We start from the raw sequence: 72,089 nt of genomic DNA, 5'->3' as shown, positions 1-72,089 counted from the left end.
TCAATCCAATCTTTGCCTTCTAAACCTGAAATCACTTAAAAAATATATCAAGGCATCGAATGGAATTAAAGTGAATTAAATTTAGCTATTTTTAGACCTAAAAAGCATGTTTTCACACTTAAGCACAAATTCAGGGAGAATTACAAAACCATGCTATTTCATTGAATAAATGTGAGAAAAGTTGATAAAATCCCCTAAATTAAGCACAAGATAAACCACAAAATTGGATTTTATCACCATGCCAAAAGGTGCAGCCTACCATAAGCTTTGTTGACAAGTTTAAAATTCCTACGAAGCGAAGCAAAATAACAGGCGACCTTAAGAAAAAATGATTTCTCTGGGCCACAACTGTCAAGACCTATGACAATACAACCACTATTGAGTGGGACACAATATTCATCCTGAACCATGAATATCCGCTGGAAATAACCAGCAGGCACTTTGCATCTTTAAAAGCCAATACATATGTCAAAAATCTGGTAATCTTAGAATAACATTAATGTTTTTTTAAGAGTTGTTGTGTCATATATGTAATAACTTTGGATTTTTTGTTTTCCTAGATTGTCTCTGCAATGTGTTATGTTCTGAACAAAAAAAGAATTAAAAGATTTAAAGAATATTGTCTTCCCCTGATATTGTGATAAGGTATAGTACATTTAAATTTCGGTGTATTTTAAAATGTATTATTTGTTATAACTATTTCTTTCAGTGTTATACAAATTCTATAAATTTGGCTTGGGGAATCATCAGAAAAAGTTTAAGCAACCACAAACTAACAAGCCTTCGATATTCAAGACTATAAGGACTTCATCCAATATTTAGATAAGAAAAAATTTGCATCCCATCCATTTGTAAGTTTTTGTCTATAAAACTTCTTAAACAATCCTTTCATTAGGTGCCAATTAAACTAAAAAATTATTCTCTCTAGCAAAACTTCAGATATTTACCACAGTTTGCTATGCAGAACATTGGTGGATATGAATGGCGGATGTTAAAAAGAAGAAATTTCATGTCCTTGACCCATTTCACAAAGAATCTCCTTCGAAAGAAAGAACAACACTTAATTAAATTTGTTGTAAGTTGCTTCTGTTTTCTCTATAAATTTTTTGGTTTCTGTCTATTATTAGCAATATAAAAATTCAGTGTATTTCTGTTTGAAATAAGGTAGACTATTGGTTCATTTCGGTGTAATTTGGTATTAAGTATAGTCTTTCTTATATTTTGCTTTTTTTAGTTTTTAGGGCTACATGATTTTAAGAATGAGGGTATTTGCCGGAGGACAACCTCTGACGGACAAGGATGATGAAATTGAAGCGCACCATACGTTAACATCGTCAGGCAACATACTCGGTATAAATATTTCTATTTGAGAAATTTTGTATTTTCTCTTACTATTTTATTTTGCTAATTTATTTTTGTTTTTAGCTTCGATTGTGCAATTTATGTGAAAATATCAAAAAGGGCAAATATGTATGGGAAAATTGGACACAGGTAACTATTTTTAAAAATAGATAACTCTATATTACTAAATTAACGAAGCTTATAAAAAAAATTTCTTTAAACTGTAGGAAGAAGTAGATTATTTCAGAGTTGAATATGCTTTACTGATTCTATTTGATGAAATCAATCGACTCAGAGATAAAGTCATTCAAGAATGTGAAACCATCAGATTGTCTAAGCCATCTACGGCATTATTGAGTCCTTGTTGTGAATTATATTCAGAAGATATCGACAGTAAATAGTTTGAATGTTGTAGACGGTTAAAAATTGTGTACTAAATTGTCTATTTGAACACATACTTTCTATCTTTGTGAATATTTAAACTAAACTTTTTATAAATTTTCTTTCCAAAAATAAACTTCTATGAAGCTATGTGTGCGGTATTGAAATTCTGTTAATCTGAATGAATCCAGGTTCAAAAATATCCAGAAAACAAGATTAAATTGTCTAATATGCCGAATTCCTTTACGAATACACCAAAAATTATTCGAAATACACCGAAAAAATGTGCATACATATTTTTCTGTTAATTATAACTAGGAGATATGAGAATTCAGTAATTTGAATTATTATCCTCCTTAAGTATTGAATTGTCTATGTATTGTATATTTAAAATAAACAAATCCCTTCAGATAGTTAAAGACACTAATTTTAAACAAATAGCAACATGTTAAAATAGAACAAAATAAGAAAATATAAAAAAGAAGAGCATGCATGCAGAATACACAAATTGTTTAGCAGTACACCGAAATAGTGTCACACTACATCGAAAAAACGATCCTATACTACTGAATCTCTGAATTGACAATTCATAACATGTCCATGATATTGGCCAGAATTCGACTGCACTAGTGAAACACCATAAAAAAAAGGTTCAACTGCAAAAAATAAATCATATATTAGCAAAATTATTAACAAAAATAAACTCAATTTCCCATGTTTAAAGAATATCACTTTTACCTCACTTAAAGCTTTTGTTTTCTTTTTCTTTGAAGCATTTGCAATCTGTTTTTCCGTCTTTGATCCCAGTCTATTTTTGGGACGTCCTCTTTTTCTCCCGCGTGGAAGGCTTTAAAGCTCGTTAATATCTTCCAATGAAGCATCTTCGTGAGATAACGAATATTTTTCTTTACTTTTGGCTTTGTATCCTTGCATTTCAACCATGGCATTATCGTAAGCGTAGTGCAAAATGGCAGTCAACTCCTCAGATTCTGATGCAAATTCACGATATTTTGTGACCGAAACACCAAATCATCAAATCTCTTGCTTCTTGGCTCCAACGGAAGCTCGTTGTGACTGTTCTTGATATGTGTGTGCCTCCTCTTTACGTTCTTACTCCATCGTTCCAATATATATCTTGGTGACACTTTATTTACTCGCTCAAAGCTTAATGCGCTCAGAGAATGACGGCACAATATCCCTCTTGACTCGAATAATAAGCACTGACATTTAACTTCAGCTGATATCCTGTCGTATGTAACTGCAAATTTGTTGAATTTTGAGTTAGAAACATGTTCTACAACTTCATATACCGTATAGCTTAGAGCAAAGTGCATTGACCTTGTGATGCAATTCACCTTTTCTCTGAATTGTGCTTGGACTTCCTTGAACTTCTCGTGAGTATACACATGTTGAAAGTGAGTTTCTATTGAGAATTTTGTTGCACATGGTATGATGGTATGAAAATCTGCAGTATCCGATCTCTCTTTTTCTGCTCTCTACTTTCTAGGCAATTATCGTACTATTTGACAAATTAGATAAGTGAGTTGTTGCGCGTAATAAACTTGTTAAAAAAAGTATGCATGCTCTCGCTCTTTTGCGTGCTTTTCATCCAGGCCTAGAAATGGTGATTGAAATAAATTGAAATCCATAAATGATAATCTTCGAAAAGTTCTAAAAAAACACCTAAATCAAAACTAAAATACCCCGAACAATATATAATTAAATACCTCTACTGCACAAACAAAACACATACTAAAATTAACAACATCAGTTAATCTTAATAAAAACAACATTACCTGAAGTCACTTGTTGTCCCAAGTACTTCATCAAAAAATTATTAGATTAAAGAGATTTATTTAAATTTGTTTATGTAAATAACTTGTATGTGAATATAAAATTTATCTGCTAATTAGTTGCTGCATATGAAAAAGTATTTATAAAAAAAATTAATTATACTGTTATAAAAAATATTTTTCTAATATAATAGATTTAATTATTCTAAACGTATCATATCAGATTGGAATATTTTTATAATGGATTATTTTATGATTTAATAATTATTTTTTATATTTGTAAAGATTCTTGTCATACAACAGGTATTCCCTATCAATTACCAATAAAAGTCATAATAATTTAGAGATAGTTAAGTCTGTGTCTGGTATACAACTGGTTTTGAATGTTGTTAGGGCACAATCGGTGATGTGATCTAATATAGAATATAGAAGATATATAAATTTGAATTATTCATGAAGCTACAACTTTAGGCTATGACTTAAGCAACATATGTTGTTGTCTCTGGCTTGGATATTGTGACACATGTAAACCTAGGTGCTTGTAGTTCACTCATTCCGTTGAATGGTATCGCTGTTTAGATGAAGAATGAAATTAAACAGGTTGTCCTCTACGCTCCAATAATCTCTTTGAATATAATTTCTAGTGAATTTAATTGGTCTTTGATATCTAGGATGTTAATCATGATTATTTTTAGGGTCATAAAAGTTAATACTTTCTATCTTATATATTATCAACCAATCATGTTACATGTAAAAATAAATTAACTACTAAATCAATTATTGTATAAAATAAATATTAAAATATAAAACATAAATAAAAAATAAATTAAACAATATATATTTATATATAAATATATAATTAATTTTTTATGTACATATAATATTTTAATATCAATTATTGCACAATTTTTTTGGGAGATAATTGATCTCGATTGAAAATCGAAGCAATGAGATATGTGAATAAATTTTAGTAGTAATAATAACAATTTATTTTTGATGTACTGATCGTTTAAAATATTTTATAATTTTTAAATTAGATCTATTTTTTGAAAAAGTAAACTGTTAATATAAAAATATGTGAAATCTATATGTATAAATTTTTTTATAATATAATAATAATATATGAAAATTAAATCCTAAAAACGACAGTACTAGTACTTATGCGCACAAAAAGTCACTAATATGCAAATAAATTATATAATTGTACTACTTTCACAATAGAGAAATGATTATATGTATTTATTTATTTATTTATATAAAGTTCCAAATAAAATGTAAATTTTACCAATGAATTGAAGCCACCTACACCAAACACACGGATAAAAAGCCACCAACGTGAGTAACAAGTTTGTACCGAAGTAGTAAACTTGTGACCAAAGTGGAATTCCATATTAATTGCATGTTCTGCATATTAAGTGGGCCCATTTATTTATAAATTTTTTCTCACTCCATGTGCAATCCATCATGATACTTCAAGAATATTGCTCTAACACCTTTTTATTTATTTTATCTGCTTTGATTTTCATTGATTAGTTAGATTATGTGATCATGTGAAAACAAGATTATCCGGTTTTAGTTTTGTACATTCAATTTTTTTTCCCTTCCCCCAATTTTTCTTGATATGATGAAACTTTTATGATTTGGGTAGTTTGTTAATATAGTTATATTGAGGTGGATGTGGCCACTCTACAACATGCATTTTTTGCCATGATGAGAAGCCTAATTAGATGTTGTTTTAATGGCAGACACTGAAACATTGCATGGCAATGGGCAAGTGTGCTTCATGTTAAAGAAATTTTCTTGGAAAGATATATCATTACTTGATGGCTGGTCCTCTTCATACTCAAGTATCATCATCATTCAATTAAAAAACTTGGCCCTAAAAAAAGTGCTCAAGTCTTAAGCCATATAATGCTTTCTATAGTTTAATAGTTACATTTTAATTGTTCAACTTTGCAGGTAAAATAAAAAAGAAGTAAATGACAATAATAATAATATTAGCAAACAATAACTTTCATTCAATAAAACATACACAAACCATTTTTTGAAGCTAGGTCAAATCATTAATCACCCCTATACTAATTACCAAAGTACAAAATTGTGTCATAATTTAGATGAGGTTAGTTAATTCATTCCCAAGAATTCCTGTGAGAATAATCCAACCCCAATTTGACCTTTACATACATAAAAACAAGAAGATTAATTAGTGAAACACTAAATGCTAATAAAGTTGCTAAACAATTGAACCTCTTTCCCCAGCTTACAAAAGTAGTAGTAGGTCAGGGTTTGTTGATGATAAAAAGAGAAAAGGGACAAAAGTAGGGGTGATTCACAATGGCCACCTGTTCCATCCTGATTTGCTTTGCAGAATGAAATATTTGGCAAAAGGGAAATATCATTTTCACTCTCTATTTCTAGTATACTATGTTAATTTACTACCCTTTTACTGCTGAATGAAATATAAGACCTAATTAATTAGCGTCTCATTTTCAATTTAGTAGTAAAGAAGCAAATATATCTAACACAACTCTTAGCTGGAATTTGATAAATATTTCGAAACAAAAAAAATACAGAAATAAAAATAAAAACAAGACAGATATTTTATCGAATTTTATATTCGTCTTGTTTTTTAGAACAAATGTCTTTTTTTAATTTTTGATCATTTGTCCAAAAAAGAAAATGTCTTTCCACAATTTGAACCTAATTGATTTCCAAATATTTAAATAATTCATCTAAGTAGTTGTTGTAAATGGTGATCTATTGTGGTGTCAGGGTTTTTTACACCAATAACAACAAATGTTTACAGCAATTACTTAGATGAGTTAGAGACAGTAAAAAATTTCAAATTGTAGAAGTTCGTTTTGTTTTTTATACAAATGATCAAGAATCTAAAAGGACATTTACTTTTTTTCTGTATTAGTATTAGAGTATTTTTGTCACGAGATAATTATCAAACCGACCTTAAGAAAATGACGGATGTGGTGGTGGTGGTAGGAAATGATGGGAAGCAGTAGTGGTAGGTAATGGTGTTGTCTTTCTAGATTTTGAAAGAGGAAGGTCAACGGCAGCAGCAGCTTCTTTTGAAAGCGAGAAAAGGTCCCTCTCTCTCTCCCTTTTCGAAAGAACGGTGAGTGGTGGGATCTCAATGGAAGTGAGTTGTGGAGGAGGATGCTGCCATTGCGGCAATGGACCTGCAAGAAGAATGCTCTGCAGCAATGGCCCTGCTTCCACCACCGCCTTCAAAAGCTTTCCTTTCTCCGGCAACGGCCTCTTCTCCGCCAACTCCATCATCATCACTTCTTCCGTTCTTGACTGGTTTTGATTGATGATGCTGCTGCTGCTGTTTTCTTCTGATTCCGAAGAACAACACCCTTGAATCTCATTCTCTTCGTTCTGTGATGTTGTTGTTTGAACTTCAAGCTTTTGTAGCATCAACTTCTTGCATTTTTCCTCAGCTTCATCTCTTCCTTTGATGGCAAGGGCTAAAAGGTCATTTAGATGGTGTAATTCGCATTCTCTGGCTGCGATTTCTTCTTTCGCTGATTCAATTGTTGCTTCTAACTCTAAGTTTGTGAATAGAAGAGAATGCGTTAACTCCTCTAACCCCTGTTTCTTCAAAAACAGAACAACGCGTTAAATACAAAGGGGTAAAATGGTAAAAGAAAGAAAAATGCATGAACCCAAATTCGGTTATTACTTATTTATTACCTGCTCTTCTTGGTAGAAGAATTCCCAGTTAAGAGGGCTGCATTCATATTCCATTCTTTTCTTTTCTTTCTTTGTTTCTTTCTCAGAATATGTGTGTTGAATGAATCTTGTACAACTTTAACATGCTATGCTGTTTTGCTTTGCTTTTATATTTGATTCATTCTTTTCAATGGGACATGGGGTTGGAAAAAAAGGACACAAAAGGCCAAAACAAATAAAGTACCATTTCAAATAAATAAAATAAAATAAAGTACCAAGGCCAAATGGTAAGTGCATTTAGCTTTGTACAAATAGTGTACAACACTACTAAATATTCAACTCTGATCTTTGTTTACTTTTACGAAAGTGTATGTAATTTTTAACAAAAAATAAATAATAAAATTACTTTTAACCATTTGATTTGAGTTTAGTCAGAGAGTTAACCTTAATTTCTTTATCAGGTAATTTTTAAAATTTTTAAATTCTAAATTTTTAATTATAAATTCTAAACTCAAAATTCTATTTCTAATTCTAAATCTTTCTAAAAAATATTAAAAATTTAATAATAAAAATTAATTAATATTGACTAATTAAAAAAATTTATACTTATTCTTTAGCTTTTAGATATACTGATTTGTATAAAAAATAAAGTTCTTTTGTGGATTTTAGTTAGAAACTATGTAATGTTTTATAAAAATAAATATAAATCAGGAGTTAAATTTTAAAATGGCCTCTTAAATTAGTGTTGTGCATTAAAATCGTTCTTCAAATTTTAATTGCATGAATTATGTTTTTGAGATTGATAAAAATATACTATGTTAGTCTCTGATTCAATTTTTATTAACAACGTGATCATATAGTTTAATTATGTGGATTATTAGTGACATATGTCACTCTATAATTTTATCAATTGTAATAATATGTTGATAAGTAATACATAACATAGTGACATAAACGATGTGTCACAATGTGATACAATTGTTCAAACTAAATAATTTTTTTTTAAAATTTAAATAGAACATTTTAAATTTTAAAAACTAAAATAAACTAATTTAATATTTTACTCGTATTAAAATTAAACCGTTTGTTAGAGAGACACTTTTATTAGTATGCAAGTGTGTGCAGAAAGGTATGGAATTCGGAGATGTGATCGGTGATTCGGTGTTGAGTATGAATATGAATTATGGAGTATGAAGTATGAGTGGTCCAAGTTGGACACCAATCCTCTTCAATCTTCATAGCGCCAGATGGCACGTGTGTGTACACGTAAAAGGTCGCTCCATTCAATTGGTTTATCCAGTTTCATTTAAAACGATTGAGAGTTTTAACTTTTAACTGCCTTGGTAAATAATTAAATAAAAGATAAAATATTGTCACTTTAAAATAACTATAAAATATAGATATTAAGAATTGCATGATATCCGTACCAACATGTGCTAAACTCCCCTCATTAGATGAATGTATTTTTCAAAAAGAAATTGATTAATGGTGTTTATTGATGATTCTAGTTGAACTTGAGAAGGGGGGTTGAATCAAGTTAGCTTAAAACTTTAAGTTTTAAACTCTGTTTTGCTGTTGTTCGAGTTGCAGGAGATTATTTGAAATAGTCTCATACGCAGAACATTAAAAGTGCAGAGAAGAGGAGAAAGAGGCCAGCATGTATCCTGGTTCGGATTTCTTGTGCCATGAATCCTACATCCAGTCTCCACCACAAACCATGGTGGAATTTTCACTATAATTCTCAGGTTACATACACCAATACTATTGAATTACTCCCTAATTCAACTAGTATCTACCCCTAAGCTTTCTTCACCAAAGCTTAGCAACCCCAAAGTGCTATCCCAACTTGGAAGGGGAATCTACACAGATTCAGTTCTCACCAAGTGCTAACCCAACTTGGCAAGGGGAACTAATCCTAATTCATAAACCCAGATTACATCAGAAAAACAAACAGTGGCTATTTCTGCATCACTCTTGCCTTTTCTCTCTTGGCTTTTGATCCTCACATAATTGCCTTTTTCAAAACAGAGAATAATGCAAGACAGTCATAACAATAAATCAGAATTAAGCTTGAGTAGAAGAAAGAGATTTCAGCTCTATGTTAGAGAAGGTGCTCTGAATGTGTGTGCTCTCTTCCTTGTCTTGAAATGTTGGAGTGAGTCATGTTATATATCTTCGGCTAGGCTTCATTGTAGCTTCATCCTCTTTGCTTTTTCTTGCTGCCCGTTGGAGTGGTCCTTGATGGCATGCAGTTCTTTCTTCATCTTGCTTCACCACCTCTGCTGCTGGAGTAGCTCGACCACTACCTCTGCTGTCCTTGGTGTTTCTTTCTTCCTTGGCATGCTCTTCTTTTGCATCCTGCTCCATGATCTCTGCCATACGAGGAGCTTCACCCACTACCTCTGTTGCTTGGCAAGTTTGTGTTTTGCTTTTCCTTTGCTGAGATTTGCTTTACTGTATGTCCTTGGAGAGGTGAGAGTCCTTATGTCTTGTTGTTTTGCTAGAGCCCCATCTGTCCTTGATGTTGACAGATGTTCTTTTCTTTCTTTTCTTCTTTTGCCAACACATAGCCTTTTATTCTTTGCTGAACGGTGCAATGAGCTTTGGCTCTTTTACAATTGCTGAATGGTGCAATAGGGATATGGACTTGTGCATTTACTTGGAGCATTAAGGAAACAAATAGCATTGTTTGGCTTGTGAAATAGTTAATGGGCCTGCCACAATAAAACACACATTAAACAAAATTGGGCTTTTCACCCAAAACAATGTTTGTCATCATAACATAACCCAAAATCAAAACTAGACTCAACAATCTCCCCCTTGATGACAAACATGATAAAATAGGGAAATTAAAGAAAAATTTAAATGAGTTAAGAACACTTCCCTTTGATGACCTCCGGATTGTGAGTTGCTCCCCCTGAATGCTAGCATTACTCCCCCTTGACCATGGCTTACATCTTTTCCTGAACAAAACTTAAAAACAGCCAAGAACAATATTTCCAAACACTATATCACAGTAATGTAAGCACAGAGCAATTAACACTAAGCACAACACAGGATAAATCATAGCAAAACATGATAAATCATAGCACCACAAAACATTGTTCTTAACTATTAAGCCAAAACTAACATTCCTTTTCTTTTCTCCCCCTTTTGTCATCAAGGGAGGAAAGGAAAAACCTGCACAAAATTTGTTAGTGGCTGGTGCAATTAGTCCAAGTAGCAGAGTGATTTAGTTACAGTCATCCAAAATATTTAACAAGTTCAAAAGGAAACTAAGTCATAATCACAGATGAGATAAAATGAGCTAGGCATCAGAGTTGGATTCATCAGAGGTTCCATCGTCCTCCCCCTCATTGTCAGATGTGGTGAGGCCAACCTCAACATCTTCCACAAAGTCCCTCAGAATGCGAATCCTTCCTTTGGTCTTCTTAAGAGCATTCTCCTCCAAAACTTGATTCCTTTTGCGCTCAGCACCATGATGGAGAAGAAGGTCAGTCAGATTGATAAATTCTTCAAGCACATTCTTCAGAATGCGGGTCATGACCTTGATTGTAGTGGATGTGGAAGGGGGAATCAGAGGATCCTCATCAACAGAGGGAACATCAGTGCTGTCATCAGTTTGGCGACGCTTGGGAGCTGTTTTCTTTACTGCACCACCCCCTTTAATATATGAGTTACAATCTATGGCAATTTCGGCCCCAAAATCAACATTGTAATATTGAAAAATTTTTGTAAGAAGCATGCCATATGGTAACGCATTTTTGGTACTGACACAAGCATACATATGCCTTACAAGTAAGTAAGCAAAAGAGATGGGAATTTTTGAAAGCAGTGCATACAAAACCAGTGTGTCACAGAATGAGACGCGTTGAAAAGAGCCATATTTATATAGCACTGGTTTAGAGAAGATGAAGGAGTGGAGAGTGGGCAGTGTGGTGTGAATGGATGCATGCAGTGGGAAGTTATTATAAACTTAGAGAAGTGTAAAGGTTGCACCTTGAAAAAATAAAAATCCAAACTTTGAAAGCGTTTTGAAAGTTACAGCTGTAACCTTCGTACGTTTGAAATAAGGATAAAAGAAAAACAAAATTGAAATTGATGTATGGATGCAAATGAAGTTAAGCTTTATTAAACAAGGTGTAAGGGCCAAACAAAAATTGAGACTGAAAAAAATTTAAGTGATTCCAGCTGTCTCAAAAAATGAAATTGAATTTAAGCCCAAAAAAATTTTGAAAGCCCACTTTTAGTCAAAAAATTGAGTATGACTCAAAGTTTTTTTTTTTTTTAGTAAAGGAAAAGGCCCATAGATGCAGAGACTGCGTCAGCACTAGATGTCCATCATGTATTGTGTTCAGATTTGAATCCATTGGCTTCATAGTGATTTAATGAAGTTTACTCATCATCTGCCAAAAAATCTCATCGCGATTTATGAGACAAAACACAAAAGATCTCATTATCAGAAACATTTAAGAAAACAAAGATGAAGTTAGAATGCTCAGTTCAGTTCTTAACTTGCAGAACCTTTCCTCTATCAATGGTTTGGTGAATATATCAGCTAGCTGACCCTCAGAATTAACAAACTGAATATCTAAATTTCCATTTTGCACATGTTCTCTTATAGAATGAAAACGAACTTCAATGTGCTTTGTTCTAGAGTGCAAAACAGGGTTTTTGGAAATATTAATAGCACTCATGTTGTCACAAAATAATGGAATATTTGAGACATTCAATTTATAGTCAGCTAGTTGAGTTTTCAGCCATAATAATTGAGAACAACAAGATGAGGCTGCAATATACTCAGCTTCGGCTGTTGAAAGTGCCACAGTAGCTTGCTTCTTGCTAGACCAAACAATGAGGGATTTCCCAAGAAAGCAGCACATGCCACTTGTGCTTCTTCTATCAATCCTATCCCCAGCGAAATCTGCATCACAGAAACCCACTAATTGAAAAGAATCAGTCTTAGGAAACCATAAACCATAATTTGTGGTACCAAGTACATATCGAATGATCCTTTTGACAGCTGAGAGGTGGGACTCCTTAGGCTTTGATTGAAACCTTGAGCAAACTCCAACACTTTGGATGATATCAGGCCTTGAGGAGGTTAGATACATCAAAGATCCAATTATCTCCCTATAGTGTGTCTCATCAACATCTCTACCATGTTCATCTTTATCAAGTTGATGTTAGGATGCATGGGGGTTCCCATAGGCTTAGCACAGTCCAGCCCAAACTTCTTGACAAGTTCCTTTGCATATTTTTCTTGATGGATGAATATGCCCTCAGCAGTTTGCTTGATTTGCAAGCCTAGGAAGAAATTGAGTTCTCCCATCATGCTCATATCAAACTCATTGGTCATAAGTTTAGTAAAATCTGCACACAAATCCTCATTAGCCGAACCAAATATGATATCATCAACATAAACTTGCACAAGAATAAAATGATCATGATAATTTCTAATAAATAAAGTGGTGTCAGTGGCTCCTCTTTGAAAGTTATTATTCAATAAAAATGAGCTAAGCCTCTCATACCAAGCTCTAGGAGCTTGTCTTAAACCATATAAGGCTTTAGCTAGTTTGAAAACATGGTTAGGAAAAGTTTTGTTTTCAAACCCAGGTGGTTGAGCCACATAAACCTCTCTATCTATTATGCCATTGAGAAAAGCACACTTTACGTCCATTTGGAACAACTTGAAGCCACAATGAGCAGCATATGCAAGGAGCAATCTGATGGCTTCTATTCGAGCTACGGGTGCAAAGGATTCATCGAAATCAATCCCTTCCTATTGATCATATCCTTGAGCGACCAATCTAGCTTTGTTTCGGACTATGGATCCATCTTCACCCAGTTTGTTTCTGAAAATCCACTTAGTGCCAGTGACTTTCTTCCCATTTGGATAAGGCACTAATGACCAGACCTGGTTCTTCTCAAATTACAGCAATTCTTCCTTCATATCTAGCACCCATGAAGGATCAGTAAGAGCTTCTTGGATGTTTTGTGGTTCAATCTTTGATAAAAGAGCAATGTTGTTGGATTCGGCTCTTTTCAAAGATGAACGGGTAGTCCTGCCAGTGGATGGATTTCCTATTATGAACTCTTCAGGATAGTTTTTCAGAAACCTCCATTCTCTTGGTCTTTTTGACTGGTTTGAGGATTCAGGTTCCTCTTGATCAACAATAGCCTCTGCATCAGTATTTTCTGCAGCAACAGGAGATAATTCCAAATTGTCTCCTACAGAATTGGAATTTTCGTTGCTAGTAGGTGCAACTTCATGAGAACTTGAATTTTGTTGAACTGGCTCATCATTTTTGGGTAGTTCAGCTTCGAAACATGGACTATCATCTATGCAAACACTAGGAACAATGTTAGTCTCACAGAATGTGACATGCATGGTTTCCTCAACAGTTTTGGAGTTCTTGTTATAAACTCTATAGGCCTTGCTATTTGTGGAATAACCAAGAAAAATCCCTTCATGTGTTTTAGGATCAAATTTTCCTAAATTTTCTTTGATATTCAAAATGAAACACTTGCAGCCAAACACATGAAAATAACTAAGATTGGGAGGATGCCCTTTCCAAAGTTCATATGGGGTTTTCTTCAAAAACTTCCTAATGATGGTTCTATTTAAAACATAGCAAGCTGTATTCACAGCTTCTGCCCATAAAAACTTGGGGATTTCATATTCACATAACATAGCTCTAGCCATTTCTTGTAAACTTCTATTTCTCCTTTCCACAACACCATTTTGTTGAGCTGTTCTTGGACAAGAGAAGTTATGTGATATGCCTTGATCATCACAAAAAGATTCAAAAAATTGATTTTCAAATTCTTTATCATGATCACTTCTAATTGAAATAATTTTTAAACATTTTTCATTTTGAACCTTTTTGCTGAATTTCTCAAAAACTGAAAAAGCCTCATGTTTATGAGCAAGAAAGAACACCCAGCCAAATCTAGTATAGTCATCCACAATTACCATGCCATATCTCTTTCCTCCAAGACTTTGAGTCCTAGTTGGTCCAAACAGATCAAGATGTAACAACTCCAATGGTTTCTTAGTAGAGACATCTTCCTTGGGTTTGAAAGAGGTTTTAATTTGTTTACCCATTTGACAAGCATCACAAGTGATATCCTTGTCAAATTTTATATTAGGAAGACCTCTAACTAAGCTTCTCTTTACAAGCTTAGAGATTTGGAACATGCTAGCATGTCCTAACCTCTTATGCCACATCCATTTTTCAGATTCCATTGAAGAGAAACAAGTTACATTTTGAACTTTTAGATCATCTAGAGTGGTACCATAAACATTGTCACTTCTTTTGGCAACAAATAAAACAGCCCCTGTTTTCTCATTTATGACTCTACAATCAGATTTCCTAAAGGTTACAGCATACCCAAGGTCACACAATTGACTTATGCTCAATAGATTATGCTTTAACCCATCAACTAAGAAGACACTATCAATGCAAGTTGAAAAATCTTTGCCAACCTTACCAATAGCAATTATTTTACCTTTACCATTATCTCCAAAAGTGACAAATCCTCCATTATACTTGTTGAGTTTAATGAAGAAAGTATCCCTTCCGGTCATATGCCTTGAACATCCACTATCAAGATACCACATGTCCATTTTCTTCTTGGATGCAAGGCAAACCTGCATGTTCTTCAACTAACCTTAGGTATCTAAATCCATTTGGATCCTTTGATGTGAAATCTTCTTGGTTGCCCAAGAGCATTATAATCATGAACAACTTTATATAATTTACTATCATTACCAAAAGACTTAAGAAAGATGAAACATTGAGGAGGATCATGACCGTTTCTGTTGCACTTGTAGCAATGATTCTTGCTTACTGATTTTTTAGGTTTGCTGAATCCTTTTGGTTTGAAAAGCTTGGAAGAGGAGGCTTCAGATTTTTTAAAGTTTTGATTGAAAACAGCCTTGTTTTCCTCTATGAATCCAAGTCCAGATTTTTCAGATCCAAACCTTTGACAAGCAAGTAGTTTGTTCAGATTTTGAGAACCTTGAACAAACTTTGCTAAGTCTTCATTCAAATTTTTTATTTGTTCATTCAGCTTTTTATTTTCAGAAATCAAATCAGTGGAAGCAGTAACTTCATGCTTGAGCTTGTATTTTTCTAATTCAGCTCGCAAGGCAATGTTTTCTTCTTTTAAAATCTTTTCATTGCTAGTTTCATTTGCCTTAACCTTTTTCAAAAGAAGATCATTTTCTGTCCTCAAAGCCTCATTTTCTTTCTTACATTTAGCATACTTATCCAAGAGTTTCTTAGAGTTCACAGAAATGTCTTTGATAATGTAGTGCAGTTCATCAATAGATAAGTCAGAGAGATCTACCTCATCTTCATCATTATGATCTGCCATCAAACATAGTTGAGCTTCTTGATCTGAGCTCTCTGAGCTGGTGTCGTTCTCCAAGTCCTCCCATGTTGCCATCATCACCTTCTTTTTGTCTTTCTTTGGTTTTTCGCCTTTCTTAAGTTGAGGGCAATCTGACTTGAAGTGACCAGGCTCCTTGTAGTAATGACATGTGAACTTGACTTGATTTTTCTTGACATCTTTGGATGAGGAACTTCCTTTGCCTTTGTTTTTGTATCTTAGTAGTCTTCTCATTTTTCTTGCAAAGAGCACCATTTCTTCATCTGAGAAACTGTCATCAGATTCTTCTCCTTGGGCTGTCATTCTTGATTTTAGTGCTATACTTTTCTTTTTGTCATCTTTGTCTTGAGACATGTGAGTGGTTTCATAAGCCAGCAGCTTGCCTCTCAGCTCATCATAGGTGATTTTGATCAAATCATTCCTTTCAGAGATGGCTGTGCTTTTCACTTCTCATTTCTTAGTAAGACTCCTCAGAATCTTTCTTACTAAGGTTTCTTCAGAGTAGCTTCTTCCCATGGCGTCCAGATTGTTGATGATTATCGAGAACCTTTCGAACATTTGATCAATGCTCTCATCTTCCTTCATACTGAACATTTCATACTCCTTCATTAACATGTCGATTCTGGTTTCCCTCACTTGCTTGGTGCCTTCATGAGTGAGTCTGAGCTTATCCCAGATTTCTTTAGCCGTTTTGCACCTTGACACTTTTCTGAACTCTTCAAAACTGATTGCACAGTGCATCAGGTTGATTGCCTTAGCATTGAGTTCAACCTTCTTCTTTTCTTCATCTGTCCATTCGCTGTCCTCCTTTGCCACAACTTCTCCATCAGCATTCTGTTTGGTGGGAACGTCTGGACCATTGAGAATGATCTTCCAGATGTTGTAGTCGATCGACTGCACGAAGATTCTCATTCTCTCTTTCCAGTAAGAGTAGTTGCTGCCATTGAAGTAGGGAGGTCTGTTGTTGGACTGCCCTTCAGTGAGAGTGAAAGCCACAATGTTGGGATTCATGTTGTTGGCCATGGATCTTTACTCCAAGCTGTGAAGCTTGCTTCTTGAGACCTTGCTCTGGATACCAATTGATGCTGATCATAGCCACTCCACTATGTCACCCATCAATGGCACCTATCAGGCCAGCGGGCAACCGTCTCTACCGGTTCACCCACACCAATGAGCGGAGAGTCCTGCTTCGATGACACAGTCACAAGCGAGAGTTCTCATTGGTGCTATGCCCAAATTAACAGTATGGGTCAACTGCGCTCTGATACCAATTGATGATTCTAGTTGAACTTGAGAAGGGGGGGTTGAATCAAGTTAGCTTAAAACTTTAAGTTTCAAACTCTGTTTTGCTGTTGCTCGAGTTGCAGGAGATTATTTGAAATAGTCTCATACGCAGAACATTAAAAGTGCAGAGAAGAGGAGAAAGAGGCCAGCATGTATCCTGGTTCGGATTCCTTGTGCCATGAATCCTACATCCAGTCTCCACCACAAACCATGGTAGAATTTTCACTATAATTCTCAGGTTACATACACCAATACTATTGAATTACTCCCTAATTCAACTAGTATCTACCCCTAAGCTTTCTTCACCAAAGCTTAGCAACCCCAAAGTGCTATCCCAACTTGGAAGGGGAATCTACACAGATTCAGTTCTCACCAAGTGCTAACCCAACTTGGCAAGGGGAACTAATCCTAATTCATAAACCCAGATTACATCAGAAAAACAAACAGTGGCTATTTCTGCATCACTCTTGCCTTTTCTCTCTTGGCTTTTGATCTTCACATAATTGCCTTTTTCAAAACAGAGAATAACGCAAGACAGCCATAACAATAAATCAGAATTAAGCTTGAGTAGAAGAAAGAGATTTCAGCTCTATGTTAGAGAAGGTGCTCTGAATGTGTGTGCTCTCTTCCTTGTCTTGAAATGTTGGAGTGAGTCATGTTATATATCTTCGGCTAGGCTTCATTGTAGCTTCATCCTCTTTGCTTTTTCTTGTTGCCCGTTGGAGTGGTCCTTGATGGCATGCAGTTCTTTCTTCATCTTGCTTCACCACCTCTGCTGTTGGAGTAGCTCGACCACTACCTCTGCTGTCCTTGGTGTTTCTTTCTTCCTTGGCATGCTCTTCTTTTGCATCCTGCTCCATGATCTCTGCCATACGAGGAGCTTCACCCACTACCTCTGTTGCTTGGCAAGTTTGTGTTTTGCTTTTCCTTTGCTGAGATTTGCTTTACTGTATGTCCTTGGAGAGGTGAGAGTCCTTATGTCTTGTTGTTTTGCTAGAGCCCCAGCTGTCCTTGATGTTGACAGATGTCCTTTTCTTTCTTTTCTTCTTTTGCCAACACATAGCCTTTTATTCTTTGCTGAATGGTGCAATGAGCTTTGGCTCTTTTACAATTGCTGAATGGTGCAATAGGGATATGGACTTGTGCATTTACTTGGAGCATTAAGGAAACAAATAGCATTGTTTGGCTTGTGAAATAGTTAATGGGCCTGCCACAATAAAACACACATTAAACAAAATTGGGCTTTTCACCCAAAACAATGTTTGTCATCATAACATAACCCAAAATCAAAACTAGACTCAACATTTATAAATATTAAAATGTAACTCAAAATGAAAATCAGGATTCAGGAGTCAATATATTAGAATAAGAGTATGTCAAAATCCAAACTATAATGAAATAGACATTAATATGATGTAAAAAGAATAGATATAAAAATAAGTACTCTCTCAATTTTATTTTTAATACGATCTAATAATGAACCTTATGTTTGTATGTCTGTCTCCTCTATGTTTTGGTGCTCTTTACTCTACATTTTCATCTTAACGTTACAATCTTTTCATTTAATATTAAAATATGGCAGTCTTGATCAGATATTGCAACTAGCTTATTAGGCTATGTGCAAGTGATCAAAGATATAAGAAATACTGTACTAGATGCTTTCATACGGGTTGTGAGATGGATTCAAAATTTGTAAGTCGAGGTAGTAGTTGGAATGAATGATTTGAGCGGTGGAAATGGGTACATACAAAGATACTCTAATATTCAAGTCAGAATAAATTTAAGAGATGTGTGTATGAGGAATGAGTGACATATTTGAGGGGGCTTCTGACTCCCCTTTATATAGCCAGTAGTAGTTATCTTATCTTATCTGGCTAAAATAAGAGAGGTATTTGAATTCGAATGTTGGGTTAAGATATTGGAAGTTATTGATCCGTTTTGGACCGTGAGAATGGCCCAACCCCGAATATCCGGGTTTGTTGACCGTTTCGAGGAGGGACCTAGAGGCCGGGTTCCGAACAGTTGCCCCCAGAGCGATAGGATGAGCATGCTCGGTCATATCGTTGGAGTTTGTCTTGGTCGTATAACCGTGTGATCGTGTGACTGTGAATTTTAGCGTGGAAAGCGTCGCCCGGGGGTTGCGTGCAAGATCGAAAAACCATGGAGTGGTTTGGACGTCTCATCACATGCCCATTGCTTTTTCCAAAGAGAGTTTTGTCAGTTGCCTTCTCCTAAGCGTCATAATGACACTAAATGCAAACAGACATTTTGGTTTCTCTTTCTATTTTTGTCCTTTGCCTCTTCGTGTTTCTTTTTTGAAATGCTTGGTTTTATTTTGTAACCGTTACTATCTCTTTTTTTATCCCTCGCTCGTGATTCTCTCCTTCTTCTTTCAGTCTGTTTTGCATTATTCTATCTGCTGCTTCGATTTTCTAGTTCGTTCGTGCATTGCGTGCTTTCTTGTCATGTGCCACGCGCCAATTCTTTTCTTTGTTCACTTCAGGTTACTTCAGGGAATCAGGTTGGTATTTCCTCTGCTTCTCCTTTTTTAGCTTTTTTCTTGTCTTCTTTGCGTTTTTCCTTAATTTCATTTATTTGGGTCTGTTTTTCTGGGTAAGAGTGGTAGGTTGTTAGAGAGAGTGAGCACCACTATTTTTGGGGTGTAGTTTGTGTTTGTGATAGGTAGATGGGGGTGGTGTTTGCATGATTTTCTCTCCGTCTGGTTGATGGGTTGATGGTGGTGTCCCTCTCTTTTTCAGGTATGGCTCGGCGGAGGAGCGAGGGTGCTAAGGTTTCCGTTGTCCTGGCCGGTGGCGTTCTCAGTACGTATTACTGGGTGACCTCTGATGTATGGGGGACGCCGTCTTGGGTAACGGGGGCGGACCTCCAACGGCTCCGTGATGAGGGAGCGATCTGTGGAGGCGGTGATACAGAGCGTCAATACGAGCTCGTGCTCCCAGGGGCTAACGAAAGGGTTTGCTATATAAACCCTGATTCCCCCCAAGTTGCCGACTGGATGTGGGTTACGAGTCCATGTTCACGTGGCTGGGGGTGTGACCCCATTTTTGGAATTCGTCCAGGAGTTGCTTAACCGGTGTTCCGTGGGGCCGTCCCAGCTACATCCTAACAGTTGGGCGATCATTCGGACCTTCGAGTTGGTTTGTGAGTACTTGGAGCTTCCAGTACGGGTGGAGGTCCTTCTGTTTTTCTTTTTGTGTACCCTTCTGACCAAGGCGGGAAAACATAAGAAGGGGTATGTGTCGTTTAGGGCTCAACCTAACTGACAAATTTTTGGTTTGTTTGAGGACTCTTTTCACGGGTTCAAGAGGGAATACTTTAAGGTGCGTCCTGCTCAGGGCCACCATCCTTTCTGGTTGACCATGGAGGAAGAGTGTCGGTTCGCGATGTATTGAAACTTCGGAGCTGGGGCGTCGTATTTGACGCATGTTACCTTTGAGGGGTCGTCTTCAGACAACAAGGACATTGCTGATGCTCTTTGGTCGATTTTTGGAGATCGGCTGCTGAATCCTCGAGACATCATGGGTGATCCTGTGGCATGCTGGACTAATATTGGTAGGTTTTTGGTTGCTTTTATTGGTATATCTCTACTTCCCGAGTCTAAGACTTGTGTTTTTCTTTTTCTCTTTTCCAATCCAGATGGCCGGCGGATTGACCAATTTAGTGAGATTGAAGGCTACCTTTTGCCAGGAAGAGGCGGGGAGGCTTCGCCATTAACACCATAGTCACAGCCTCAGGCAGATTCCCAGACTGTCTCCTAGGAATTGGTTTCGATTGAGGAATTCGGAGACAAATTTTATTTAATGTTTTGGGCCTCATTAAAACCTCCCGATGTGGGTAGGAAAGAGTACTCGATAAAGGAAATATGTGATAAAAAAAACTCAAAGAAGGGAAATAATAAAGGTAACTTAACACGACCTTGGTCTTGTTACTTAGAAAGATGCTCCTACGTGTAGTAGCACCGCAGGTTGGTGGCATTCCAGGATCTCAGGAGTTCAGTCCCATTTAACCGTTCGAGTTTGTAAGCTTCTTTCTTGATTACCGTCTTGATCCGGCAGGGGCCCTCCCAGTTGGGCATGAGCTTTTCTTCTCCGGGAGTAGGTAAACCAATGTCATTTCGTCGTAAGATGAGGTCTCCCGATCCGAAGTCTCATCGCACCATGCTGCGGTTGTATCTTAGGCTTATTCTTTATTTCAGGGCTAGCTCCAGTAGGTGTGCTATGCTCCTGACCTCGTCCGCGAGATCCCGGTCTGCTTTCTCGTTGTGTCTTCCCACGGTTTGGGATCCCCGACCTCTACCGGAATAATGGCCTTTAGGCCATGTGTTAATCGAAAGGGGGTCTCTCCGGTTGTAGTTTGGGGGGAGGTTCGGTATGACCAGAGGATGGATCCGAGTCCGTCGGCTCATAATCCCTTGGCTTCGTCTAGTCGTTTCTTAAGGCCCTTTACTATTATTTTGCTGGCTGCTTCTACTTGTCTGTTTGCTTGTGGGTGCTCTACCAAACTGAACTACTGGGAGATGCCGAGGCCTTTTAGGAATTCCTTAAATCGTTTATCTGCAATTTTGGTTCCATTGTCTGAAATTACAATCTTAGGGATTTCAAATCGGGTTATAACTTGCCGCCAGAAGAACTTCTAACACTGAAAAGGCGTGATGGTGGCTAGGGTTTCGGCTTCGATCCACTTGGTGTAATAGTCGATGGCGACTATGAGGTAACGGAGCTGCTCGGGAGTTGTAGAGAAGGGACCCATGAGGCTTATTTCCCAGGTTCTGAAAGGCCGATCTGCCATTATGATGTTGAGTTGGTTGGAGGGGGTGGCCTGATGGAGGTCAGCATGGAATTGGCACTTCTTGCAATTTTTGACCAGTTAGAGGGAGTCTCTTGTGATGGAGGGCCAGAAACACCCTGCTCGGATAACCTTTTGAACCTGGATTTTTCCTCCCACATGATGGCCGCAACATCCTTCGTGGATTTCGCGAAATATGTAGTTCGTATCCTCGGGTTCTATGCATTTGAGGAGGGGCTCGGATAGTTCACACTTGTATAACTACCCTGCTATTGTCGTGTACTTTGCTGCTTCCCGTTTTATACACTTTGCTTCTTTAGGATTCTCGGGTAGGATCCAGTTAGTGAGGTATTGGAAATTGGGAAGGTCCAAGAGTGTTGGCTTGTGATGGGGAGGTTGACCGAGGTCGCAAATGAGACGGATAGTGTCTTAATAACCTCTCGAATCAATAATTGGTTTCTTGGAACTATTTTGGTACTTGCTAGTTTCGAGAGTAAGTCAGCCATCGTGTTTCATTCCCTTGAAATGTGCTGGACGGTTACTCCATCAAACTTGGAAGCTAGTTCTTTCACCCTAGCTAGGTACTGCTGTAGCAGAGGGTCCCATGTTTGGTAGTCTCCGTTTATTTGGGAGCTAACCACCTGGGAGTCATTGCAGACTTCTAACACTTTTGCGTCGACTTCTCTGGCTAATGTCAGTCTGGCTAGGAAGGCTTCGTATTCGGCTTGGTTATTGGAGATTGAAAACTCTTATCGAATGGATTGTTCGATGGCAATTCCATTCTCATTTTTCAGTATTATTCCTGCTCCCCATGAGCTGGTGTTTAATGAGCCGTCAACATGGAGCTTCCAACTCTCCACGGGTTCGTTTCCTGGGGTCATTTCGGCTATGAAGTCTGCCATGGCCTAGGCTTTAATTTCATTCTAGGCTCGAATCCGATTTAGTATTGTGATAATTCATCGGACCAGGCGAGCATCTGCCCTGCGAGGTCTGGCTAGTACTTGTCTAACCGTCTGGTCCGTCTGGACTGTGATGGGGTGGGCCTGAAAATACTGCTGAAGGCGTCAGGAAGCCTTGAGCAGCGCAAAGGCGAGTTTTTCAAGTCTGGAGTACTGTGTTTCTACGCTTTGGAAGACCTTACTTATAAAGTATACGGGACTTTGTGTATTTTGCTTATCTTCTCGGACGAGCGCTGCGGCTAGTGCTTCTTTCGTGATGGATAGGTAAAGGTAAAGTGCCTCCCCGGTTCTGGGTTTGGAGAGTATGGGGGGGGGTTTTGCTAGCCCTTTCTTGAAGTGTTGGAAGGCGTCTTCGCTCTCGGGTTTCCGTTTAAAGCTTATACCAATTTTCATGAGTTTTAAGAAAAAGGAAGGCTTTTTAGGACGAGGCTCCGAAGAAGCGAGAAAGGGTGACAAGTCGTCCGGTCAATCTTTGGATGTCCTTGAGACTTGCCGGGCTATTTATCTCAAGGATGGCCTTGCATTTTTCTGGGTTGGCCTCTATGCCCGGTTGAGTGATCATGAAGCCCAAGAACTTCTCAGTTTCCATCCCGAAGGCGCATTTGGTCGGGTTAAGGCGCATCCGATGTTTCTTCAAGGTGTTCAGTATGAGTTTGAGGTCGTCGATGAGCTCCTCGCCTGCTCGGTTCTTGGCAAGCATATCGTCAATATAGACCTCCAACTTGGTTCCAGAGAGGTCTTTGAAGATTTTGGTGACGAGTCTCTGGTAGGTGGCCCTGGAGTTTTTTAACTCGAATGGCATGACCGTGTAGCAGTATGTGCCGTCGGGGTTACAAACGCAGTTTTCTCCTCGCCAGGTTGGTGCATGGGTATCTGATTGTACCCAGAGTAGGCATCTATGAAACTAAGGTACTGGTATCCTGAGGCGGCGTCTACTAGTCCATCGATATTTGGTAGGAAAAAGGCGTCTTTAGGACAAGCTTTATTCAAGTCCATGTAATCGACACACATTCGCCACTTGCCATTTGCCTTTTTTACTAGTATGACGTTGGCCAACCAGGTCGTGTAAGGGAGCTCTCAGATGAAGCCTGCTTCAAGTAGGCCTTTGACTTGTTTTCTAACTTCGGATGCTCGATCAGGTGATATTTTTCTCCTTCTCTGCACCACTAGTTTGGCCTTTGGGTCTACAGCCAAGTGATGGAACATCAGGTCAAGGTCTATTCCCAGCATGTCAGCCAGGGTGAATGCGAACAGGTCCCTGTTTTGCTTTAGGAGCTCGATAAAGTCACTTTTTAGGTTGTAGGATAGGTTTTTGTTGATGAATGTGAATTCATCCTGGGTCTACCCTATTTGAAGTTTTCCCATGTCTCCTTTTGGTTTCGATCGGGGTTGGTTGTCTTGGCGTGCATCGAGGTCGGCAAGAAAGATGCCTGCCGCATCTCAGGACCTCTTGTAGAGGGTTAGACTGTTGTTGTCACATTCCACCGTGACTTTCTGATCCCTGTCTATTGTTTCGATGGTGCCGTCGTCAGCTTGGAACTTCATGATTAGGAACTCGGTGAAGATGACGGCGGACAGATCGTTGATCGTCTTCCTTCTAAGGATGATGTTATAGGCCGTAAAGTCTTTCAGCACTACAAATTCGGAGAGAATGGTCTTCCTCTCGTTCCTGGTACTGATGGTGATTGGTAGCATGATGGAGCCGTTCGGTTTGAGGAAATTATCACCAAGCCCGGTTACTCTGTTACGATGGTTTTACAGGTTTTCATTTTGGAAGCCAAGCATGTCGAAGGCACCTCGGAAAAGGATGTTGGAGTCTGCTCTGGTGTCTACTAGTATTCATTTTACCAGGCCAGTTCCAACTCTGGCCGAGATGACAAAGGGGGCATCCTCTGCCAAGGTGCTGTACTGGCAGTCGTCGCGGAGGAACATGATTTCTGCCGGTAGGGATGAGGTCGGAATTTCATTCTTCACGGCTAGTACCCTAAGGTCTTTGTTTAGTGTTGATTTGGATTTTCCTGGTGCATCTTTTCCTGTGATCACATTTACTATGATGATTGGTCGGTCTCGGGGCTTTCCTGGTGTGCCTGTCACGTCATTCTAGGGTTGCGCCCTTCCCGTTCTGGCGATCTTTCTCTTTCGGTCTTTCTCGACTCTCGGATGATTTTGGCAAACTCGGGGAGTTTGTCATCTCGGATGGCCTATTTGAGAGCGTCCTTTAGATCAACGCAATCTTGGGTCCTGTGTTCGTACCCCCTGTAGTATTCGTAGTATAGTCTTTTATTTTCACCTTTTCACTCTTTTAGTTGTCAGGCCTTTGGGAGGATGCCTCGGTCTGCTATATAGTGATAAATCTCCGTGATAGGTGCTGGTAAGGGGTGTAGTTCGTGAACTTTCCTATTCGGGGCGGCTGGTTTGGGGCAATTGACTTGAAGTGTTCTTTTGGGGTATCATTAGGTGGTGGATTACTACGAGGTGCCGAACTACCGTGTTTCCGTTTATTAGTGGCCACGACTTGGCTTACCTCTTCATCGTTTATGTATTCTCTGGCGATCTTTTGGATTTCATGCATGGTCCAAATGGGCTTGGTGGTGAAGTGTTTCTGGAAGTCTTCCTTCATGAGGCCATTGGTCAGACAGAGGTTGGCACCTGAGTTCGTGAGTCCGTCGACCGTTAGGCACTCATCGTTGAATCTGTCGAGGTATTTCCTCATGAATTTATCTTGTCTTTGGGTGATTTCGAGCAGGCTGATCAGGTGTTTTGCCTTGGCAATCCTAGTCATGAACTACGCCATAAACTTCCTGGAGACGTCGTCAAAACTGGTTATGAATCCGTTGGGGAGGGCGTTGAACCATTTGATCGCAGGGCCGGCTAGGGTTACCGAGAAGGCCCTGCATCGGACCGGATCAGCGGCTCCCTCCAGGTTCATTTTGGCTTCGAAGGCAGTGAGATGTTCCTGAGGATCTTTTGTCCCGTCATATTTCATATCAGTCAATTTCTCGAAACCTTTTGGGAGTTTGGCTTTTAGGATTTGTTCAGTGAATGGGTTGGCTTTCATTATCACATGCTCACTTCGAATGCGCATGGACTCCTGACGGTGTCTTCTATTGTCTTCGTTGCGTCAATGCTCCGGCTCTCGAGAAGCGTTGCGGTTGCGCTGTTTCCTGTATCGCCGTTTGGGTGATCTGTCGTTCCTGGTTTCGTGATGTAATCGGCTCTTAGAGGTCGAGTGACTGGCGTGCTTCGGCTGGTATTGTTCCTTGGTTGTGACTCGGCCTTCGAAGTCTTGTACCCTGAGACAAAGGTCTTGGATTATCTGGATTGCGTTTTTTCCTAGGCCATCGGGTGCCCGGACTTTATTTAGCTACCGCCAGTCAGGGGTTGGCTGGCGGTTTACGGTACTATGCATCCTTTCATGGGTCGGGGGGATGTTACCCCGGTGTTCGGGTATTGGATTTCGTGGGTTTGAATCGTGGTGATGGCTTGAGGATTTCTCCTCAAGGTTCTCCGTCATGCTGTCACGATTTGGCAGATCCCCACACACGGCGCCAATGTACTAGATGCCTTCAGTACAGGTTGTGAGATGGATCGGGGACTTGCGAGTCGAGGTGGTACTCGGAATGAATGACTTAGAGTGGGAGGGGGGGTGGATACCTGCAAAGACACTCCGACGCTTAAGTCAGAATGGATCTAAGAGGTGTGTGTATGAGGAATGAGTGACATACCTGAGGGGCCTCTGGTTTCCCTTTATATAATCGGTGGGGATTTGGATTCTCTAAAGTTTGAATTTCACTTTAGAAGGTAAAGTATAATCTTTCACCATTTATTTCATAGGTGGGATTAAGAGAAAATATGATAGAAAAATCATTCAAAGATAAAAGATCACACTTTTTTCTCTAAAGTAAAAATTCAAAATTTAGAAGATTCAAATTTAATCGATAGTAATTATCTTATCTTATTTAACTAAAATAAAGGAAGTATTTAAATTCAAATATTGGATTAGGATATTAAAAATTATTAATCTGTTTTGAGCCGTAAAGATGATCCAACTCCAAATATTCTGGTTTATTAACCGTTTTATGGAGGAATCCGGAGGCCAAATCCGAAACAGATACCTTTATCAATCTAAGTTTAATGTTAGCCATTACTTTTCTATTTGAAGATTACATTATATTTGGTCAGACATAAAACACAAAGTCTAGTTTGAGGAATGATTAAAGGCACAAGAGCTTAATTCCCCTTTTCCTTTTGTGAGTATATATATTCTTTGGCTTTTCTTTTTGACTATAAAGAGGATTTTTGTGATGCCTTTACTATTATTCCCTCACGCCATATGTATATACACACACTAGTAGTATAAAATATATTTACTGTTGTTTAATTATATTTATTCATTTGAATAATGATTCATATAATTAATATAAAAAATAATTATTTTTATTAATATATTATTATATAATTAAATGTAAGTATAAACTTTTTTTACACTAATAATAAAAAAGATGATAAGCAAACAAGTTATTTTTATAATTAAATTTAATTATTTTTTTATGTTTTTTTTCTCAACTAATTTTTTTTTAAATAATTGAATCAACTTAATTAAATTCAATTATTAATATGATTTGATCATGTAATATCATTGATGATAATGCATCAAAATTAAATTGATGTATACATCCCATACACTATATCTATATACTCGTAAATGAATCATGTATTATTATTATTATTTGTACCCTTTTCTTGTTCAATCTCTCTTTACATAATTTTCTTGTTCTCACTCAAATGGTTATCATGCAATGTCGAATGCTCTTCTTGTCTAATGAAAATGACACATCTACTTTTGGTTTTTAACCTTCATGAGTCTTCTATATAGCCAATTTGACAGTAACCTTTTATATATCTCCTTATTGGAAGAGAAGCTAATTAGTGTAAATATCATTACACAATCTGGTCTTCGCCTATCTCAAGAAATTGATATATGTTAGCATCATTTAAAGAAACTAATAATTAATTCTAAACTTCCTTTTTGATATTCTTGCGTAAATACAAAGTTAACGCATTGTATTTAGACATACAATAAAAATTGAATTTCACCAATTTTTTTTAATAACTTTTTTTTCCGTTCAACTTTATTTTAAGAATAATTATTCAAATCAGTCATTAAAATTTGTAATATTATATATTTTAGTCTTTTAAATTTTAAAATATACAAAATAATTCTTAATATTTACTTTCATTAAATAACACAATTTTTTTTAGTTTGATCCGTTTAATTGAAATAACTGTTTTATATTTTTTTTAATTTTCAAAGATTATATTAAGATTTTTAAACTCCTTGAAAACTGTTTTTATTTCACCTTTTGAATCAAATTAGAGAAAAACTGTATCGTCTAACAAAAATAAACATTAATGACTGTTTATGTATTTTAAAACTTAGAGAATTAAAGTGTTTAATTTTTAAAAATTCAGAAACTAATTTAAATAAATTACTCTTATTTTAATGATAATCACATGTTTATAAATCTCATACATCTATTTAATTTTATTTTACGAATTATGTGCCTAATAACTAAACTCTTAAAATTGTGTATATGCAAGAATATTCTTTTTCAAGTATCTTTACCTCAAATATTAAACGCTCCTAAAATGTTATAGATATCATTAATATATGAAAACATAGATCATTTACGACCAACTTATTATTTTGTTGAGCAGGCTTATATAGTAGGGGCAGAAATTTTGAGATTGTGTGCATTTTCCTTAGGAGCATACCTTTAATTTGAGTCAAAGAAGGAAGTGGCGGATAGCATATTAGCATGTGTGCTCGTGCGTGTGTTTCATGTGTGTGTTTCATGTGAAGGCTTTTTTTTTTTTTTTTGTCTTTTCATGTGAAGCCTTGTTTCTAATCTTTAGATGATTTGATTGATTTGGCTAAATTCTCATCTAATAACTCTGAGATATCAACTTTACGTGAAATCGACTTCACCTGAGTTTCCATCTTAGATTTTACATATATAGCTGGTGTGACTAGTATCTTAATTCTAATTTTTTTATTCTTGAATTTTATTCGGTGTTTAATAGACATTCACTTTTTTTCTCCAAGAAGAAGAGAATTCAATACATAAATGAATATTATAACATCTTTATTCAGGGACGGATTCAGAAATAGTATCATGGGTCAATAACATATATAATATTAAAAACTTATACAAAAAATTATATAATATAAAATGCATTATAAAAATATAATGATAGAGAATATATTTTAAAGTACAAAAAATATGTATGTACTTTTTATTAATGAAATGGTCGATTCTTCGTTTCATAAAATTCATCGATAATAAAATTTGTATCAAAATTTTCAGCAATTTTCTTTTCAATATAATTAAAAGACAATTAGTAAGAAATTTATCTTTTATTTTGTTTTTGAATTATTCTTCACAATATTCATAGTTGAAAAAGAACTCTCAATTGTAGTAGTTGAAACAGAGAAAATTAATACCAAATGAATCAAGAAGGACGCTCATAAGAAGAAAAAAAATCTACTTTATAGAATTTAAAAAATTTTATTTAATTAAAAAATATTAGTAATAATATCTTTTTATTTTTTTAATAATGTTACTTACTTTTTAAATATTAAAAATCATTAATATTTAGGTTAGATTGGACTTTTATTTATATTAGATTAAATATTAAATAAATTTTTAAAAAATTAAATCATACTTAATCACTTATTATTATTAATCTTTTTTTAAAAAAGTTGGGCCGAAGCCTCCACCCCTGCCCCCTAAAATCGTTCCCCACCCCCCCGCGGCTAAAGTCCGTCCCTGTCTTTATTTACCCACAAAAAAACATAAAGTCCGTCCCTGTGTTTATTTACCATCAATCAAATATGTGTTATTTCTATGGTCCCTAAACATGTTTAGTGATGCACCCAATAAATCAATGAATGACTATAAAATATTATTAACACCAACGGTATATTAAAAACCAAATATAAAAAAAATAGGACAAATTTGAGATAATGGTGGGTCCCTTTTTGGAGCTCTATTTGTACACTAAAGTTCAAGTAATCCTTTGAGATCAAAAGGTAGAAGAAAAGAATAACGGCTCATGCTTGCATAAACCTTTAACTACTACGGTTTTGGTAAAGAAAATGGAAAAACAAATAAATAAAATAATCTAATATTTGCCGTTAATTTTTTTTGGTTGTCCAGTATCTCTTAATTTGATAAATTAATGACTAATTCATTATATATTTAAATTTTATTTAAAAATTTGTTATTATTAGTATATTTTATATACATAAAATAAATTTAAATTTTTAACATTTATTTAAGCAAAAAAATAAGTTGATCACTCAAACGATAGTTATAATATTTGCCATTAATAATAATCTAAATGCAACCGTGTGGGTCCTAATACCTTCTTCACACTGGTTTGCTAATACCATAGCAAAAAGTAGTAGGATCAAGAATAATGTTGCATACAAGGACAAATTTTCATTTATTTAGCTTTTTAAACAGGGAACAAAAATAGCCATCAAATCTGTATACTATCAATATATTGTGTATATATTTTTCTTCCATTTATTTATAAAGTGAATATTGAAAGCAACTTTATGGGAACCAGTTAATAATTCAATTTTCAAAAGCCAGGATATGTGCCGTATACAATCTGAAATGGTATTTGTAAGAGTAGCCTGCACCCCATTATATTATTGAGGGAAAAAATATTATGCATGCATTAAAACATATTTAATATATGCTTCGGAAACATAATATTAAAATATTTATTATTCTTATTTTTAGATAAATTTATTAAATATAATAAATAAAAGAAAATATTTACAAATATAAAAGAAAATAACAAAAGGAAGAAAAAGGCATCCCAATAAAGAAATCTGCATGGGTCTCTAGAAAATAATAATTTGAAAGATTATAAACTAATCTTGAAGTGGGAAGAAAAGTGATGGTGGCGCTCGGCATGCATGAGAAAATGTAATAATTGCTAAACATTATCTTGGGCACAAAGATAAGATTCTCAAAGATTATTTTATTTTATTTGCATTGTGTAATCTAGGATATCATTTTTGTCCATGAAATGAAGTAATATCTAATTGATGAGAAATGGGGAACACATAAACCATACTCATGCATGCAAATGGAATTTTATTTTTGTCTATGAAAATGGGATGAATATTTATTCATTTTACTCTTCGTTATTTATTTAATTAGTACTTTGAATGGCACAACAAAGCCCCATATTTAGGGTGGAAGAGTATTTGTCATTGTTATAATTCTACATATAAGTTTTTTTTTTTTTTTGGTAAACTCTTTTTCCTTTTCTAATGGAAGAAAATGTTACTCCAAAAATTAATCTTTCAAAATATAATTGTGTTTACACTTTACATTTGTTCTTCACCAATTTATAGCAATTATTAGACAAATCTCAACGAGGAGGTGTCCAATTTAAAGATGCAGAGAACTAATCGGTTGCGAGTAACATCTATTTAGATGAGGTCAAAAATTTTTTGTTAACGAAAAAAATTTGAACAAATTGTCATTTTAATTATAAAAGATTAAAATAGTGACAATGTTAACCGTAAAAAATATAAACTAACTGAATATAGTAGATTAATTTGACAAAATTACTTAACTAATTATCTAATTTGAGTAATAATCTTTAATAAGTATTATTTTAGTTTGTACTTTTCATGATTAAAATTATAGCGCTCAATTTTTTTTAATAAAAAATAAATAAACATGTCATAGGATGTGACGTCAAAAGCATCTCATTATTTGCGTATGCAACTCCAAACTATAGAAATATTCTTGCAATTTGAACCAAAGTAATTTGTAAATGGTTAATTAGTTAATATCATTCCTTTTGTTTAATTAAATTTTTCGTTCGTGCGGTAACGCGGTTTTGAGCTTTAGAATGTTGAGCATTGAGCAAAGATTAGCTATTTACCTTTTTTAAATTTGTCCCCTTTTGCATGTGAGGAACCTATACATGGCTGACCCACACAATTAAGAATTAACAATAACCCTTTAAAATGTAATTATGAACCAATTGACAAATTAACACAACTAATCTCATTTTAAAGATACAGATTTGGAAAAAACCTTTTAGCTTTCAATTAATAATTGACTCGCACATACACACTCATTTATTTACCGTATTTTATTTTGAACAGTATAATTATATTTGATGTCTACCAAAAATCTTGACATGTTTTAGTGGATGTTGAATCTAATAAGTTGAAATTTACAATTATTCTTCACGTACAAGTTATTTATATATACAAGTTTATATAAGTTATTTATATTGTATTATTTAAAAATTTTTGGTGTATGTATATTGATAAATTTTGTATAATTCAAACTCTTCTTTTTCTTTCTTACATTATAAAAATGAATTTTATTGAGTTAAGATTAACTTGTATAAATTTGTATGCCAAAAAAATTTGTATGTGTAACAGGTCTCTTATAAGAAATCTCAAAGAACAATAAAGAGCCGAATCAATGTCTTATATACAATAAAAGAAAGTATAGAAAATTAATTTTTAGTAATTTAATATTAATTAATTTTTTTATTTTAAAAATTTTCAGTTTTTTAAAAAGTTAGGATTTAGAATTTATATCAGGATTTTTTATTTTAATAAATAAATTAATTATAATAATGATTAAAATAAATAATTTTAAAAAATATTTATCAAAATAAATACTTCTCTTATCTTGTTTTATGGTGTAAACGAGATAATTTTGCATGTATCTTATAAACGAGATAAGACGGGTGGACGCGACACGTGTATATACTATATCTCGTTTACATTTATATTGTAAACGAGATACGTGTATTTGTAAAAAAAATATTTTTTTTGAAAATAATAAAAAATATTAATAATATCGATAATATCAATAATCCAAAATTTTAGCATGCAATTAATATATAAAAAGTTGGTAGAAGAGATTAAAATGGATATGTTTGATCAATTAGTACTCAAGAAAAGTACATAAAAAATTTTAAATTAAAATATGATCCACTTGTATTGATTTACATTTTGAAAAATAAAAAATTCGAACGTGTTCAAGTTCTATGAAAGAATGAGAGAGTGAAGGACGATAAATAAAACAAAGAAAGAATGGGGAGATAAGGTGAGAGACAACTGTTTTGCCAATTGTTAGGAGATGACCGTTTCATTATGGAACTTTTAATTTTTTATATACTCTTTTTTAGTACTAATTGATCAAACATATCCATTTTAATATCTTCTACCAACTTTTTTATACACTAATTCTATGCTAAAAGTTTGGATTATTGATATTATTGATATTATTAATATTTTTTTATTATTTTCAGAAAAATATTTTTTTTTACAAATATTGTAAAATTATCTCGTATACCATATAAACGAGATAAAAAAAAAGTATTTATTTTAATAAATATTTTTTAAATTATTTTTTTAATAATTATTATAATTAATTTATTTATTAAAATAAAAAATCCTTTATATCAAGGGTCTAAATTTTAATATAAATAAAATAATTTTAAAATATTAATTGAAAAAAATGGACTCCTTAATATTACTCATAGTAATATAAGCTCAACTGAATAAATGATCTTTCGGATTAACATGTGTGGTTGTATTTTGGATTTCATAGCAACGCCATATTATCGCATTTTCAGATTACTAAAACTTATTAATAAATTAGTTTTCTAGATTACATATGCATGTTAACGAAATCCCTAAAAAAATAGTCTAACTCCTTCAAGTTAATCATCATGATTCTACTACTATCAGCGGATGCATCAATTGTGCCACGAAATTGGTGTCAATTCACATGACCACATGATCAAGAGAGAGTAAGTACTGAGATATTATCCACCATGCCGTTTAAGTGATGATAGTAACGTAATTAATTCACTGAGAACAGAGACATAAAATTGAGTCATTTAGGTCTACGCATCTTCATATTTACCGGAATTTCCTTGTATGAGACAACCTTCCCAACTGTTTGACGCATCGGACGCCCAACAGAAGATCTTCTAGTTTCCCAAGGATTAGATGTACAGGTTTCTTTGTTTTCTTGTTGAGAAGTTTCACTTGATGTCATTGGAGCACTTTTATCTGACACATTATCAGATAAATGGGAGACAGCAAATTTAGCATCATCAACCTCAAAAGAATCTTCAGTTGCTTCTGGATTTAAGGGCTTAAACCTTCCAGATTGCCTTCTCATACTTTTCCTGTTAACAATTCTCAAAGACATGTGGACAGGCTTTTAGTTCTCTCAATTATTCACATTTGTTCAATTAAAGACATTCAAATTCAATCAGACAGGGAACTTCATAAAGTAGTATATACCTTTTCTTTTCGATATTCTTTTTGGCATTAACTTGTTCAGAGTTAGTTGGTCCTGAAGCTGCATGAAACAATATAAATAAGGGATTGATTAAATGAAATGAGAACATAGCCGAGTTAAGTTGAGCAGCATTACATGAAGTATCTTCTCTAGCTTGTTCTTGGTTAACATTGGATCCAAGTGATGTTCGTTCATTTTCATTTGCCATAGTTTCTTGAAGATGCAAGTCATCATGTTTGATTTCTTCAGAGAAATTGTCTTCAGCTGGTTCAAGTTTCTCACCTTTCAACTTCACAGATTCCCTTCTCATAGAATACCTGTATTTGCATATTCAAGGGACCATATAAGATAACTTGTTCTACAGCAATTGATAGTCCAACTCAGACAATACTCCTGTAAAAGGCAGAGTTAAACTCATACCTCCGGTTCTCAATCTTTTCTTTGGATGTTAATTGTTTAGCAACAGCAGGTGCAGCAGCTGCATGAGAGAAAGGCCTATTTAAATGGGTATCTAGGCTAATTTTTGTACATATACATGCATAAAGTATGGTCATAGTAGTTACATTGAGATTTGGAAACTCTCCTCCTTTTTGCATGGCAAAGATTATCTTCCTTGCTCTCTTCTTGAAATGATTGATTTGGCTGCTTAATCTGAGCTGCTGCAACCTAAAAGTAGTTATGAAAAGGGAAAAAGTCACGGTGAGCTGGGAGAACAGATAAATCAGCAGAAGAAGCCAACGGGAGATTTTTTACTTTACCTCATTTCCAATATTTTCATGCAACTTTTCTGTTTTCTCTTTTGCCTAGCATAGAAATATTTGACAGTAAAAAACATAATTAAGCCTGTTGTACTTGCTCACTTGCCAATCATCAACTAGGACAGTGAATATGAGCTAAACTAACCGTCAATTCTAATTTCATAGCTTTTAGAATGCCATTTTTGCCTCCTAGTTCAAGCTGAAGTTCCCTTAGCTAGATGAAAACAAACTCAACTCTCAATCAATAAAACGTAACAGAGAAAATGAAAACAGTAGCTGTTATGTGTACCAATGGTTTTCAAGACTCACCCTCTGTCTACTAGAGTTAAGTTCCTGCATTTCATGGATTACAGAAAATATATCAGTAATGGTAAATTTGAATGCATATATCAACACAAGAATAAAAAGCGACTGTTAAAGGATTTGATCAGTACCGCCAGCATTTGACTATTTGTCAGGGCAAGTTCCGCATTTTGTTTCCGTAGATTCTGAAAATTGCTACGAGACTTTTCTAGCTCTGCTTTGCATGAGTCTATAATTGTACTGCCAATACAAGTGGAGTAAACTCTAGTAAGTTTAAACAGTTACTAGCATAATTACATTGACCATAAATAGAAGACAGCAAAAACTGGACCAGGTTTACACAAAGGATTACTACTTTCTGCTAGCTAGAAGCTTCCTCAATGTTGCATTTTCCTACGAAACAGATTCAAAATATCCATCAGTAGATAGAAGCAGAAGGGAAATAACCAAATGCCCTAAAGATTAATTAAGAAGAGAGTTTCTGCTAAAATAGTACAAAATAACAGCTTCAAGCTTAAATCATTCTCATCTCTCTTTTTCTTCTTTTTCTCTTAAACACTTTCAATTTGAAACTGATTTTGACATTTTTCTAACTGTCTATTCGTACTGCTTCATCTCATATGAATAGCAACCCTCAATCAATAATTATATACCTTAAGAAGCTGTTCAGTAGAGACTTCAGCTTCACCAAGTGGCACAGACTGCTGTTTCTCCGGCTGCTTTATCAGCTTTTCACACCTCTGTTGTTGTTGCTGCTGCTGCATGTTAGTTATGTCAGCTAGCATTGTCTTTTGGGTACCTCCAACTCCCACTCCCACAGAAACCGAATCTCCCTTTACCACTTTGCCTCTCTTTGTTTTCTGACCTGCAACTCATTTCCAATTACTCCAACAAACAACATACTTCACACTTAACACCTCAAAAATAAGAAAATTTACATTCAATTTTTATTTTTCCAAGTTGAATCTAGTAATTAGATGAATGCAGTGAATGAAACTAATAGCTGTGTAACGAAAACTATTAACCTTTAATGCCCTAAACAACGACTCAACTCATCAGAAAGAGGACTCACTATGAGAAATTGGCATAAAAGAAGAAAACCCTAGGTCTATTGAACAGAAATTAAAGATTGTGAATTCAGAGAAAGAGAGAGAGAGAGAGGAGGGGAGAGAGAAACCCTAAAGGGGAAAGAAGATTCGTACCGGCTCCAACAACAACACCGTCACCACGACATGACTCTGAATCTGAATGGACGGAGATGCCACCTTCCATCGGCGAGACCTCTCTCGCTCTCGCTCTCGCTCTCTCTCTCTCTCTCTGTTCGAATCGGATCCAAAGGAGGGAAACTCAAAAAGTGGAATAGTTGAAAAATTTAATACGAACAAACGGCTTTCCGAACCTAATCCCGAACCTCTATCCAAACCTCTTTTTTATTACAATTTTTTTTTTCAGACATGATTCTTCTATTTTTGATTTCCCAAGTATCTCTCAATCAATCCGACAGATTAAGAATTAGGCTTAATTTGGATAAACAACTTAGGGTGTGTTTGAAAACTCGTTGGAAGGGAAGAAGTACGTTTAGACTTTTTGAAAGTTTCAACTTTTGGTTTGGCAAAATTTTTTTTCATGAACGCCAAAACCAACGTTTACAAGAAGCAACTATTTTTAGCTTCTGCGTTTTCCTAACGAGCTTTTTAGCCATGATACTAACCATTTATTTATCTTTTACCAATTTTATCCTTCATGTATATTATTATATTATTTATAAAATTCTTGTTATTTCTATTTATATAAACTCTATTTTTTATTATTTATTTTTTTTATTTTTTTCAACTGTTTGTTTGATATTATACACTTTTATAATTGTGATTTTTGTGTATTATGTTTGTTATTATCTTTTTATAATATGATTTATTGATTCTATTAGGTAAAATAAATTAAACAAAAAATTAACTGTAAATAATAATAATAATAATAATAAAAAATTATAGCATACTAAAAAAAGAGTACTAAAAATATACTATATAAAAAGATCATCAAGAATTTTCATATTTGTTTTCATTACTATAAAGTAAATATTTAATTTTTTTATTATTTTTAGTACTCTCTTTTATAATTGTAATTCTCATATACTATGTTTTAGTGTAATTTTTTATAATATAGAGTATGATTCTATTAAAAAATAAATTAAATAAAAAATTAATCATAGATAATAATAAAATCATAAACGTTGGATTCCAAATGAATATTAAGAATAAGATTATTAAGAATACTAGAATAAGAGTACGATGTAAAAAAATACTAAAATGTAACATATTTGATTAAATATTCTTTTATATATATATATATAATTTATATTGTTTTATTTTTATTTAAAAATATATTTTATCTATTTTTATATGTTATTTTTATTTTAGTAAGTAAATATTAATTTTATTATAAAATTAACTAATAAGATTTATTTAAATATCTAAATTAAAATTATAGGATAATATAAAAAAATTATTTAAGTTGAGGTGTATTTTAGTAATTTTTTATCTAAAAGTGATTTTAAATGGTACAAGCCAAACAACATTTATTTTACTAGAATCAATTTTGATACAAAAATTACCAAACATAAATCACTTTAACACAAACTTACTTTTTATCAAAATCAAGTTTGCAAAATCAATTTTATACAAACTCCCGTTTACAAACTGTAATCCAAAGTAGCTTAAACAATAAATACTTATATTAAAAGTAGCTTATAAATAAGTTATTTTGTGTTTGATTTTTTAATTCTAAAAGTACTTATTTTAAGAGAAAAGTGATAAAAAACTTTTTATTAGGAGGGAAGTCATTTTTTTTAACTTCTTCTAAAGCACCAAAATAACTTTTTAGAAAGTTACAAATTTGTTTTGAAAATTGTACCAAATATTAATACTACACATCTTCATAAGTTAAAAGTTAAAAAAAGTCACTTATAAATCTATCCAAATGAACCCTTAATCTGCTACGGTTTAAAGAGTTTACTATTAGCTAACAAATTGCGGCATATACAAAACAAAATACCTCCAACACTTACTTAAACAAATTAGTGAACTAACCACTAAACTATTTCTAACTTTTCATTTTTATCCCATGACTTGAAATTTGTTTCTCCCTACACTATATATTTCTTGGAAATTTATTTCTTCCAGCAAAAAATATTATAATTTACTTTTTAATACAATATGAGTGCAAATTTTTTTCCGCAAATAAATTATTATTTTCATTTTATAATAGTAGTTGACTTTCATACTCATTTGTTCAATAATCATGCAATTGAAAATTTTGATTTGACAATAATATAATTTGAAAATAATATTGATGCTTTAAAATTAAACTAAAATATAAAAATTATATTTTCTCCCAAAATATAAATTATTTTATGATATTTTTTTAAAGTTATTCACACTGTATTTTCATTATATTTTCATTGATAGCCTAATTTTTGTTGTTTTTAAAATTTCTTTTAGAAGCATAAAGAGATTCATGAAAAGAGAGCATATAAATACGAAGAATTGCCTTAGATGAAGAATGTATATTTAAGTTTTTAGTGATTTAGATAAAAAAAATCATAAAATAAAATAATAAATTACATAAATATCTTTATTTTTTTCTTTTTTTTAAGTCTTCTTTTAACAACCACCATTATTATCATTACACTTACCACTCCACTATTAACATTATTAATAATATTATAACCAATTATTATTTTCCTCTTTTTATATTGTAAGGTGGCAACATGCACCTTACTTGCAAGTACTCAATCTGACCCAACTCGGTCAGGTAGGGTTGTCAATCCAATCCGCAGTGGATAGGGTAGAGTGTGGGTAGTGTTCTTGTGCGAGTTTGGTATGGTACGGGTTGAGCCTTAACCCTATCCGGCTAACTCGCACACTATATATGTACATGTTATATATTTATATAAAAATATGTTTCAAGTAGATGTTAAACTAAAAACCTCTCACTAAATGCAAAAGATCCTTAGCCATTAAGAGAAAATCATTAATTGATAATTTAATATATTTTTTTATATAAAAGTATGTTCTATTTTAAATTATCATCAAACTATATAATAATATTGCATCTTTTAAGTAACCCGTGGGTAGGGTCGGGTACCTGCAGGTTAAGAACGGGTAGGGTTAGGGTTGGAATATTTTCAATCAGCGAGTAAGATAGGGTTGAGTTTATATAAAAATCTCAACGCGCAGGTAGGGATAGGATTGGATCCAAACTCTATCCTACCATGTCCATTGCCACTCCTACTGTATTATGAGTACAAGATCTGATGTGGGGCTAATTTTTTCATTCTCTATTATACTGAAATCCTCTTGATCTTCCTAGTTCTAATCCCTCAAAGCTCACATGTTTCTCCATTGAAACTTTCTGTTTAGTAATTGACCCAAGAAATGTGAGCTAAAGTTCTCATCTTTATCCCCTGAAATAAGGTTTCTTATGAAGGTGGCTGCCATTTATGAATCTGCATAAGCTTCAACAGACTCGTACTCAAAATCCACTAATGACACCATCACCACCATCTGGGTGATTATCGCAATCACACACCATAACAACGGAGCGCCGATGTCGTAGTCGTCGATGATGATCGTACTGACGAAAGAAAGAGGAATGACGAAGAAAAATGAAAGAATGAGGGGACAAAGGACAAAAATATAATTTTAAAATAGAGTTATTTTTAAAAATATTTAAGTATAAATATAATATTATATTATTAATACAAGTTTTAAATCTTGTCTATTAGTTCAAAAATTCAATGGCCATGATTTATAATGAATCTTAGATCATAAAGAACCAGAATATACTTTTTTATTGAAAAAAACTCCGTAAATACAAATACATTAAGATCAGAAGTCAAAATATAATTGTGGAGACAACCCTATCCCCAAAGTGATTAGAAGAACAAATTGCTCTAACAGTGGAGGGGGAGGTCAAAATTTAGGACCAATTTCATCACAATCTTATATAGAGAATTGGAGACGGTAAAAGAATTAATTTTTGGTAGTTCACTAGATCCCAAAAATTACTAAAGTAAGCGAGTTAGCCCTTAGTCAGATCATAAAAGATAAAGAGAATGAGACCTTGCAAGCCTATGCTACAGCAGATGAAAGCTGGGATTGGGAGAAGATAGTTCGATTTGTGCCAGAAGACATTATTGACCATATTTGCACTTTTAAAGCCCCTTGTCCCTCTCTTGGAACAAACTCAATCAACTGGCTACCACGCTCACACGATATTCTTTCTTTCAAGTCAGCATATAAGGCCTACTATGTGGAGAAAAATGATCCTGAACAGATTCATAAATTATGTTAGAAGACAAAGAGTTCCTCAAAGATTAAATTTTTTTTCTTGACTTCTAAGTCATGTTGTTATTTTTACTAATTCTAAGAGAAGAAATAAAGGATTTACAGAGTGAAAATTGTCTGAAATATATAAACCAGGAAGAGAGCCTGCTTCATGTGATGAGGGATTGCCCCTATGCCTGAAGCATTTGGATGAACAACTCAAATAGAGACCTTCATGATTCCTTCTTCAATCAAAACCTCACATATTAGCTTAACGAAAATTTAGGTAAGACTTGTCGAACAAATAGTGGAACTTCACGGCCCACCATCTTTCTCACCACCTGTAATATCATTTGGAGAAAAAAAATTATTTGATCTTCAGGCAAGAAAATAATCCCTACCAGCAGGCCGGTTATTCCCAAAGTGAAAAGAGTAGTAAAAAATTATGATGAAGATCTTGAGCTTATAGAGAAAAGAAACAAAGTTCTTAGAGGCGTGATGATCTTTATTCTAGTGGGGTGGAAGCCACCAGATGAAGCATGGTACGAAATTAATGTAGATGGGTCGGTCTTCCAAACAAGTGAACAGAAATCCTGCAAATGTCTCATTAGGGACGCGAATGATAGGGTTGTTTCCAGCTTCATGATGACTATGGAAAAAGTAACGATTATAGTTGTAGAGCTATGGACAATCTATATGGGTCTAAAAATTGTAATTGACATGGGTGTAAGTAAAATTAGGGTGGAGACGAACTCTACCTATGCGGTAAAGTGTGGTAGGAAAAATCGAACTCCCTAGTTGGCAGCATCTCTCTCATCCGTGCCATTAAGGACCTTCAAGCAAGTCCTAGTGATTTCAGCATTCACCAAGTTTTGAGAGAAGTCAATTTTAACACCGACGCCTTATCTAAGCACAACCATAGCTTCCAGCGGGCTCCACCGCTTTGTCGCCCCTCCTCCTTTCCTGCCTCAGATGTTAGATGCACATAGAAGCTTGTGTGGGTCATAGGCTCATTCTCTATCAAAATAAATGGTAAGTGTTCATATCCTGGCCCACAACAGCTAGGTCCCAAAACAAATAATACCTTACGGAGTCAAAACCCACTTTACCAACTTGTCTGACCTCTTAGGACCGATTGGTATGCAAAATCTTAATTGCTCCTACAAACTTTTCCACATATTTAAACATGGGATCGTAACAACCCTAGATAAAAGAAAAAATAACCACCCACCATAAGAGGTGTAAAAGTTACAATAGTAATGATTAAGCCAATACCCCAACTATATAAATATCTCATCAAACTCGTATTTTTATTTCCAAACTACTAAAACCTGCCTAAAATCCTTGCTAACTTAAGTATCAGAGTCCATTGCAGGTATCATCCTCCATTTTCACTAAAAGACTTCGGACAGCTTCACCCCATTGGAGGAGATATCGACACTACCACTAAAGGAGTCTGGACCTCACGTTCAAGCCCAAAACACCAGTTTCAGGTAACCCCTGAAATGTTGGTGCCATTGTCGGAGACTTGGAGTTCAACGCCCAATCATGATGAACAACCACCCAGATGATGGACATACTGCATCTGAATCAGAATCCCATAAAGAATATCAACCAAGCAACGATCGGTCAATTATTATTCTTCCACAATCACAATGAGGTAGGAACACCAATGAAGGACGAGATAGAAATGATCTAGAAGGACAAAGACCAAGATATGAAATTCATAGACCTAGAGGATCAGGAGATAGGGACACAATAGAGTTAATGGAATTAATCCATGAATACCAAGGATGAGTAGAACAGCTCGAGATTGAGTTGGAGCGACAATGTAAATCTGAACGGGCCCTACAAAGAGAGGTACGTCGATGCAAGGAGTTGGAAGAGAAATTAGAAAGATTGGAGTCCGATCTCAAGGGAAGGGGACCTCGAACTGATCGGAAAACTACACCCTTGGGAATTGAGGACCCATTCTCTGAGGAGATCATGCGAACAAAAGTTCCTAGGAATTTTAAGAGCCCAGACATGGACCTTTATGATGGCACGACCAACCCCGCCATCACCTAAGTCGAATGTATTTGGGTAATGCCTCAGATGCAACTCAATGTAAAATGTTCCCAACCACTTTAACCGAGACAACTTGAAGTGGTTTGACAACCTTCTCCCTAGATTGGTAACTTGTTTTGACAACTTAGCTAAATATTTTCTCACCCAATTCTCCATCTAGAAAGACAAAACTAAATATGCTCCAAACCTCTTGGGTGTCAAGCAAGACATTGGAGAATCTCTCAGGGCGTACATGGAAAGATTCAACAACATTGTTTGGAAATCCAAAATTTGCCCATTGAAGCATCTATCATGCGACTTGTTACTTGCCTCAAGGAAGGCCCCTTCTCGCAATCCATATCAAAGAGGCACCCGACTTCTTTGTATGACGTTCAAGAGTAAGTTGAGAAATACATCAACATAAAAGAAACCACACAATTAAGGAAGCTTACATTAGGACAAACCTCGAAGGTACCATTCCTACACTCTGTAAACTCTGAGTAATTAGTAAATAACTAATCAATAAATTAATTATTAATCAAAGTAATTAGAAAATGGGATTTGATAGTTTAATGTAATAGAGCTAATTATAACATGAATTTTGACTCCAATTTCAAAGAATTTGGCCCAGGATTGGGCCAAACGGGCCGAACCGGGCCCAAAAATGGGCCCAAGCCCAAACCAACAGCCCAAGGAAACGCTGAAAGCATGCTCAAGGTGAGGGGAAGGAGACATAACCCTAACACCACAAGCAATCCACCATAACTTCTCGCTCCGAGCTCCGATCGCCACACCGTTTGCGGCCACGTGACCAGCGCGTCAAGCTTTACAAAGCCCATAACTTTATTCCAGAGGTAAGCCACATTTTTCTTTTCAATTTCCTCTTCCCCAATTTCGAATTCAATGTGTAATCATGTTAGATTTTGCTTGAATTCGGTGTTTAGGTTCGAATTAACTCACAGATATTGCCGGGTTTTGACCCAATTCTCCGTTGGTAAGGTAAGGATAACTCTAACCCTTGTGAGATCTGAATTCAAGTGAGAATTATGTTGATTTAGTAATGTTCATTGGAATTAGATTGAGTTGTGATGTTAATTGAGGCTTGTTGATGGAATTGGTGGTATCAGAATGCTAGATGTTGGGCTGAGGTAGCTGAGTTTTCTGTTTGGGGTGTAATTTTGTAACCTTGGAATTTGTGGAACGGTGCTAGTTGAGGCGTTCCAGACATTACGAGAAATCGGCCAAGGTATGGTTTAGGTTTCTCGTATTTAATATATAATGTTCTGTGAAAACTTAGGCTAGGTGATCATAGGATAGGTTGGAATGTATGAGTATACTTAATGCTTAGTGACTTTGATAAGAACTGTGATATGGAGTGGGTGCTTGTTGGATAAGTGTTAAGTGATATATTATGAGTTTAATGCTGGTTGGATAAGAGATTAAGTGATGAGTTAATGATGATACATGTTTGTATATATATAATGAATAAGAATATGCTTATCTTGTTGGTTGTTTGAGAGGTTGATATATGATATTGTTGAATTAGGAAATGGTTGGATGTGAAAATATGTTGTGCTGATGGTTATAGGGTTGGTAATTTTGAATTGGAGTTGAGTTTTAAAGAAAATGGAGGTTTTGAGGTTTTGTGTAAAATTAGTTTTTGGCCGAACTTTTTTGAACCATAGCTTGGCTTCCGGACTCCCAAATGTTTTCAAATAAAAATTGAGTTCGTGAAGTTTGCACCGTTCGAGGAATGGATGAAAAATGATTTAAAACGAAAAAGTTATGCGTGTCAGAAGTTTGGTACTGAAAAGGTGAAATTCTGCAACTTAAGCATTTTTCTGATTCTTCATAACTCGCGTACGCGAGCCACCACACGCGACGCGACCAATCCCTATGGGTTGGGCATCTCGCGTACACAAGGTAGGACATGCGTACGCGAGCAAGGAACTTTAGAGGGTTGCGTACACGACCCTTTGCACGCGAAGTGACCAATCTCTACGGGTTGGGCATCTCGCATACGAGCAAGGGCGATGCGTACACGAGCAAGGAGAATTAGCCCTTGCGTACATAAGAAAAGTGCTTGCGTACGTGAATCCTCTATTTTTAGCAATTGAATTTTTGTGATTTAAAGCTACATTTCGAACCTCTAAACCTCTGTTTTTGCACTTTTAGCCTTAGAACATAGAGATAGGCTTGGTAATAAGTTAGAGCTAGGAAATAGAGGTAACTTGGAGATGAAAGAAAGGTTGAAAATGATGATATTTGGGATGACTGTGTGTGACCATAATGGTCGAAATGTATGTGTAGCCAAAATGGTCGAGATGGCAAGGTGTGGGTGCGATCCCGCTTGCGTATTAACTTGAAAATGTGTTCGGATGGCAAGTTGAGGATGGAAGTTCCCTCTCTTGTCGTGACGAGGATGTGGGGAAGGTGGAAAGGCACTCTCCTTCATATCATTTCCCCCATATTCTTCACTGGTTGCAAGGTGGAAAGGCACACTCCTTCGATGTGGAAAGGTACTCTCCTTCGTATATCCTCCAGGAGAAGGTGGAAAGGCACACTCATTCGATGTGGAAAGGCACTCTCTGTCATTTATGATCCTCTTGGAGATGTGCAACCTAGAGAAAAATGTTTGGGTTAGTGATGAGCAGATAATTTATACGCTTTTGGCATTGTTTTTAGGTAGTTTTCAGTATGTTTTAGTTACTTTTTATTATATTTTTATTAGTTTTTAAATAAAAATCACATTTCTGGACTTTATTATGAGTTTATGTATTTTTCTATGATTTCAGGTATTTTCTGGCTGAAATTGAGGGACCTGAGCAAAAATCTGATTCAGAGGCTGAAAAAGGACTGCAGATGTTGTTGGATTCTGACCTCCCTGCACTCGAAATAGATTTTCTAGAGCTAAAGAAGCCCAAATGGCGCACTCTCAATTGCGTTGGAAAGTAGACATCCTGGGCTTTCCAGCAATATATAATAGTCTATACTTTGCCTGAGTTTTGATAATGCAAACTGGCGTTTAAACACCAACTTTCTACCCTATTCTGGCGTTAAACGCCAGAACTGGCATAAAAGCTGGAGTTAAACGCCCAAACTGGCACTAGAGCTGGCGTTTAACTCCAACAAAAGTCTCTACATGTGAAAGCTTCAATGCTCAGCCCAAGCACACACCAAGTGGGCCCGGAAGTGGATTTCTGCATTAATTACTTATTTCTGTAAACCCTAGGCTACTAGTTCATTATAAATAGGACCTTTTACTATTGTATTTTGATATTTCTGGAACACATTATGTAACTTTTACGTTCTGAGACCTCCATGGGAGGCTGGCCACTCGGCCATGTCTACCCTATTTTCACTTATGTATTTTCAACAGTGGAGTTTCTACACCCCATAGATTAAGGTGGGGAGCTTTGCTGTTCCTCATGAATTAATGCAAAGTACTACTATTTTCTATTCAATTCAAGCTTATTCTTATTCCAAGATATTCACTCGCATTTCAACATGATGAATGTGATGATCCGTGACACTCGTCATCATTCTCACCTATGAACGCGTGCCTGACAACCACCTGCGTTCTATCTGCAATAGCTTGAGTGCATATCCCTTGGGTTTCTAATCTAAGATTAGAACCTTCGTGGTATAGGCTAGAATTATTGGCGGCCATTCTTGAGATCCGGAAAGTCTAAACCTTGTCTGTGGTATTCCGAGTAGGATCTGGGATGGGATGATTGTGAGGAGCTTCAAACTCACGAGTGTTGGGCGTAGTGACAGACGCAAAAGGATCAATGGATCCTATTCCAACATGAGTGAGAACCCGACAGATGATTAGCCGTGCGGTGACAGCGGATTTGGACCATTTTTACTGAGAGGACGGACGGTAGCCATTGACAACGGTGATCCCCCAACATACAGCTTGCCATGGAAGGGAATATGAATGATTGGATGAAGGCAATAGGAAAGCAGAGGTTTAGAAGGAACAAAGCATCTTCATACGCTTATTTGAAATCCCACCAATGAATTACATAAGTACTTCTATCTTATTTTCTGTTTTAATTATATTTCAATTATCAAAATCCCATAACCATTTGAATCTGTCTGACTGAGATTTACAAGGATGACCATAGCTTGCTTCAAGCCGACAATCTCCGTGGGATCGACCCTTACTCATGTAAGGTATTACTTGGACGACCTAGTGCACTTGCTGGTCAGCTGCACGGAGTTGTGTGAAAAGTGTGCGATCACAATTCCGTGTACCAAGTTTTTGGCGCCGTTGTCGGGGATTGTTCGAGTTTGGACAACTGACGGTTCATCTTGTTGCTCAGATTAGGTAATTTAATTTTATTTAAAGCTTTTTGTTTTTATTATTTTTATTTTCGAAAAATTTTCAAAAAAAAAATTTGTTCTTCGGAGTTTTTAAGAATGAATTCTAGAGTTTCATGAGATATGTTGAATCTTGGCTGGCTATTAAGCCATGTCTAATTTTTTTGGACCGAGGTTTCACTTATCCTTAGAAGAGCTTCTTTGTCTTTCTCATCAATTAGCTGTTGTATGTAATATTTTGCTGAAGCTTGGCTGGCCATTGGCCATGTCTAGTGTTTTGGACCGAAACTTTCACTGAAAGCTTGGCTGGCTAGTAAGCCATGTCTAATTCCTGGACCGGAGCTTTAGACTAACATTGCATGATTCCCGGAATTCGTATTAAAAATTTTGAAATCCTTATCTTTCTTTTTCCAAATAATTTTCGAAAAATACAAAAAAATATTTTTAATAAAATCACAAAAATAAAAAAAATTAATTTATGTTTCTTGTTTGAGTCTAGTGTCACATTTTAAGTTTGGTGTCTTGCATGTTTTTAATTTTTTTATGTTCCTGTATTTTTCGAATATATGCATTAGGTTCTTCAATGATCTTCAAGTCGTTCTTGGTGATTTTATTGTGTCTGATATTTAAATTCTCTTGTTTTGTGTCTTTTGTTATTTTTCATATGCATTTTCAAATTGTTATTGTCCCTAGTATACAAACTTCTAAGTTTGGTGTCTTGCATGTCTTTGTTTTCCTGAAAAATTTTCAAAAACGTGTTCTTGCATGCATTGTTTATTTAACCTTAGTTTTTCATGTTTAATTTCATTCTGTTGTTTTTCTCTCTCATCATTAAAAATTCAAAAATATATCTTTTCAAGTCAATAGCACAGAGAATTGAAGATTGATAAACCACTATTTTATGGTTTATCTTGTGCTCAATTAAGTGGATTTTATCAACTCTTTACCCACTTATTCATACTATTTGCATGGTTTTACATTTGCCTTCCTAATTATGTGCGTTGATTGAAAACCTGCTTCTTTGGCCTTAAGTTCCCTATGTTTAAATCCTCTCTTATTACCATTAGACACCTTGATATGTGTGTTAAGTGATTTCAGAGATTACAGGGCAGGAATGGCTCAGAGGATGGAAAGGAAGAATGCAAAAGTGGAAGGAATACAAGAAGTTGGAGAAATTGCTAAGCTGTCCAACCTGATCTCTTCACACTCAAACGGCAATAAATTTAGCTACAGAGATCCAAATGACGCGGTTTCAGTTGCGTTGGAAAGATAACGTCCGGGGCTTCAATTTGATATATAATATGCCAAAGTTTCTCTGACGCTAAGCGATGCGAACGCGCGCTCCACGCGGACGCGTCGCAGTTCCGAAAATCAGCGTGGCAGATTTCTTCTCCAGCGATTTCTGGGCTATTTTCGACCCAGTTTTCGGCCCAAAAAATACAAATTAGAGGCTATAAAGTAGGGGAATCCATTCATTTATAAGAATCAGCTCATAATACACAATTTTAGGATTTAGATGTAGTTTTTAGAGAATTATGATTCCTCTTAAAGGATTTAAGATTATTTCTTCTCAATTTCCAGGTTTAATATTCTTTTTATTTATTTTATCAATTTAGTTTATGAACTCTTTATGTTTAGATTGATTTTCTTTTATTAATGCAATTGAGGTATTTCAGATTTATCACTTCTTCTATTATTTGTTATTAATTGATGTTCTAAGTTAGATCCTAACTTGATTTTGGAGTTGATTGATATTTGGAGACCCTTGAGTTGAATTACTCAAGAGTTAATTTGTAATTGGGTTTATTGTTGGCTGGCTCTCTAGTCACTAATGCTAATCCTTCCCAAGGGAGAGGATTAGAACTTGTGAATAGAAGTAGACTTCCAACTTACTTGACTTTCTTTTACTTTACTTGGTAAAGGATAACTAAGTAGAAGTAACCTTCAATTATCAATTGATCTTGAGAAAAATCCAACAAGGATAGAACTTCCGATTAATCTCTCCTAATCAAGGCTTTTTATTGTTATTATTTTATTTTCTCTACCATTGCTATTCTTGTTTTTTATCTTAATCCAAAACCCCAAAACACACTTTCTCATAACCAATAATAAGAACACCTCCCTGCAATTTCTTGAGAAGACGACCCGAGGTTTAAATACTTCGGTTATCAATTTTTAAGGGGTTTGTTACTTGTGACAACCAAAACGTTTGTACGAAAGGATTTTCTGTTGGTTTAGAAGCTATACTTACAACGCGATAATATATTTGTGAATTTCTTTACCGATAGAAAATCCGATCGTCAAAATGGCGCCGTTGCCAGGGAATGGCAAACGTGTGCCTTATTATTAGTTATTGTAAATATTTGCTTTTTGCTTGTTTATTTGTTTTTATTTTTGTTTTTATTTTTGCTTTTTCATAAATTAAGAGGTTATTAGTTTTTATTTAGTTATTAAAAAAAATTTTCAAAAACTTGTTCTTCGTGTTCATCTTGATCTTCAAGTTGTTCTTAGTTGTTTTCTTCGTTTTGATAAAAAAATTTTAAGTTGGTGTCATTTTATTATTTTTCTCTTTCCTCATTTAATTCAAAAATATCTTTTCCCTTTATTTCGAAATTTGCATTTAAATTTCAAAATTTAAATCCTTTTCAAAAATCATATCTTTTTCAACATCTTATCTTATCTTATTTCAAAAATCAAATTTCAAAATTTAATATTCAAAATTCAAATTTCAGATTTGAAATTTTAAATTTCAAAATTCAAATTTCAAAAATTTAAAATTCAAAATTTCAAAATTTCAAATTTCAAAATTTAAATTTTCAAATTTCAAAATTTAATTTTCAAATTCAAAATTTAAATTTCAATAACCTTTTAATTTAAATTTATTTTTATTTTTATTTTTAATTTTTATTAGTTACTATGAGTTCTCACCCCGTCGCTTTGAGTTTGGTTCCAATGTTATTGCAAGGAATGGAAATTATAACAGGAACATGCATCAAGGTCAAAACAATCAGAGATGGAAGGAGCCACGAAGATCTGATCAACCCTTCCGGCAACAACACCTTCCACAGTACCACAGACAAAGACCATTCCTCGATGCATACCAAGACAATAGTTATGGTGGACCCTTCCGTGACAACCAACATCCACCAAATTACTATAGTCAAGAGTCATTCCAGGGGGCATACCAAGATGATAGATATGATGGACCCCCATCATATGCCTATAAACCTCCTCAACATAACTTTGAACCACCACACTCACAAGCCAACTACCACCATTCACCTCCATATGACCCTAACCCATATCCACCATACCAACCACTTTATGAGCCAAATGAACCATACATAGAACCACCCCCATTCCAATAGAATTACTCTCATGAACCACCACCTCCATATACACCATGTCCATATCCATCGACCCAAGAATCACAGGAGCGTCTCAAGGAAACAGTGAATAAATTTCATGAAACCCTTCACCAATTGAATCAAGCGATCAATTGATTACCTTCCCGACGTTCAGACACTCAAGGAATCCCCATGGCTTCATGTGGAGAATCTACTGAAGAACGCAGCATGAAGGAAAAGTTAGAAACTCCAATGAACAGTGAGCAGCATGACTTTGTATTGGAACAATTGGAGGAAGCCGTGATCGTCGAAGAAGAAGAATTGGTTGAAGACTTAGGAGATGCTGAACCTCCATGGGAACCTGAAGTCATAGAACCTCCCTCCAAGAAGCTTGAAATTGATGTTGAGGAGGGTGTACAACCTCCAAGGCATATCATGGTTGAAGACTTTGAAGGGGATGATAAAGAGATGGATTCAATCATTGATGAATTCTTATCTACATTTGAATCCTCTCCCATTGAACTTGACATGGAGATTAAAGAAGAAGAAGCACAACCTCCCATGCCCTTGGAAGACAGTGAAGAGGAGATTGACTTGGAAGAAAGCTACCAAGAGGAAGAGGTTGAAATTGAAGAAGCTTACAATGAGGTGGAAGCTGTTAGAGAAGAGCACAAGGGAGTGGAGCTTGCAAGTTCATTAGAAACACCTCTCCCAAGGCCATTACAATCCAACACAACGTTCAAGTGGGTAAAATTCTTACCCTTAACCTTTACCTTCCCACTTGAATATGGGCTACTGGAGACGGATGGTCAACTTAGAGCTCTTTGTGGCATTAAGAGTAAGAGGAAGATGGTCAGTGGTAAGAATTATCCTGCAAGGTTCATTATGGTTGGAAGCTTTAAGTTTAAATGCAAGGGTTAGTGTAAAGCTCAACTGAATGGGTCTAGGAAGTTGTTTGACCGCTTTAGTGAGAATTCAGATTGCCTGCCACCCGGATGGAACAATATTGCTCAACAAGAAGACGGGTGCAAAAGCAAGATTTGGGACCCCGGAATTCATTCTGGCAATCAACACTCTTGGGGCCTTGTCACTTGCTTTAACTTACTTGAAGGCTTTCTGCGCCTAGTTTGGGATCCCGGAGGTTACTGGAAGCACAAACACTGGTGGGGATTACTGGATGAATACAAGCATAAGCCACCATAACAGGGAGCTCACCAAATGTCCAACTTAAGGACTTTAACTAAAAGTGCTAGATGGGAGACAACCCACCATGGTATGATCGTTCCTTTTTCATTTTTTATTTAGTTTTATTTGTTTTCGAGTTTTATTTTATTTTATTGTATTGAACCTGGAGTTTTGCATAACATTCATATTAGCATTGCATTCTGCATACTGCATTATTAAAAAAAAAAGGCACGCACGCGATGCGGCAGCGTCGCTGACGCGTCCGCGCCACCAGTGCATTGGGAAGAAAAGAAATCGAACAGAAAGTCACGCGAGAGCGTGGCTGGAGGCGTGCCTTTGGCACAATTTGACCCACGCGACCGTGTCGCTGATGCGTCCGCGTCATGTGGGAAAAACGCCTCCCACGCGAATGCGTGGCTCTGTAAAAATCGACGTAAAGGGGTGTATGACAGTATGTTGGGCTGGAATGGGGCTGGACTCGTGCTGGAAGCCCCAGCCCTCCCACGCGAACGCGTTCCCAACGCGGCCGCGTCGTCCTCCTAATATGGCCTTTCACGCGATCGCGTCAACCACGCGATCGCGTCACCTAAAGATTTTGGCAAAAAGAGTTTGAGACAGAGAGTCGCGTGAACGCGAGGCTGCACTCGCCCCAATCGCACAAATTAGGCCACGCGATCGCGTGACCCACGCGTCCACGTCACCTGACCTTATCGCGCACCACGCAACCGCGTCACTCACGCGTCCGCGTCACATGTGACACACAGAATATCCAGATTAGCCGAAATATCTTATCTTTTCTTCTCCAAATCCTTATTTTTCTTATCTTTTCTTATTTTTTTCTTCTTTCTTTCTTATTTTCCTTCACTCTCATTCTATTTTATTTAATTTATTTGCATACCTTCATTCATTGCATCATTTTCATTGGTGTTAGAAATTTATTTACTTTGCTTGTGGATTATTAAAGGAATTGTTTGACAATTATATATTACTTTTTACAGGGTTGCTCGCATGTTCAATTTAATACATTCAATAACTTATTTACCATGCATGCTATGTGTTTGTGAGAACGCCCATATGGCATTGTGCACTGTTTTTAGATTTCTTTTATTCTACTACTCTAAATGCCTGCTTTTCACAAAACCCTTTTTATATTTCATTAATTAAATATAATTGTTATTCCAACATGTTAGTTTGAAAGACTTGGTAATCAAACTTGGACATTGAATGCTTGATCTATGCTATTCATGCCTTTGCCTGCATGCCAATAAGCACCCTGCATTTAATTGTCATCATATGCACTTGCTATATTTCCATTGATGATTTTTCACATGTAGTCATGAACATGTGTTAACATCATTCATCTTTTAATGTTCATTGATTACCACCTTTTCTGTTCTTTTCCTTGCTCTAACCCTTAGCTTTAAAAGTTACTTTCTTTTTTCTTTTCAGGATGGCCACCAAGAAGGGTAAAGAGAAAGCTACTCCCAAACCACCGGCAAGGAAAGGATCAAAAAGAGCCCCAGCTGACGAACCACAACCCCCATCCACTTGCACATCTTAGCATGCACCGAGGACAGTGCAATCTTTAAGTGTGGGGAGGTCGATACCGACTTTCAGGGGTTAGTTACCTTCTTTTCAACACCAATAATCTATTTTCTTTGTTTGTTCATTGTTGCATTTGCATATTTAATTGCATGTTTGTTGGATTTTGTGCATATTTTACCACTTGGTTGAAGTAATATTTTCTTTTTCAAGAAACCTTTTAAAGTATTTCACTAAATTGAATAAAATTTAATGTTAAACTTGTTTAAAGAAATATTATACTGGAACATGGTTTAGAGCTCGAACATACAAAAACCAGTGAGATTTTTGAGCCTATTTAATTGGTTGCATTTTATCAACCAAAATTCTATTTTAGTGTGTATTTTTCTCTCTAAAATTGTGATCTTTGTCTTGCTTAATTCTATATTTCCATTATTTGATGTATGCATACACTTACATGATTGAGGCCTTTGTTTCACTGAGCTTACATACCCATATGGCCTTACCCTTTTATTATTCTTTGCAAACCAATGTTGAGCCTATTATACCCCTTTGTTCTTTACTTTAGCACATCATTAACTCTAAGCGAAAGACAATAATGTCCTTAATTTGAATCCTTGGTTTGCTTAGACTAGTGAGAGTGCTCATGAATTAAGTATGGAGAAGTTGCATTTGGAAATATTTGGTTTGAGAATTGAGTATGTTAGAATTTTCTGAAAATGTGAAAAAAATGTTTAGGACATGATTCATGCATCCAATAATTTAATCATATGCATTGAGAAAAATAAAAGAAATATATATATATATATATATATATATATATATATATATATATATATATATATATATATATATATATATATAAGAAGTGAGAAAAAGAAAAGAAAAAAGAGCAATTAAGCAAAAAGGGGACAAAAATACCCCAAAGTAAGTGGTGAAAGCAATGCATATGTATTGTACTTGAAATTAGAATGCATGAATATGTGGAAAACATGGTTAATGGATAGTTAGATGTGGTATTATGATTACATGGATTGTCTAAAGTTAGGTGGAAAGTTTAAGTTAATTAAGGATTCAGATTTTAGTCCACTTGGCCAAATACAATCCTACCTTGACCCTAACCCCATTACAACCCTTAAAAGACCTCTTGATATGTGTATTTGTGCATCAAATTTTTGTTGATTGTTAGATGAAGAGCAAGCCTTAGAAAGCAACGTTAGTAGAGAATTGAGAGAGTCGAACCTTAAACACCTGAGCGATTAGAGTGCATACACTTCCAGTGAGGGTTCGATGCTCGATTCCTTGTTCCCGGCTTTCATGAGCTATTTTCTTCTACAAGTTTACTTGTACTTTATTTTGTGATTTGAATTAGTGAAATTCAGTTCATATTTATTCTTAGAGATTTATTTACTTTTAACCAAGTAGGTATAAACATCTTAGCATATAGTTGCATTCATAAACATAGGTTGTATTTCATACATTCTACCATTTCTCTTCACTTTTATAGCTTCTCTTGAGCTTAGCATGAGGACATGCTAATGTTTAAGTGTGGAGAGGTTGATAAACCACTATTTTGTGGTTTATCTTGTGCTCAATTGAGTAGATTTTATCAACTCTTTACCCACTTATTCATACTATTTGCATGGTTTTACATTTGCCTTCCAAATTATGTGCGTTGATTGAAAACATGCTTCTTTGGCCTTAAGTTCCCTATGTTTAAATCCTCTCTTATTACCATTAGATGCCTTGATATGTGTGTTAAGTGATTTCAGAGATTACAGGGCAGGAATGGCTCAGAGGATGGAAAGGAAGCATGCAAAAGTGGAAGGAATACAAGAAGTGGGAGAAATTGCTAAGCTGTCCAGCCTGACCTCTTTGCACTCAAACAACTATAACTTTAGCTAAAGAGGTCTAAATGACACGGTTTCAGTTGCGTTGGAAAGATAACGTCCAGGGCTTCGATTTGATATATAATATGCCATAGTTGCTCTGACGCTAGGTGATGCGAACGCGCGCTCCACGCGGACGCATCGCAGTTCCGAAAATCAGCGTGGCAGATTTCTTCTCTAGCGATTTCTGGGCTGTTTTCGACCCAGTTTTCGGCCCAAAAAATATAGATTAGAGGCTATAAAGTAGGGGAATCTATTCATTCATAAGAATCAGCTCATAATACATAATTTTAAGATTTAGATGTAGTTTTTAGAGAAAGAGGCTCTCTCATCTCTCTTAGGATTTAAGATTAGGATTCCCCTTAAAGGATTTAAGATTATTTCTTCTCAATTTCCAGGTTTAATATTCTTTTTATTTACTTTATCAATTTAGTTTATGAACTCTTTATGTTTAGATTAATTTTTTTTATTAATGCAATTGAGGTATTTCAGATTTATCACTTCTTCTATTATTTGTTATTAATTGATGTTCTAAGTTAGATCCTAACTTGATTTTGGAGTTGATTGATATTTGGAGACCCTTGAGTTGAATTACTCAAGAGTTAAATTGTAATTGGGTTTATTGTTGGCTGGCTCTCTAGTCACTAACGCTAATCCTTCCCAAGGGAGAGGATTAGAACTTGTGAATAGAAGTAGACTTCCAACTTACTTGACTTTCTTTTACTTTACTTGGTAAAGGATAACTAAGTAGAAGTAACCTTCAATTATCAATTGATCTTGAAAAAAATCCAACAAGGATAGAACTTCCGATTAATCTCTCCTAATCAAGGCTTTTTATTGTTATTATTTTATTTCCTCTTCCATTGCTATTCTTGCTTTTTATCTTAATCCAAAACCCCAAAACACACTTTCTCATAACCAATAATAAGAACACCTCCCTGCAATTCCTTGAGAAGACGACCTGAGGTTTAAATTCTTCGGTTATCAATTTTTAAGGGGTTTGTTACTTGTGACAACCAAAACGTTTGTACGAAAGGATTTTCTGTTGGTTTAGAAGCTATACTTACAACGCGATAATATATTTGTGAATTTCTTTACCGATAGAAAATCCGATCGTCATAATATTCAGCTGAAGAGCCAAACCCACCAGAAAACACCTCAGCTGAAGAGTGGTTGGAGTTGCTGAAGATGTATTAGTGGGCATTAAGGGGCTCACCTTTCCCATTGACTTTTATATCCTGGAGATGCCCCAAAATGACTCAGAAAAGCCATCATCAATCCTACTCGGAAGACCATTCCTGAAGACCTCAAAGTTCAATTTGGATGCTTTTTCAGGAACATACTCTTTTGAAATAGATGGCCGAGTAGTAATTTTCAGTCTGAATGGAGCTATGAAGCATCCTCCGGAGGATCATTCTATCCTCCAGTGTGACATCATAGATGAAACCGTGGCTGAAGTTCACCAGGAGGAATTTGAAGAGAGGTACATAGGACAAGGTCCAAGTGTGGGGACATTCTCAGAGGACAATGAAAGTGCTTTACCATTGTTACCAGCTCCAGACACCCCAGAGCCTGACCATGAGCAGAAGTTGGAATTGAAACCCCTCCCTCCACACCTCAAATATGCTTACCTTGAGGACAAGCAGAAGTTTCCAGTTATCATTGCAAGGGAACTCACTTCTCAACAAGAAGAGCAGTTACTTAGTGTGCTGAGGAGGCACAAGAAGGCAATTGGTTGGAGTTTGGTAGACATAGTAGGCATCAACCCTCAAGTTTGTGAGCACAGAATATTTTTAGAAGAGGGAGCAAAGCCTGTCCGTCAACCCCAGAGAAGACTGAACCCCACTATCTTAGAGGTTGTCAAAAAGAAAGTGACCAGACTACTGGAGGCAGATATCATCTACCCCATCTCAGACAGTGAATGGGTAAGCCCAGTACAAGTGGTGCCCAAGAAGTCTAGAGTCACTACAGTGAAGAATGAGCATGGAGAGCTCATGGCAACTAGAGTTCAGAACGCCTGGAGAGTCTGCATTGATTACAGGCGTCTTAACCAAGCCACTCGTAAGGATCACTATCCTCTTCCATTCATTGATCAAATGCTGGATCTCCTATCAGGTAAATCACATTATTGCTTTTTAGATGGTTACACAGGTTATTTCCAGATTCATATAGCTCCTAAAGATTAGGAAAAGACTACTTTTACATGTCCTTTTGGGACTTATGCTTATAAGAGAATGCCCTTTGGTTTGTGCAATGCACCAGCTACTTTCCAAAGGTGCATGATGAGTCTTTTCTCTAACCTTATTGAGGACTGTATGGAGGTTTTTATGGATGACTTTAGCGTATATGGTGATTCTTTCAATCTTTGCTTGGATAGTTTATCTAGAGTATTGGATAGATGTGTCAATACCAACCTTGTATTGAATTTTGAAAAATGTCACTTTATGGTTAAACAAGGTATTGTACTCGGACATGTTGTGTCTAATACTGGCATTTCTGTAGATCCAGCAAAGGTGGATGTTATTTCTAGTTTACCTTACCCTTCTTCTGTGAGGGAAGTCAGTTCGTTCCTTGGCCATGCAGGTTTTTACAAGAGATTCATTAAGGACTTCAGTAAGGTAGCTCTTCCCTTATCCAGACTACTGCAGAAAGATATTGAGTTCGAGTTCAGTGAGGATTGCAAACAAGCATTTGATAAGCTGAAGACCGCCCTAACTCAAGCTCCAATTGTGAGAGGACCAGACTGGAGCCAGCCATTTGAAATCATGTGCGATGCTTCCAACCATGCAGTAGGATCAGCACTGGCTCAGCGTGAAGGTAAGGACCCCTTTGTAATTGCTTATGCATCTAAAACTTTAGATGCCGCTTAGTCTAATTATACTACTACTGAGAAAGAGCTTCTTGCTATTGTTTTTGCTTTGGATAAATTCTGAGCCTATTTACTTGGTACGAAAGTAGTAGTGTACTCAGACCACACAGATCTAAAGTATCTATTAGCTAAAAAGGAATCCAAACCAAGGCTTATACGCTGAATACTGCTACTACAAGAATTTGATCTAGAAATAAAGGATAGGAGTGGTAACCAGAATCTAGTGGTAGACCACTTGAGTCGCCTTGAGCACATTAAGGATGGCTCCACTCCTATAGCTGATAATTTTCCATTTGATAACCTGCAAGCAGTATCTGAGGTAGTCCCTTGGTATGCACCTGTAGCTAATTATCTAGTTAGCCGCACCTTTCCTCCAAACTTTACTAAGCATCAAAGAGACAAGCTGAAAAGCGATTCTAAATATTATATATGGGATGACCTATATTTATGGAGATGTGGCGCTGACCAGGTAATTAGACGGTGTGTGCCTCAATCAGAATTCTAGTCTATTTTAGAGGCCTGCCACTCATCTGAGAGTGGAGGACATTTTGGCCCTCAAAGAACAGCTAGAAAAATCCTAGACTGTGGATTTTGGTGGCCTACTCTTTTTAGAGACGCTGCTGAATTTTGAAAATCTTGTTTCCCATGCCAAAAATTTGGTAATATATCCAAGAGGAATGAGATGCCTCAACAAATTATGCTTTTCTGTGAAGTTTTTGATGTTTGGGGCATTGACTTCATGGGTCCATTTCCAAATTCTAATGGTTATTTTTATATAGTGTTAGTTGTGGATTACGTTTCCAAATGGGTGGAAGCAATTCTTACCCACACTGATGATGCTAACACTGTTGTTTCCTTTGTTAGAAACCACATTATTTGTCGCTTTGGATCCCCACGAGCAATCGTGAGCGATCAAGGCACCCAATTGAGTAAACCACTATCGGATTAATTGAGTAAACCACTATCGGATTAATTGAGTAAACCACTATCAGATTAACCTCCCCAATTGATTACCACCTTTTCTGTTCTCTTCCTTGCTCTAACCCTTAGCTTTAAAAGTTACTTTCTTTTTCCTTTTCAGGATGGCCACCAAGAAGGGTAAAGAGAAAGCTACTCCCAAACCACCGGCAAGGAAAGGATCAAAAAGAGCCCCAGCTGAGGAACCACAACCCCATCCACTTGCACATCTTAGCATGCACCGAGGACGGTGCAATCTTTAAGTGTGGGGAGGTCGATACCGACTTTCAGGGGTTAATTACCTTCTTTTCAACACCAATACTCTATTTTCTTTGTTTGTTCATTGTTGCATTTGCATATTTAATTGCATGTTTGTTTGATTTTGTGCATATTTTACCACTTGGTTGAAGTAATATTTTCTTTTTCAAGAAACCTTTTAAAGTATTTCACTAATTTGAATAAAATTTAATGTTAAACTTGTTTAAAGAAATATTATACTGGAACATGGTTTAGAGCTCGAACATACAAAAACCAGTGAGATTTTTGAGCCTATTTGATTGGTTGCATTTTATCAACCAAAATTCTGTTTTAGTGTGTATTTTTCTCTCTAAAATTATGATCTTTGTCTTGCTTAATTCTATATTTCCATTATTTGATGTATGCATACACTTACATGATTGAGGCCTTTGTTTCACTGAGCTTACATACCCATATGGCATTACCCTTTCATTATTCTTTGCAAACCAATGTTGAGCCTATTATACCCCTTTGTTCTTTACTTTAGCACATCATTAACTCTAAGCGAAAGACAATAATGTCCTTAATTTGAATCCTTGGTTAGCTTAGACTAGTGAGAGTGCTCATGAATTAAGTGTGGAGAAGTTGCATTTGGAAACATTTGGTTTGAGAATTGAGTATGTTAGAATTTTCTGAAAATGTGAAAAAAATGTTTAGGACATGATTCATGCATCCAATAATTTAATCATATGCATTGAGAAAAATAAAAGAAAAAAAAAAAATATATATATATATATATATATATATATATATATATATATATATATATATATATATATATATATATAAGAAGTGAGAAAAAGAAAAGAAAAAAGAGCAATTAAGCAAAAAGGGGTCAAAAATGCCCCAAAGTAAGTGGTGAAAGCAATGCATATGTACTGTACTTGAAATTAGAATGCATGAATATGTGGAAAACATGGTTAATGGATAGTTAGATATGGTATTATGATTACATGGATTGTCTAAAGTTAGGTGGAAAGTTTAAGTTAATTAAGGATTCAGATTTTAGTCCACTTGGCCAAATACAATCCTACCTTGACCCTAACCCCATTACAACCCTTAAAAGACCTCTTGATATGTGTATTTGTGCATCAAATTTTTGTTGATTGTTAGATGAAGAGTAAGCCTTAGAAAGCAAGGTTAGTAGGGAATTGAGAGAGTTGAACCTTAAACACTTGAGCGATTAGAGTGCATACACTTCCAGTGAGGGTTCGATGCTCGATTCCTTGTTCCCGGCTTTCATGAGCTATTTTCTTCCGCAAGTTTACTTGTACTTTATTTTGTGATTTGAATTAGTGAAATTCAGTTCATATTTATTCTTAGAGATTTATTTACTTTTAACCAAGTAGGTATAAACATCTTAGCATATAGTTGCATTCATATATATAGGTTGCATTTCATACATTCTACCATTTCTCTTCACTTTTATAGCTTCTCTTGAGCTTAGCATGAGGACATGTTAATGTTTAAGTGTGGGGAGGTTGATAAACCACTATTTTATGGTTTATCTTGTGCTCAATTGAGTAGATTTTATCAACTCTTTACCCACTTATTCATACTATTTGCATGGTTTTACATTTGCCTTCCTAATTATGTGCGTTGATTGAAAACATACTTCTTTGGCCTTAAGTTCTCTATGTTTAAATCCTCTCTTATTACCATTAGATGCCTTGATATGTGTGTTAAGTGATTTCAGAGATTACAGGGCAGGAATGGCTCAGAGGATGGAAAGGAAGCATGCAAAAGTGGAAGGAATACAAGAAGTTGGAGAAATTGCTAAGCTGTCCAGCCTGACCTCTTCGCACTCAATGTGAATGCGTGCTCTACGCGGATGCGTCACAGTGACAAAAATCAGTGTGACAGATTTCTTCTCCAACAATTTCTGGGCTGTTTTCGACCCAGTTTTTGGCCCAGAAAACACAAATTAGAGGCTATAAAGTGGGCGAATCCATTCATTCACAATCATCAGCTCATACATTCACTTTTCATAATCTAGATGTTGTTTTAGAGAGAGAGGTTCTCTCATCTCTCTTAGGATTAGGAGTAGGATTAGGATTTATATTAGGATTAGGATTTCATCTTCTGCAATCACAGGTTCAATGTTCTTTTTATTTATTTTATGAACTCTTTATGTTTAGATTGATTTTCTTTTATTAATGCAGTTAAGGTATTTCAGATTTATCACTTCTTCTATTGTTTGTTATTAATTGATGTTCTAAGTTGGATCCTAACTTGATTTTGGAGTGAATTAATATTTGGAGACCCTTGAGTTGAATTACTCAAGAGTTAAATTGTAATTGGGTTTATTGTTGGCTGGCTCTCTAGTCACTAACGCTAATCCTTCCTAAGGGAGAGGATTAGAACTTGTGAATAGAAGTAGACTTCCAACTTACTTGACTTTCCTTTACTTTACTTGGTAAAGGATAACTAAGTAGAAGCAACCTTCAATTATCAATTGATCTTGAGAAAAATCCAACAAGGATAGAACTTCCGATTAATTTTCTCCGGGTCAAGGCTTTTAATTTAATTACATAAAATTTCTTATTTATTTTATTTGCTTTAATTTATAATCATATCTGTGCCCATTGCCCAAACTCCAAATTCCCCAGAAAACCCATAACCAATAATAACACACCTCCCTGCAATTTCTTGAGAAGACGACCCGAGGTTTAAATACTCGGTTATCAATTTTATTGGGTTTGCTTAAGTGACAAACAAAACTTTTGTAAGAAAGAAATTCTTGTCGGTCTAGAAGCTATACTTGCAACGCGAATTTATTGTGAAGATTCTAGATCGCATGAGAGTTTCATTCTTCAAAGATTCAGAACATGCAGTAGAAGAATCAAAGAGAAAAAGCTAGGCGTTCAAAATGCCTAGTGAGGAAGGAAAACTGGCATTTAAATGCCAGCCAGGGTACCTGGCTGGGCGTTTAACACCAGGATAGCAGCAAGGAGGTAATTTTGTTTTCAATTCAAATCTTTTTCAATTTTGAAAGTTTTAAAACTAATTTTTCAAAATCTTATCTTTTTCATATCCTCTCTTATCAATCATATCTTTTTCAAAATCAAATCTTTTAAATTATTTTTCAATATTTTCGAAAATCCTTGCTACAATTAATGATTTGATTCAAAAATTTCAAGTTGTTACTTGCTTATTAAGAAAGATTCAATATTTGAATTTTAGAATCATATCTTTTAAATTTCTTGTTAGTCAAGTAATTAATTTCAAATCATATCATTAATTTAAAATCTTTTCAAATTGTTTTTCAATCATACCTTCTCAATCACATCTTTTTCAAAATAATTTTCAATCATATCTCTTTGATTGCTAATTTCAAAATCTTTTTCAAAATCACTTGACCACTTTCTCACTATTAATTTTCGAAAAACATCAACCGTTTTTTCAAAAGTCCTTTTAATTAATTTAAATTTTTAATTTTGTTTTCGAAAATTCTTCTTCCTCCTCACCTTTTTCTATTTAAGGACTACACTCCTCCTCAATTAGCAATTCGGACTATCTCTCCTTCTTCATATGTTTGAATTCTTACATACCTACCTCATCCCTCTGTTCCTATTTTCCTCTGACACCTCAAGGAATCTCTATACTGTGACATAGAGGATTCCATACTTTCTTGTTCTCTTTTCTTTCATATGAGCAGGAACAAAGACAAAGGTATTCTTGTTGAAGCTGATCTTGAACCTGAAAGGACCTTGAAGAGGAAGCTAAGAGAAGCTAAAGCACAACTCTCTAGAGAGGACTTGACAGAAATTTTCGAAAAGGAAGAAGACATGGCAGCCGAAAATAACAACAATGCCAACAATGCAAAGAAGATGCTTGGTGACTTCACTGCACTCTCTTCTGACTTCTGTGGAAGGAGCATCTCAATTCCTGCAATTGGAGCAAACAACTTTGAGCTTAAGCCTCAATTAGTTTCTCTGATGCAGCAGAATTGCAAGTATCATGGACTTCTATTGGATGATCCTCATCAGTTTCTAGCTAAAATTCTTGCAAATCTGTGACACTGTCAAGACCAATGGGGTTGACCCTGAGCTCTACAGACTTATGCTTTTCCCCTTTGAAGTAAGAGACAGAGTGATGAGCGGATAATTTATATGCTATTTGGCATTGTTTTTAGGTAGTTTTCAGTATGTTTTAGTTACTTTTTATTATATTTTTATTAGTTTTTAAATAAAAATCACATTTCTAGACTTTACTATGAGTTTGTGTATTTTTCTATGATTTCAAGTATTTTCTAGCTGAAATTGAGGGACCTGAGCAAAAATCTGATTCAGAGGCTAAAAAAGGACTGCAGATGCTGTTGGATTCTGACCTCCCTGCACTCAAAATAGATTTTTTGGAGCTAAAGAATCCCAATTAGCGCGCTCTCAATTGCGTTGGAAAGTAGACACCCTGGGCTTTCCAGCAATATATAATAGTCTATACTTTGCCTGAGTTTTGATAACGAAAACTGGCGTTTAAACACCAACTTTCTACTCTATTCTGGCGTTAAACGCCAGAACTGGCATAAAAGCTGGAGTTAAACGCCTAAACTGGCACTAGAGCTGGCGTTTAACTCCAAGAAAAGTCTCTACATGTGAAAACTTCAATGCTCAGCCCAAGCACACACCAAGTGGGCCCGGAAGTGGATTTCTGCATTAATTACTTATTTCTGTAAACCCTAGGCTACTAGTTCATTATAAATAGGACCTTTTACTATTGTATTTTGATATCTCTGGAACACATTATGTAACTTTTACGTTCTGAGACCTCCATGGGAGGCTGGCCACTCGGCCATGTCTACCCTATTTTCACTTATGTATTTTCAATGGTGGAGTTTCTACACCCCATAGATTAAGGTGGGGAGCTCTGCTGTTCCTCATGAATTAATGCAAAGTACTACTGTTTTCTATTCAATTCAAGCTTATTCTTAATCCAAGATATTCACTCGCACTTCAACATGATGAATGTGATGATCCGTGACACTCGTCATCATTCTCACCTATGAACGCGTGCTTGACAACCACCTCCGTTCTATCTGCAATAGCTTGAGTGCATATCTCTTGGGTTTCTAATCTAAGATTAGAACCTTCGTGGTATAGGCTAGAATTATTGGCGGCCATTCTTGAGATCCGAAAAGTCTAAACCTTGTCTGTGGTATTCCGAGTAGGATCTAGGATGGGATGACTGTGAGGAGCTTCAAACTTGCGAGTGTTGGGCGTAGTGACAGATGCAAAAGGATTAATGGATCCTATTCCAATATGAGTGAGAACCGACAGATGATTAGCCGTGCGGTGACAGCGCATTTGGACCATTTTCACTGAGAGGACGGACGGTAGCCATTGACAACGGTGATCCCCAACATACAGCTTGCCATGGAAGGGAGTATGAATGATTGGATGAAGGCAATAGGAAAGCAGAGGTTCAGATGGAACAAAGCATCTTCATACGCTTATCTGAAATCCCACCAATGAATTACATAAGTACTTCTATCTTATTTTCTGTTTTAATTATATTTCAATTATCAAAATCCCATAACCATTTGAATCTGCCTGACTGAGATTTACAAGGATAACCATAGCTTGCTTCAATCCGACAATCTCCGTGGGATCGATCCTTACTCACGTAAGGTATTACTTGGACGACCCAGTGCACTTGCTGGTCTGCTGCACGGAGTTGTGTGAAAAGTGTACGATCACGATTCCGTGTACCATGTTTTTGGTGCCGTTGTCGGGGATTGTTCGAGTTTGGACAACTGACAGTTCATCTTGTTGCTCAGATTAGGTAATTTTATTTTAATTTTAAGCTTTTTTTCATTTTTTTTATTGTCGAAAAATTTTCAAAAAAATAAATTATTCTATGACTTCAGAATTTTAAGAAGGAATTCTAGAGTTTCATGATGATCTGTTGAAGTTTGGCTGGCCGTGAAGCCATGTCTAATCTTTTGGACCGAGGTTTCAACTTATCATCACAAGAGCTTGTTGATTTCTATCAATCTTGCTGTTGAATGTAATGATCTGCTAAAGCTTGGCTGGCCATTGGCCATGTCTAGTGTTTTGGACCGGAGCTTTCACTAAAAGCTTGGCTGGCTAGTAAGTCATGTCTAATTCCTGGACCGGAGTTTTAGACTAACATTGCATGATTCCTGGAATTCTCATTAAAAATTTTGAATTCCTTATTTTCTCTTTTTCCAATTAATTTTCGAAAAATTATAAAAAAAAAATAAAATCATAAAATAAAAAATAATGTGTTTCTTGTTTGAGTCTAGTGGCTATTTCTAAGTTTGGTGTCTTGCATATTTTTAATTTTCTTGCATTTTTTGAATATATGCATTATGTCCTTCAATGATCTTCAAGTCGTTCTTGATGATTTTATTGGGTCTGATCTTTAAATTTTCTTGTTTTGTATCTTTTGTTGTTTTTCATATGCATTTTCAATTTGTTAGTGTCTCCAATATGAAAATTTCTAAGTTTGGTGTCTTGCATGCATTGTTTATCTGATCTTAGTTCTCCATGATTAGTTTCATTTTGTTGTTTTTCATCATTAAAAAAATTCAAAAAAAAAATTTCAAAATTTTGTCTTTTCAAGTCAATAATACAGAGAATTGAAGATTCAGAACATTCAGCAGAGGAATTACAGAGAAAAGCTGGGCGTTCAAAACGCCTAGTGAAGAAGGAAAACTGGCGTTTAAACGCCAGCCAGGGTACCTGGCTGGGCGTTAAACACCCAAAAGGGTAGTATTTTGGGCGTTAAATTCAAATTTTCATAATTTTTCAAAATCAAATCCTTCCCATTTTTCTCTCACTATTTTCGAAAATCCTTGCTACCAATTAATGATTTGATTCAAAAATTTCAAGTTTGTTACTTCTTTGTTAAGAAAGGTTCAATATTTGAATTTTAGAATCATATCTTTTAAATTTTTTGTTAGCCAAGTCATTCATTTTAAAAATAAAATATTTTTAAATTGTTTTTCAATCATATCTTCTCAATCATATCTTCTCAATCACATCTTTTTCAAAATAATTTCCAATCATATCTTTTTGATTGCTAATTTCAAAATCTTTTTCAAAACCACTTAACCACTTTCTCACTTTTAATTTTCGAAAACCATCAACCATTTTTTTTAATTTTCTTTTAATTAATTTAATTTTTTTGTTTTCGAAAATTCTTCTCCATCCTCACCTTTTTCTATTTAAGACTAACACTTCTCCTCTATTAGCAATTCGGACTCACTCCCTCTCTATAAGTTTGAATTCTTCTCTCTACCTCATCCTTCTATTCTTCTTTTCCTCTGACACCTCAAGGAATCTCTATACTGTGACATAGAGGATTCCATACTTTCTTGTTCTCTTTTCTTTCATATGAGCAGGAACAAGGACAAAGGCATTCTTGTTGAAACTGATCCTGAACCTGAAAGGACCTTGAAGAGAAAGCTAAGTGAAGCTAAAGCACAACTCTCTGGAGAGGACATAACAGAAATTTTCGAAAAGGAAGCAGACAAAACAAACATGGCCAAACCCAACAACAATGGTGGAGATGTAAGAAAGATGCTTGGTGACTTCACTGCACCCTCTTCTGACTTCTGTGGAAGGAGCATCTCAATTCTTGCAATTAGAGCAAACAACTTTGAGCTTAAGCCTCAATTAGTTTTTCTGATGCAGCAGAATTGCAAGTATCATGGACTTCCATTGGAAGATCCTCATCAGTTTTTAGCTGAATTCTTGTAAATCTGTGACACTGTCAAGACCAATGGGGTTGATCCTGAGGTCTACAAACTCATGCTTTTCCCCTTTACAGTAAGAGACAGAGCTAGGACATGGTTGGACTCACAACCTAAAGAAAACCTGAACTCTTGGGAAAAGCTGGTCAATGCCTTCTTAGCAAAGTTCTTTCCACCTCAAAAATTGAGTAAGCTTAGAGTGAAAGTCCAAACCTTCAGACAGAAGGAAGGCGAATCCCTCTATGAAGCTTGGGAAAGAGACAAGCAATTGATCAGAAGGTGTCCTTCTGGCATGCTTTCAGAATGGAGCGTCATATGCATATTCTATGATGGTCTGTCTAAACTGTCCAAGATGTCATTGGACAACTCTACTGGTGAATCTCTTCATCTGAAGAAGATGCCTGAAGAAGCCCAGGAACTTATTAAAATGGTTGCAAATAACCAATTTATGTACACTTCTAAAAGAAATCCTGTGAACAACGGGACAACTCAGAAGAAAGGAGTTCTTGAGATTGATACTCTGAATGCCATATTGGCTGAGAACAAAATATTGACTCAGCAAGTCAATATGATTTCTCAGAGTCTGTCTAAAATGCAAGCTGCATCAGGCAGTACTAAGGAGGCTTCCTCTGAAGAAGAAGCTTATGATCCTGAGAATCCTGCAATGGCAGAGGTAAATTACATGGGAGAACCTTATGGAAACACCTATAATCCTTCATGGAGAAATCATCCAAATCTCTCATGGAAGGACCAAAAGAAGCCTCAACAAGGCTTCAACAACAATAATGGTGGAAGAAATAGGTTTAGCAATAGCAAGCCTTTTCCATCATCTTCTTAGTAATAAACAGAGAATTCTGAGCAGAGTCTCTCTAGCTTAGCAGCCATAGTCTCTGATCTATCTAAAACCACACTAAGTTTCATGACTGAAACAAGGTCCTCCATTAGAAATTTGGAGGCACAGGTGGGTCAGCTGAGTAAGAAAGTTACTGAAATCCCTCTCAGTACTCTCCCAAGCAATAAAGAAGAAAATCCAAAAAGAGAGTGCAAGGCCATAAACATGTCCCACACGGCCGAACCTGTAGAGGAGGGAGAGGCAGTGATTTCCACTGAGAAAGACATCAATGGACGCCCACTGGCCTCCAAGGAGTTCCCTAATGAGGAACCAAAGGAATCTGAGGCTCATATAGAGACCATAGAGATTCCACTAAACTTACTTCTGCCATTCATGAGCTCTGATGAGTACTCTTCCTCTGAAGAAGATGAAGATATTGCTGAAGAGCAAGTTGCTCAATATCTTGGAGCAATCATGAAGCTGAATGCCAAGTTGTTTGGTAATGAGACTTGGGAGAATGAACCTCCATTGCTCATCAATGAATTGAATACCTTAGTTAGGCAGAAATTACCTCAGAAGAAACCGGACCCTGGAAAGTTCTCAATACTTTGTACCATAGGCACCATGACATTTGAGAAGGCTCTGTGTGACTTGGAGTCAAGTATAAACCTCATGCCCCTCTCTGTAATGGATAAACTAGGGATCCTTGAGGTGCAAGCTACAAGAATCTCACTAGAGATGGCCGACAATTCAAGGAAACAGGCTTATAGACTTGTAGAGGATGTCTTGGTAAAGGTTGAAGGCCCTTACATCCCTGCTGATTTCATAATCCTGGAAACTGGAAAGAATATGGATGAATCCATCATCCTTGGCAAACCCTTCCTAGCCACAGCAAAAGCTGTGATTGATGTTGACAGAGGAGAGTTGGTCCTTCAAGTGAATGAGGACTACCTTGTGTTTAAGGCTCAAGGATCTCCCTCTGTAACCATGGAGAGGAAGTATGAAAAGATTTTCACAAGGCAGAGTCAAACAGAGCCCCCACATTCAAACTATAAGTTTGGTGTTGGGAGGCCATCATCATGCTCTGAGTATCTGTGAGGCTCCATGAGAGCCCACTGTCAAGCTATTGACATTAAAGAAGCGCTTATTAGGAGGCAACCCAATTTTATTCAATTATATCTATTTATTTTCCATTGTTATTTTATATTTTCTTTAGGTTGATGATCATGCAAAGTCACAAAAACAACTGAAAAAGAAAAAATAGAATAAAAAATAGCATTAAAAATAGCACACCCTGGAGGAGAAGCTTACTGGCGTTTAAACGCCAGTAAGGGTAGCAGAATGGGCGTTAAATGCCCAGTCTGGCACCATTCTGGGCGTTTAACGCCAGAAAAGGGCAACAAGCTGGCGTTTAATGCCAGAAAGGGAAGAAAAGCTGGCGTTAAACACCAGAAATGGGCAGCAACCTGGCGTTTAACGCCAGGATTGGCACTCCAAGGGGGGTTTACACGCCAACATGGTGCAGGGATGAGAAATTCTTGACACCTCAAGATCTGTGGACCCCACAGGATCCCCACCTACCTCAACTCTTTCTCTTCTTCACACCTTTCCATAATACCCTTTTCCAAATACCCCTCACCAATCACCTCTATTTCTCTTCCCCATCACCTCTTCACCAATCACCTCCACCCACTCTTCCCCAAAAACCCCACCCACCTTACAATTCAAAATTCAAATCCTTTCCCTTCCAAAATCCAACCCCTAATATACGAACCCTACCCCTCTCTCCATCTCCTCCATTTTCTTCTTCTTCTACTCCCTTCTTTCTTCTTTTGCTCGAGGACGAGCAAACCTTCTAAGTTTGGTGTGGTAAAAGCGTTGCTTTTTGTTTTTCCATAACCATTTATGGCACCTAAGGCTAGAGAAACCTCTAGAAAGAGGAAAGGGAAGGCAATTGCTTCCACCTCCAAGTCATGGGACATGGAGAGATTCATCTCAAAAGCCCATCACTAGAAAAGGATGGAGCAAACAAGAGAACCCACTCATGGACCTCAACAAGAGCATGAGAAAATTCCTCATCATGAAATCCCTGAGATGCCTTAAGGGATGCATTTTCCTCCACACAACTATTGGGAGAAAATTAACACCTCCCTAGGAGAATTAAGTTCCAAAATGGGACAACTAAGGATGGAACACCAAGAGCATTCCATCCTTCTCCATGAAATTAGAGAAGACCAAAGAGCCATGAAGGAGGAGCAACAAAGGCAAGGAAGAAACATTGAGGAGCTAAAGCACTCCATAAGATCTTCAAGAGGAAGAACTAGCCGCCATCACTAAGGTGGACCCGTTCTTTAATCTTCTTGTTCTTATTTTTCTGTTTTTCAAAAATTATGCTTTATGTTTTGTCTATGTTTGTGTCTTATTACATGATCATTAGTGTCTTAGTGTCCATGCCTTAAAGCTATGAATGTCCTATGAATCCTTCACCTTTCTTAAATGAAAAAAAATGTTTTCTAAAAAAGAAAAAGAAGTACATGAATTTTGAATTTTAAAATAGTTTAATTATTTTGACGTGGTGGCAATACTTTTTGTTTTTTTTGAATGAATGCTTGAACAGTGCATATTTTTGATAGTTAAATTTATGAATGTTAAAATTGTTGGCTCTTGAAAGAATGATGAAAAAGGATAAATGTTATTGATAATATGAAAAATCATAAAATTAATTCTTGAAGCAAGAAAAAGCAGTGAAAAGCTTGCGAAAAAAAAAGAGAAAAGAAAAAGAAAGAAAAAGAAAAAGCAAGCAGAAAAAGCCAATAGCCCTTTAAACCAAAAGGCAAGGGTAAAATAAAAAGGATCCAAGGCTTTGAGCATCAGTGGATAGAAGGGCCCACAGGAATAAAATCCGGGCCTAAACGGCTAAACCAAGCTGTCCCTAACCATGTGCTTATGGCGTGACGGTGTCAAGTGAAAAGCTTGAGACTGAGCGGTTCAAGTCGTGGTCCAAGGCAAAAGAGTGTGCTTAAGAGCTCTGGACACCTCTAATTAGGGACTCTAGAAAAGCTGAGTCAGAATCTGAAAAGGTTCACCCAGTTATGTGTCTGTGGCATTTATGTATCCGGTGGTAATATTGGAAAACAAAATGCTTAGGGTCACGGCTAAGACTCATAAAGTAGCTGTGTTCAAGAATCAACATACTGAAATAGGAGAATTAATAACACTATCTGAATTCTAAGTTCCTATAGATGCCAATCATTCTGAACTTCAAAGGATAAAGTGAGATGCCAAAACTGTTCAGAAGCAAAAAGCTAAGAGCCCCACTCATCTAGTTAAGACTGATCTTCATAGATGTTTTCGGAATTTATTGTATATTCTCTTCTTTTTATCCTACTTTGTTTTTAGTTTTTTGGGGACAAGCAACAATTTAAGTTTGGTGTTGTGATGAGCGGATAATTTATACGCTTTTTGGCATTATTTTTAGGTAGTTTTCAGTATGTTTTAGTTACTTTTTATTATATTTTTATTAGTTTTTAAATAAAAATCACATTTATGGACTTTACTATGAGTTTGTGTGTTTTTCTGTGATTTCAGGTATTTTTTGGCTGAAATTGAGGGACCTGAGCAAAAATCTGATTCAGAGGCTGAAAAAGGACTGCAGATGCTATTGGATTCTGACCTCCCTGCACTCGAAATGGATTTTCTGGAGCTACAGAAGCCCAATTGGCACGCTCTCAATTGCGTTGGAAAGTAGACATTTTGGGCTTTCCAGAAATATATAATAGTATATACTTTGCCCGAGATTTGATAATGCAAACTGGCGTTTAAACGCCAACTTTCTACCATATTCTGGCGTTAAACGCCAGAACTGGAATAAAAGCTGGAGTTAAACGCCCAAACTGGCACCAAAGCTGGCGTTTAACTCCAAGAAAAGTCTGTACATGTGAAAGCTTCAATGCTCAGCCCAAGCAAACACCAAGTGGGCCCAAAAGTGGATTTTTGCATTAATTACTTATTTCTGTAAACCCTAGGCTACTAGTTTATTATAAATAGAACCTTTCACTATTGTATTTTCATCTTTGGATCATCTCTAGAACACATTATGTAGTTTTTATGTTCTGAGACCTCCATGGAAGGCTGGCCAATCGGCGATGTCTACCCTATTTTCACTTATGTATTTTCAACGGTGGAGTTTCTACACCCTATAGATTAAAGTGTGGAGCTCTGCTGTTCCTCATGAATTAATACAAAGTACTACTATTTTCTATTCAATTCAAGCTTATTCTTATTCCAAGATATTCACTCGCACTTCAACATGATGAATGTGATGATCCGTGATACTCATCATCATTCTCACCTATGAACGCGTGCCTGACAACCACCTCCGTTCTATCTGCAATAGCTTGAGTGCATATCTCTTGGGTTTCTAATATAAGATTAGAACCTTCGTGGTATAGGCTAGAATTATTGGCGGCCATTCTTGAGATCCAAAAAGTCTAAACCTTGTCTGTGGTATTCCGAATAGGATCTGGGATGGGATGACTGTGACGAGCTTCAAACTCGCGAGTGTTGGGCGTAGTGACAGACACAAAAGGATCAATGGATCTTATTCCAACATGAGTGAGAACCGACATATGATTATCTGTGCGGTGACAGCACATTTGGACCATTTTCACTGAGAGG

General features: G+C 35.8%; 3 protein-coding genes across 4 annotated transcripts; all 3 read right to left on the bottom strand.

Moving 5' to 3' along the window:
- Positions 1–5,512: 5,512 nt before the first annotated feature.
- On the bottom strand, positions 5,513–7,470 carry LOC112779473 (uncharacterized). 2 transcript variants are annotated; one of them, XM_025823758.3, is made up of 2 exons: positions 7,224–7,470; positions 5,513–7,121 (listed from the first exon to the last, which is right to left on the bottom strand). In XM_025823758.3, the coding sequence occupies exons 1-2, from the start codon at positions 7,275–7,277 to the stop codon at positions 6,477–6,479; spliced, it is 699 nt and encodes a 232-aa protein (XP_025679543.1). In that variant the 5' UTR covers positions 7,278–7,470; the 3' UTR covers positions 5,513–6,476. The 2 variants fall into 2 exon arrangements, with proteins under 2 accessions (XP_025679543.1, XP_025679542.1); XM_025823757.3 differs by having other exon boundaries at positions 5,513–7,127; positions 7,224–7,363.
- A 3,039-nt stretch (positions 7,471–10,509) lies between these two features.
- Positions 10,510–15,902, bottom strand: LOC140182369 (uncharacterized). Its single transcript, XM_072228548.1, has 5 exons — positions 14,978–15,902; positions 14,179–14,714; positions 13,139–13,728; positions 11,727–12,359; positions 10,510–10,972 (listed from the first exon to the last, which is right to left on the bottom strand). The coding sequence occupies exons 1-5, from the start codon at positions 15,900–15,902 to the stop codon at positions 10,510–10,512; spliced, it is 3,147 nt and encodes a 1,048-aa protein (XP_072084649.1).
- Positions 15,903–33,424: 17,522 nt separating this feature from the next.
- On the bottom strand, positions 33,425–36,439 carry LOC112779485 (shugoshin-1). The gene is made up of 12 exons (XM_025823777.3): positions 36,284–36,439; positions 35,735–35,946; positions 35,437–35,474; positions 35,213–35,321; positions 35,088–35,111; positions 34,924–34,992; positions 34,779–34,823; positions 34,584–34,686; positions 34,441–34,498; positions 34,156–34,337; positions 34,023–34,080; positions 33,425–33,904 (listed from the first exon to the last, which is right to left on the bottom strand). The coding sequence occupies exons 1-12, from the start codon at positions 36,351–36,353 to the stop codon at positions 33,607–33,609; spliced, it is 1,266 nt and encodes a 421-aa protein (XP_025679562.1). The 5' UTR covers positions 36,354–36,439; the 3' UTR covers positions 33,425–33,606.
- Between the last annotated feature and the right edge of the window lie 35,650 nt (positions 36,440–72,089).

Source organism: Arachis hypogaea, chromosome 19, assembly GCF_003086295.3.
Source record: "Arachis hypogaea cultivar Tifrunner chromosome 19, arahy.Tifrunner.gnm2.J5K5, whole genome shotgun sequence".
In the NCBI taxonomy this organism is placed as follows: domain Eukaryota; kingdom Viridiplantae; phylum Streptophyta; class Magnoliopsida; order Fabales; family Fabaceae; genus Arachis; species Arachis hypogaea.
This window is presented reverse-complemented; position numbering and strand designations above follow the sequence as displayed.

Bases quoted from the DNA above. Each gene is read 5' to 3' on its own strand.
- LOC112779473 (XM_025823757.3), bottom strand. From the start codon at position 7,277: ATGGAATATGAATGCAGCCCTCTTAACTGGGAATTCTTCTACCAAGAA. The intron at 7,128-7,223 runs GTAATAAATAAG...CTGTTTTTGAAG, and splicing joins TCTTCTACCAAGAAGAGCAG to AAACAGGGGTTAGAGGAGTT.
- LOC140182369 (XM_072228548.1), bottom strand. From the start codon at position 15,902: ATGACAGCCCAAGGAGAAGAATCTGATGACAGTTTCTCAGATGAAGAA. The intron at 14,715-14,977 runs GTAATGATAGTA...ATAATGGTAAAG, and splicing joins CATCTTTCTTAAGTCTTTTG to GTAAAATAATTGCTATTGGT. The intron at 10,973-11,726 runs GTTCTGCAAGTT...TGCTTGTGTCAG, and splicing joins AAACCATTGATAGAGGAAAG to TACCAAAAATGCGTTACCAT.
- LOC112779485 (XM_025823777.3), bottom strand. From the start codon at position 36,353: ATGGAAGGTGGCATCTCCGTCCATTCAGATTCAGAGTCATGTCGTGGT. The intron at 34,687-34,778 runs GTAAAGTAAAAA...AACTACTTTTAG, and splicing joins ATGAAAATATTGGAAATGAG to GTTGCAGCAGCTCAGATTAA. The intron at 34,081-34,155 runs GTAATGCTGCTC...TGTTTCATGCAG, and splicing joins AGCTAGAGAAGATACTTCAT to CTTCAGGACCAACTAACTCT.